The sequence below is a fragment of the Eucalyptus grandis genome, chromosome 4, assembly GCF_016545825.1.
Source record: "Eucalyptus grandis isolate ANBG69807.140 chromosome 4, ASM1654582v1, whole genome shotgun sequence".
Lineage (NCBI taxonomy): Eukaryota > Viridiplantae > Streptophyta > Magnoliopsida > Myrtales > Myrtaceae > Eucalyptus > Eucalyptus grandis.
The window spans coordinates 28195191-28266031 of NC_052615.1; the positions used below are offsets into that span (position 1 = coordinate 28195191).

A 70841-nucleotide genomic window follows, 5' to 3' on the forward strand; every position below is an offset into this window, starting at 1 on the left:
GAGAGAGGGAGGGAGGGAAGGAGAGAGAGAGAGAGTAGAAAGTAACCCAGGTTTTATGTATGTTTGATGTTTGGTTTTGGGTTAAATTTAGACATGTTATGCTGTAATTGCACAATTAGTTCAATGAATTATATAGTTCCTAATATTTCTACTGAACACTGTATCCTATTATCTGATCCTATGCAGATCTTTTGTTTTCCTTTTCTTTGAGCTTGTATTGATTCCATCTAACTAATCGGAAGAGCAATGTGAAGGATACAAAAACTGGTTCACACTGCAATATTTTAAATTAACGAACCATATTCCGTCACCTAATGGAGTCTTACAAAAATCACATTGTAATTAAATTTCTTCAGCGTCTGCAGAACTAGTCTTGGAATAGTTTCTCTCCTCCATTCGTTGAGAATAATTTGAGTAGATCTGAAGGTCTGTCCACCGGCAGTCCTCCCACATGAATTCCAGAAGTGGCTGCTCAGGAATAAGCTAGAACCATATGATGTAAATCATTTCTTTTTAAAAAGTTTCTGACAAATGATCGAGTAATTCCAGGTTAACCAACCTGGTCCTGTCAAAAGTGGAGAACATGTCGACTCTGTCAAAGGCAGTTTCTTTGTTCTATGAATGACCGAACCTACCGAACCTATATAGCTTTGAAGCCTATACAATAAACTATTGTTCTTTTTCCTCTTGATAACAATTAACGGTTGTTCTTAGAACCCTTAGCATGTCGCAATTAATCTGAACTCCAAAGAGAATAGCCTTTTCCTCCAAAAGATATATGAACGGTTGTTCTTTTTTCCATGATTACCCTTGCTCATAACATTGAAAATTATTATCACGCTCCACTCATTTTTAAAAATCAAAAAACTTTTCCTTTAGTAAGCTCGGACAAGTATAGTAGAATTAGAATAAATTGAAATCTTTTGGGACTTTTATTTTGCACACAACTAGCGTCTAAACGGAAGAGTACATAAACTCAACCGATTCAACTTTCAAAATATATGTCAAAATACACATAACATTATTCATATTAGCTTGTGTAAAGGTAATATTTATATATGTTAAAATGTCTCAAATGCACTTATTAAATATCCATACAACTGTCTTTTGTGCGTAATCAATACTTTGAAAATCAAAATATTTCTATATCAAGCATGATCGTCAAGTGTTCTCAGGACCTTGTTATCTTGTCGTACATGACAGCAATAATGGAAGTCATGGATCGGAGCAAAGTAAAGTGGGAGCTGCGACAAGAATGGCCATCAAACCTGCCTCGACCAAAAGCTTCAACTACCCGAATTCCATTCCCGGACATCCTACGAAAGACCCTCCTTCATGTTGCCTCGAATGATCATATCACATCATATGCTTCAAGCATCGCCACGACTATTTCTCCCCCTTTTCCTTCAAATGGTATATTTTTTTATTTAAACAAGAAGATTAGCGAGAAAGATAATCTGACACCACACTGCTTTCTTAGGAGTCTTCGTGGGGACCCACAAAAAACATTCTCTTAGGCAAGTGTGCAGAGAGGGGAATTATGCTTTCCACTAAGTGGATCCGTCTAGATCTGGATGCTCCATTTTTCCACTTATTATTAATATTAAATGACTAATTGTTAGTATTATTATTAAATAAATGGGGTTTTAAGTTCCTGTTCTTTGCTGTAAGCCACTTTAGTTTGCGATAAAGGGATATGATGCCCATCCCCCTTCCCCCAAATTACGGTCGTCTTTGTGGACAAGTGTGCATTTTTCTAACACGGATTCTTAAATCGACATGTTGGGAAGGAAGTGTCTTCTGGGTTTTTGGCACGGTTTCTTGCAGGTTCGATCCCTCATCATTCAGAATCTAACGAGACTCGTGTTCGTTTAAGGAAAAAAAAAAGAAAAAAAGAAAAAACAATAGACTATAGGTACAGCTCTCACATGTAGATGCAGTGATGGACTACCCACTTAGCTTTGGCCAAAATGCCATAGGGTTGTCAAAGAGACAGAGATGGAGATCCTCTTCAGTTTATTGAAAAGATCAATTTCGCTTGCTAACACGCGTCGCTAATTATTTTCTTCTTAGATATCAAAACTATGGCGGACGAGCACCCGGATCTCATGTATGTCAAAATTGCGGGTGTGATAAGAAGAGAGAAAATGCATCTATATAAAAGACGGCGTAGGGATTAACACTTATGATCGCGCGGTTTAATGAAATGGTGGAGTTTGAGTTGCGTTGCGCTGATTGTTTTGATATTATACCTTGTGTTTTGATGAACAATCTGATCGCTCATTGAGTTGATAGGAGGCGAAAGCAAAGTAGCTTGGGATTGATGTAAGTGAACACCGAAAGACTCTCTTAATCTTTGCGTTTACCAACAAAAGTTATATGACGCTATGTGCAATCTTATTTGCTTCTAAATAATTTTCATTCAGTAACAGATTACGGGATTATGTACCTTTGCATGTACATCTAAAAGCAGTAATTACATCTTTTTTTCTCTCAACGACTTATCCGGCAAAAGTAAAAAGGAAAAAAAACAAAGAGACGTGCATTTGCGTATGTGTGTGTGTGTGTATAATGTAGTTTTTGTCATAGTAAATCAACAGTTGCTATAAATGCAAAATGCATAGGTGTTATTGTTTGAATTATGCCTCCAAGAATTAGAGACTAGATAATCTCTCTCTCTCTCTCTCTCAGTGGCAGCTGTATAGGAGAGCCGACCAAAGACTTAATTTGACCCAGTTTTGGAGCATGGTTCTTCCTTGAGGTATAGGATTTGAAGCGGACACGCGAAGTTTTGCTGTAAAAGCTTTATTACTTTGGGAAGTTTTATCCTGAAAGGGCACGGGGGACCAGGTGAGCTTTACTTCATTAATCTTGCAGTTGGTTCTGACCACTTGACAATCATTAAATGTTCAATGTCAGCTCGAACCACCTTATAATAAATCCTTTTGCGACGAGCAGGGATACGTGAAAGAGCTTTCCAAGATTTCTCCACGAAGCAGTTAACAAACTTAAAAGTTATTTCCACAAGTGCGAGTGATCCTATTATTGATGACGTGCATATTTTTCAGGAGGCCTGCGTTTCCCTTCAACCAGCAACATGGTTGGCTTGAGATTACAAACTCTCACCAAACTCTCACCAAACTAGCTTAATCTTTTCCAAATGCAGAGCTATAACATGAACTAGAACAGAAGACGGTACAAAGAATCTGGATTATCACAAAGTGAAATCTGGAGATCTAGTCGGACAGAACTGAAATACAACGATGTCGAAAGGTCGAATAAAAAGAGTAATCCAAGAAAGCCTAAATTAGCTCCAGAGTCCATTGGTGCACATTAGAGCCTAAGAAACAGTCAGGCCAAAAAACTAGAAAGAGTCGCACATTTCCTAATCCATGCACAAACCCTTGGCATCAAAACTGAATGTACTAGCCTCGTTTACATGGATGAGTGGACTACTTAGTGCTGACCACGAAAGGGAAGATTGCAGGGGCCCTCCATACCCGATGAGCTGTGCTCAAAACAATTCAGGTAACAACACATTGAGGAACAGAGAAATGGCAAGAATCAAAGAAATGCAGCTCATAATATTGCAGGAAAGGCAGGTTTACAATGAGGGAGTGCACAAGGTTTCTTTTCTCCTAAAGGAAAATCAAATTCAACTGTCTGTGTACGATACAAGTAGCTGCATCTTACTGGACGATCAATATTGTCTTGTGGAAATAGGAACATAAGAAGTACGGTACATATGTGTGTCAGGACACCTTGCTATGTGTTTTCCTTCCTTGAGATGTCAGCTTGTAATGGAGGAACCACAACTTAATGGTACGCTCCATGCAGTTATTAGATTAAAACTAGCTGAATACTGCCACAAGAAACTTAATCTAAGGCACCAGGTATATATACTTTGTTAGCTAGTGCTTGTGATTGCAACTTTGGCAAGATCAAGCAATTCGCATGATTACGCACAGCCACTGTCTGTTGTATCCTATTCATCTTGCGGATTGAAACTACATTTTGAAAGTGCTCTTCGTAGAGGTGAGAAAAGCCCATGAAAATAGGGCAGAACCAACTCCATTAGAACTAGACATATCCACTGGACCTTCGAGCTCGATCTACTAAAGTAGAACTAGTCATAACAGTGCCATAACAGATCACAAGCTGATAGGGGCATTATCACCCTCGTCTACTGCCTCTGTCAACCGCCTCTTTGCAGATTTGGTCCTATAGCACCATACTTCGAAGGCCTCGGTTAAGTCGGGAAACTTCGCCTGCTCGGCTTTCATCCAATCTGCCAGGATATCAGCTTGATCATTCGATGGCAGTGCTAATATGAAGGAGACGATGGCACCTTCGATGCTTTGGCACAAGTCTTCATCCATTTTATAAGGAAAACTGGCCTCCTCATCGCTCTTTAAATCTAGAAGAGGTTTCATTTTTCTTATATAAGGGAGCCACAGTTTAAGTATCTGCACCCGAAAAACAGCCGGAAGGATCACGTTCCCATACCCGACTGCTTCCAAGACTTTCCCACACACTTCTATTAGCTTTAGCTTCAAACCCCACATGACAGACTTAAGCTTCTGGTCTTCAACAATTCCCAAAATATTTTCAGAGGTTTCCGCCCATGTTGAGACAAAGTCCTTCATGAGTTCCATTTTCGGCAGTATGTTACTCATCCAATCAAGATCGCTTAAACCCTGCAATATATCGACCTCTGCTGTATCGGATGCAAGATCCGACGCATTAAGCAAGGAGGACAACTTGCTTTCAAATGAGGAGAACATAAAAGAAAGGCCCTTTTTAACTACTGACTTCACTTCATCATCAACAGTGATTAATGGCGTGTCCTCATCTTCCCGTAGCATGAATTCTATTTGCTCTTGGGCAGAGCTTTTGAGCTCCTCTCCAAATGGAGGACAAGGCCCACCAGTGGATGTGGCGAAACGAAATGCAGAAACAAAAACACTCTTAGTGACAGTAAAGTCAACTGGTTGAATCCTGGCTAATATGGGCATGGTGACCGGACCAAGCTTTGACGCAGCTTCCATTATCTCTTCTTCTTCCTTGTCGTCCCAGGGAATAGCCTCCAGGTACTGGATGCAGCTATGAGTGATCTCTTCACAGTGAAATGCAATTGCTACCTGAAGTATACCAAGAGCAGATTTCACTGAGCCATAGAAGCCCAAATGCGACTGGCAAGGTGAATAAAGCAGCTCCAGAAGTTTGACATGGTGATCATAGTCTAGCTTTGAACAGTTAATTTCAATGCAAGTCGTGGAAACTGGAGAAGAGAGTTTTTCTGCAAAGAACTTGCTCTTCTCTGTCAATATGGAGGAATGGCAGTAAAAAAATTCAGATCTTCCTTCATTATTCAAGAGGCATAATCTGACATCACTGGTGACTCGATCACCAAGTCTGCAGGGCTCATGTTCTCGGGTAGCCTCCATACATCAAAGTTCCAACAAACAGGTTCATGATTCATGGAGTTGAAAGCATAAACTATCCTCCACCATTACAATGCATTAACGATCTAATGAGATAAATCAATCTGCAGAAGTTTTAGTAAAGTTCAGGGTAAGAGAAGTTCTATAACAGTATAGGAAGGGATGAAATAACCAGAAATCTCTCTACATCTAGTCAATTTCCAAGGTTTTACAAGACCAGGAACTTTGAAACATCATGTCATAAAGTAAATTATAAAGTTGATTGAGCACCATATGGCTAGGGAACGGCAAGCCCCAAGAGTTCCTGAGTCATTCATGATCCATGAAAAAAAAACCTTTGGAAGAAGATCTAATTAGTAATTTGAATAGCTATAACAGACGGAGATTCTTAAGCTATGTTGATCAAGTACTATCTTAAGTCAGCTAAATCAACCCCAGTACCACAGCACCCACTACCTCTCTTAAGGGCATTGCTCTAAATTTCTTCTCATCCAAGTAATCCATGAATCTTGGTCAGTCAGATTTCTGCTCATTCATTAACCTGGCAACAGTTTTGAAAGTCTGATGATTTCCTCATGAACTAAAAAGTTCGACATGAAGTATCATATCATGACCTAAGAGACAACCGGGGCACATCAGGGTTCCAGTGCACAAGATCAGACATGGATGACCTAAGAGACAACCAGGGCATTTCAGAGCTCCGTTTCTAATGGAGTTCCAAAGCAAGCAACATGAATGACTAAACTATTCTTCTCACCAGTCACTACATTGTTGACTCGTTAATTTGCAAGGACAAAGACACAATAAGTACCTGAGCATTTATCCGTCTAACAACCTAAATTTTTCCTATTTCGTCCAATCAAGTACCTTAACTTTTCAAATTTGATTCAATGTAAAGTATCTCTAAATAGATCCCATGTCATGTGATTTTACTACCTAGGTCACTTACTAAGCAAAAGTTAAACCCAATTGTTGACGTGGCTCGCCTACTCAGTGAGAATTATGTCAATCTCTGTCTAGGTATATCGTGATGACAGAGAGCATTGACCTGGCGGTCCGATATGTCTCTATTGAGGTGGCATCATTTCAAGAGGGTCATATCGGAGTCCAATGTGCACATTTTATGGCTATCTATCGTGGTTAATATCCAATTTGGCAATTTTGGGCCGCTGCGATTTCCTCTAACTCAATCCACAAGAGAGGGCATAGGTACAATACTCAGGAAAAGCTAAAAAATATCTCTATCTTTTATGCGAAAACTTAAACAGCAACACCATAAAGACACCCTTGCCACAACAAATGAGCTCCTAACATCAAAAGGGTATTCCTATTTCCTCGAAATGAATGAACTTCCATCAAATTGGAAACCAACAGAGATTAAACATCTTACTCGAACAGGGCCTCGGAAACTCCACCGCTCTTCCCTCTCGGAGGAATCAGGGGACGGTCGTTAGGTCACCCAAACTCCACCCGAGCTGAGCTGACACGCTTGGCTTGCGCTCTCCCGACGGATCTTGCAGAGACCCATTTGAGAGCAACAGCAGCAGGAGCGACCCTGTTCGGTGAAGATAAGGATTGGGGGAAAAACTGGAAGTGGAACTGAACAGGGGAGTCTCTCTCTCTCTCTCCCCCTCCCTCTCCAGGACAGGCACAGGTGGTGGAAATTAGGGCTTCTTGCCCTGCAAAATGGCGAAAGTCTAATAGATAAACATTTTCTAAAATATAGAGCTGGCAGAAGCAAACGTTATATTTCTAAAATAAGTTTCATATTGGTGTTATTTTTTAGTGGGTGTTATTAAAGATTACATTTTGGGGGGAAAAATGAAAAAAAAAAAAAAAAAAACCTAAGTTGTGCCAATTTTCCAAAAGTTCTCGCATGTTGGGCTTTATTCTAAAATATACCCGAATTTCACAACTTTATCCTAATGGACTGCTGAGAGAGGCGCACGTGAGTGGATTGGGACCTAGCGAATTTCACAACTTTATCTCGCATGATGAGCATTGTACTTGTTAGCTAGCATTAATTTTCACCCATAATGAGTTTAAAGGGTTCATTGAGAAAATTGTCGCATTCTATATGTTTTTGCTATTTTTAATGAGGGTTTTGAGAAATTAACACCGATTTAAGAATAGTTTAATTTTTTTTCCTCACATTGAAAATGAAATCCATTTTGTGCTAACTTAAGCAACAAAATTGACATGTGTGTCATGAATAATAATTACTAGTTTTAACAAAATATACGCATTATTATATGCGAAAGCTCTTGATCTAGACAAATAAAAAAATTTCTTTGTGAAAGTGGATCTAATTTTGCATTGAAATACATTTTTGGATTGCTAAAATTCCCTTTTCTGCTCACCATTTGTTCCAAAAAGCTTTTAGGCGTGGCCAAATCTAACTTAAGCGAAAAGAGAAGTAGAATGTCTCGAATAACTACACAAGGAAAAATTCAAAGCACTTTAAATATTATTGTTATTGACTTCAAAATGTATTGCTTTGGGCTTTATGTATTTAGCAGGCTAATTTCATTAAAAAAAAACATCAACTTTAGGTCGATGGACAAATATGGTCAAAACTTTTTTTTTTATCTCATGAAAAAGCAAAAATTTTAGGTCGAGGGACAAATATGGCCCGAACTTTTTTTTGTCTCGTAAAAAAGAACCAACTTTAAGTTAAGTGACAATTATGGCCCCAAATTTTTTTTTTTTGGTCTCATAAAAAATTACAAACTTTCACTCCTATCCAAAATCTAACCTCTATCAATCTTTCTATTTGAAGTTAACCTTATTTCAGGAGAAAAGGTTCTAGCCATGAGGTTGGTGGATCTCATCCATGATTTCTCTCGACGGACGATAATTTACAGCTTCATATTACGATAAAATGATAAAGTCTAATCAAAGAAATTCAATTTGGAGATTTTTTTACTTGTAAGTGAAGTATAGAAGACGACACGGTTTCATTGTTATTCTTCAAGCTGTGGCTCAACCAAGAAGACAATGGATGGTGTTAGTCAGCAATCACACATGGATTTATTGGTAAGGACAATCAATGAATTTAAGTTAAGAGGGACCGGATTTAGGATTTAAGTGAAAATTGATGATTTTTTTTTTAAACAAAAAAAATTGGATTAGAATTGTCACTTGACCTAGAATTGATGCTTTTTTACATGACAAAAAAAGTTTGGTCCAAATTTGTCACTCGATCAAAAGTTAATACTTTTTTACGAGATAAAAAAAAAGTTTTGGTCAAATTTCTTCGTCGATCCAAAGTTTGTGTTTTTTTTTTGGAATCACTGAACATCAAGTAATTCTTGTATATACACCAAAATTTCAAATATTTTGCGAACTCCAAAAAATTATAAAGACATACCTGTAAATAAAAAAAATAAAAAAGAGGTCTCTCTCTTTCCTTCGCTCGAGTCTCGACACTTCACCTTCTTCTTCCTTCAATCCTTCCACGTACCCCTCTCTCTCTCTGTCTCTTTCTCTCTCTCCCCGTTTCACCCACCTCAGCCGCCGTACCAGCGGAGCTCTAAAGGCATCCGAACTGCTTCTCTCTTCAGGTGCTCTCCGTTTCTCTCTCTATCTCTCTCTCTTCTGGGTGGAATTGAACTTATACACTGCCGGGGGGGCCGGACACAGTGATTCAATGCGGCTCTCGAGGCGTCTTTTCGATGACGCATGCAATGTTCCTCGCACGGGTGACTGTACTAATCGTAGTACTGCCTCGTTGCGCTGATGATGAAGCTGCCGACGTATAGTTGGTAGGCCTTGAGGTCCCATCATCCGAGGTTTTTTCTTCTTCTTTTTTGGAACTAACATCATCAGAGGTTCACAGCCTCGACTATGTCTACTCTGCTTTACGAGAAGAATTTGGTTGTATCAATTGAATTGAAAGGCTAGCGCTTCCGCTTCTAGACATTGTTTTGTGCGGAATCTGTGCGGAGCATTGCGTAGGCTTGCCTTTCCCTAGCTATATTATTATGCGATTGTTAATTTGGGCTAATGTTTAGATAGTGAAATTTGACAATTTGAATATATGATCTGGAAAAATTGAAACCCAATGCATCCAATGATAAAATTGATGCCGATTTGTTTGGTATTATACTATTTTGAATATCATGGAGCAATTATTAATAAGTTGAGTTTCTCGATACAATAATTGGTTGAGTTGCTGTCATTGGTGACAATTTACTAGCACTCTTGGCCATTGAGGTTTTTTTTTAGGTTCATAACTTGCACAGTGTACTCTCCTTACGATATCTATAGTTGGTAGATAAAATGTGCTGATTTGAGGTTCCTCCAGTTTGGAATGGATGATAACTGGAGGCGCTAGAGCAAGATTTATGGTGGAAGTAGCTGTAAATACTTTCACATTGTCTCTGTCTTTGCTCTTTTTTTTGGAAATGTCAAACATGATTGCTCTTGCAAAATTATCTTGATAATTTGAAAACTATTATGGCATTATTTTTTGTTTCTCTAATGGTTGAAAGTTATGGATGTTTCGACAGCAGTTTTAGCGAACAGTTATTGCGAAGACGATCTAACAAAAAAGACTTTTTGACTATTGTTGAATGAGATGGTACTTCTAAGATATCATCATTTTCTTAGATGACTTGGAAGGATGTGGAAATGGAAGGTATGCTTTCCTATATTAAGTAGATATGGCAGTTTAGAAGTGGGCGATTTAGAAGGTACAAAAGAAGGATTTGAGCAATGAGAGTGAAGTTGCATGTTGATAATTTCTCTTTGCATTTGATTCAGCTAAAGTGAAGACCAATCACGTTAAATACCGAGAAGGATGGGAACTAATAGAATCCACGCTATGAGAATTGCAAGCTAAGATGAGGAAAGGTTAGGTTGCGTTTGGTAAGCTCCCGGGAATCGGTGTTTTTGTTCTTTTGTTCCCGGAAGCAGAAATAAAACAAAAACGCGTTTGGTAAGTTTTTTGTTCTCGATAACAAATTTGTTCCTGAAAATAGATTTGGAACAGAAACAAAAAAATAAAAATAAAAGGTTGCTTCTTGTTTCCGGGAACAACTCCAAAAACAAAAATCAAAAAACAAAAATTAAGCATTTTTTTTTTCTTTTCTCTTCCTCTCTTCTTCCCCTAGCGGGTTGCTAGCCTCGGCACCAGCCAGCAACCGACTAAACAAGGCTTGGCGGCCTCACCAGACCCTCGTCGGCCTCCGATGAGGTTGTCCCGAGCTCGCCGGCCATTGGCGAGGCCCCCCAAGCCTCAACGTGGTTGGGGAGGCTCCCCTGAGCCTCGCCTAGATCTAGTGAGGTTGAGCCTTGCATGACCACCACGAGCCTGTCCCAATCATGACAAGGCTCCCCCAAGGTTAGTGACCTCGTCGGCCCTTGTCTAGTCGGTCGTCAACCAAAGAACCGGCTAGAGAAATGAGAAAAAAAAAAAAAGAAAAAAGAAAATTTTAATAAAATTATTAATAAATTAAAAGAAATTCTAAATCACAAAAATATATGGGGTCGTACCAAACACATTTCTCTTCTGGGAATAAATATTTTATGTAGTTATCAAACGTGTTTAAATACTCAGAAATTATTCCCGAGAGCAGAATTAGAGAAAAGTGTTTTTGAAAAAAAGTTGTTTCCTGAACAAAAACGTTACGAAATAAACCCTTAATAATTCTTTATTTTATTTAGCTTTTTTGGCATTATAGCTTTTGAATTGTTGGAGCTGATTGATGATGTTAAATCATGGCAGAGAATGTTTGTGTATCATCTATGGCTCCAGTTTCTTGATGTGAAATTACCTTCATTATTTATTTCTTTCCTGTGTACACAACCATCGTCTCTTAGAAGATTGACTTTGTTAGGCTGAGATTTGTGAATCGTGGACATCTGAAATTGATCCTCATAATGGCAAGCGCAAATGTGAGGCACTGTGGCCCATTTTGAAGATTGCTCACCGGAAAAACCGACATATATTCATTTGTAGCATTGCAGGAAAGATGTCTTGAAAGAATTGTACGAGTTCTGCTTGGAGCAGGGTTATGCCAACAAAAGCCTAATTGCCGAGTGGAAGAACTTGTTCCCTTTTAGTCTTGGTGGTGTTTGCTGCTCTTTTAGTTTTGTTCAGTTAGGATCTTTACAGTTGTGAGTTGAAGACATATTTATTAGAATAGGTCGATTCTTGATAGGCATCTCACCCAGTTGATTTGATTGAAGTTCTGTTAGTTTTGTTCAGTTAGGATCTTTACACGACACGTATCTATAAGGTGGATTAGTGATATCCTGAATTGTAAGCTAATTTAGTGTATCTATCGATTTAACAGATTCATAAATTCTCGTATATTTACCCATCAAATAATGTTATTTTTTTTTGTACTTTATCCTCATGCTGTAATTTGATGGTTATAGAATACTTAGAAGTAAAATGATACTTTACAATACAATTATAAACGGCATGAGATATCAAGATTCATCAGTTATATATAAATATCATTCTCATGTTAATAAAGCAATGAAAAATTATATCTCCCAATATGTAAAAATGGTTACAATAACAAGTACTTGAAGTTGAGAGTTCTTTTTCATATCTCATTGAATCTTACTCAAGGTTTCATATTCTGTGATATTTCTCGCCAAAAATACATTTCTCTATGAAGAAAGTATTATTTGAAGGTACTTTGCGGAATAGTACGATTTGATTCGATTCAATTCCCAATTCACAAAGTACTTGTGAAAATAGAGTTACTTGCGAAATCTAATCGAAGATGCTGAAGTCGAAGCAGATTGAAATTGCTCCTAAGCTTCACTGATCGCTTATCTCTGTTCTGCTCTGTTTGTTGTTTGAAGATCTCGAAGTGCCTTGCACTCACTTAATCCTTCTCTATCAGATCCGATCATCATCGGTGACACGCCCAGGACTCCGTCTTGTAAGTTCAACCGGTGATCGCGACTGCAATTGCACATCATCAAGGACCTGAGAGCACGAAAATGGTAGCAAGAACACATAAATACCCATTTCCAATCCATGTTAACATCTCCAACTTCGTTACTATCAAGCTAGCCGAAGACAACTTTCTTCTTTGGCAAGCACAATTCCACAGATTCTTGCGAAGTCAAGAGCTATTTGGATTTGTTAGTGGAGAAACTCCATCACCTACTCAATCATTACAGGTTGAAGTTGAAGGACATGAGACAGAAGTTGTGAATCCCGATTATACTAATTGGGTAAGAACATATCAACTTGTATCATCATGGATCAGTGGAGCTGTATCCGAAAATATCCTGAGTCTGATAATTGGTTTGGAAACTTCTTATGAGGTATGGCAAACTCTACTTAATCAATTCACACAAAAATGTGTAGCTAGAGAGTTTGAATTAAGAGGAAAGCTATAAGCCTGCCAGAAACGAGATCGAGCATTATCAGTTTATCTCGGGAAATACAAGTCAATCTGTGATCAACTAAATGCAATTGGAAAGCTAAGAGATAAGATAACGAAGATGTTTGGTGTTTTGGAGGGATTATGATTTGAATATGAGAACTTTAAAACTACAATATATTGCTTAAAACCTCAACCGGAGTATGATGAAGTAATATCACAGTTAGAGAGGTTTGAAGCAATATTACAAAGCTACTCCTCAAGCCAATACAATCCTAATCTAGCCTATTATGGACAAAGAAAATCTGAAGTCCAGCAAAAGGAGGAGTTTGACAGAGAACCTGTTCAGCAAAACTCTAGTTTTGGAGGTTCAAGAGGTAGTAATTGCGAAGGACATAGTTATAGGAGAGGACGTCCTTTCAACAATAGAAATCGTAGCTGTGGATATCTTGGAAGAAATCTGAGTTATAGGCCAAGTAACTTGAATCATGAACAGGAGGGTCAGCGTTTTAACCAGTTCAATAACTTCTTTGGTTTTGGTTCTGGTCAAGAATTTCGACCATATGCTGGTTCTTCACAAAGGTATCAAGATACAAATCATATCCCTCCTCAAATCTAACATTTCACAAACATTTGCAGGTTGAGAAAACAACAGATAATATCCAATTGGAGTGTCAAATTTGTAAATGTCCAGGACATGATGCACTTCATTGTTGGTATCGATTCAACAACTCATATCAAGCTGAGAAAATTCCAACAGCATTAGCAGCAATGCATCTTAAAGATTCTAAAGGAATGAGTAGTATCCAGATATTGGTGCGACCGCCCACATCAATGCAAACTCGGGTATTCTTCATAACCCCTCTAGATACAATGGGACCGATACAGTTATGATCGGGAATGGCTCATGTCTACCTGTTGCCTATATTGGTGGTGCGTTGTTACATATCGAAGTTGATTCATTACCTCTAAATGCTATGCTGATTGTTCTTGAAATTAAAAAAAAAAAAAAATCTTTTATTGGTATCAAAACTAACAGATGATTATCCCTGTTCATTTGTTTTGATAAAAATGGGGTCTATATAAAGGACAATTACACCAACACAACCCTGATGCTTAGAAGGAAAGTTAAAGGACTCTACCGAGTGGATCCTCAAACCACAGAGGCCTTTTTCACTCAAAGACACAAAGCTGTAGGAGAAGATGTGTGACACCAGCAATTAGCTCACACCAACCTGAAAACCTTGAAGTATCTGCATAATCAACAGTTGATTCATTGCAATACGAGAATACAAACTATGTGTAGAAGCTGTCAAGTTGCCAAGAGTACTACTTTACCATTTTCTTTATCAGATTTTGCAACTTCTATTCCTTTAGAAAAGATTCACTGTGATATTTGGGGTCCTTCACCAGTCAATTCCTTTCAAAATTTCAAATACTATGTCATCTTTGTGGACAACTTTTCTCGTTACAGTTGGATCTATCCAATGAAATTGAAATCAGACTTCTATGACATCTTTGTCATGTTTCAGAAACAAGTAGAAAATCAATTTGATTGTAGAATCAAGATCTTTCAATGTGATGGTGGAGGAGAATTCATCAGCCACAAATTTCAAACTCATTTACAGAATTGTGACATTACACAATGTGTTTCTTGTCCCTACACACCATAACAGAATGGGATTTCTGAAAGAAAACATCGTCATATTATTGAATTGGGCCTAGCTATGCTCTATCATGCTAGAATTCCATTGAAATATTGGGTTGATGCATTTATGACATCTAACTATATTGTCAATATACTTCCCATACCAAAGTTACAAATGCAATCACCTTACAGCAAAATTTATCGACAAGAGCCAAGTTGTGAACATCTAAGAATCTTTGGATGTGCATGTTATCCCTATCTCGGACCATATGCACAACACAAATTTGATCCACGATCACTCACATGTGTGTTTCTGGGATATAGTGAACGCCATAAGGGATATCGATGTCTTGTTCCTACCATTGGTCGTATATACATTAGTTGACACGTGATGTTCGACGAAAGTTTCTTTCCTTTTACTAAGAAACTAACAACAGAGTATAATCAGTATACTACTCTGTATCGACTATGGGTAGAAGAAGTTAAACTCCTAGATTCTACAAGTGCAGATCAAGTGCAATCTCACTCAAATGCACATACAGGACATTTACAAGATAGTGGAATCATGGATGCAGAGAACTTCAATTCTCTCCATCCTGTTATAGTGCCATCAAATTCATCTCTTTTACATTTGCAATCTGAAGAACAAGAAGTTCCTACTTACACAACTGAGACACCAGATGAAATCATTATCGACCAAGCTCATCAAAATCCTCAACCTACTTCACAAGGTACACTTTCTACTCACCCTATGTAAACTCGATCAAAATCTGGCATTGTTAAGCTAAATCCCAGATATGCATGTCTTGTTGAATATAAAGTTCCTCCTAAACCACGATCAATTAAATCAGCTTTAGCAGATGATAACTCTATAAAAATAGAGTTATTTTACTTATTTTAGGCAACAATTAATGCAATATCTATGAGAAAATATTTGGATTTCCTTCTTATTATTTAAATTTTCCTTATTTATGCAAAATAATGAGATATGGAGAATATAAAGAAAAGAATGGCAAAAAATTAGGAATTCAAATCAAGAAGTAGTGGAAGATAAATATTAAATCAGAATCATCTGATTTACTCCCTAATTTTATGCGCAATTGCTTAGAGTTTGGATATATCCTCTAAATGGGAGAACATTGAGAGCCAGAGAGAGCAGTTAGGTTTTTGTTAGATTGTTTTTCATTATTCTGAGAGTTTTTTCAAGTATTTTGAAGAGAAGACCAAAGTGGTGACATAATTATTGTTCTTTGATTCAAGATGCTAGGTTTGATATATATTTTTACTTTTTCTTCTACTATGTTCTAATTTTCTTTTGTTAGGTTTTACGATGTAGCCTAACCATGATGATGCGACTTTCATAATTTTTATATTTTACAATTGATTTCATTCATGTGAGTTATATATTATTGTGCTTAATGCTTCTGAGTGACTGGCCATCACTTGAATGATCTAATATGCATGTTTGAGACTGAGAAGTGATAATATGCAATTGCTCATTATAATAAATAACCATGAATTAAATGTGGATAGAGATATACTGCGTTATTTGTGTAACTTTTGGTGATAAGGTGATCCAAAAGACTCATTGTAAGTTAGAAATATTCATAGTTTTTAATGCACTTATGTTTATTTGAATTCACATAGAGATATAGTGGATTAATAAACTGAATAGGTTTGCTATACCTAGAGATAGGATAGTAAATTGATTAGAAAATTCCGCTATCACATGTTTGATATCGTTCTTGTACCCACAACAATCTGAAATTCATATCTAGTGGTTACGGTGAAATCAAATACTCTAACATATTTATCTCGATTGATTTACGGCATTTAGTCTCCCAATTTTGTTTTTAAATTATTCTAAATTATATTTTGATCTGTTAGATAAATTTTAGAATTAATCTATTTTAGTATTTAATTAGTTTATTAATTATCGATCTCCGTGGGACAATATTTTTTCTTATCATTATATTACTTGTTCGACACGTACACTTGCGTTTAGAATTTTATGAACAGCAGATGAAGGTTGGTATACAATAATGAAAGATGAAATGGATGCTCTGTATCAAAACCAGACCTAGTTATTAGTTCCTCGAACTAATCAAATGAATGTCATAGGATGTAAATGGGTGTTTAAAACGAAGCTAGCACCTGATGGAAGTCTTGATAGATTGAAGGCTCGATTAGTAGCTAAGGGGTTTCACCAAGACGAAGGAGTTGATTTCACAAAAACATTTAGTCCTGTTGTCAAACAATGCCACCATTCGTATAGTGCTCTCTGTGGCAATGATGAAGAAATGGCCAATACATCAACTTGATGTTAAAAATGCGTTCCTACATGGAACATTGAATGAAATAGTCTATATGGAGCAACCCCTTGGCTTTATACATCCTCAGAAGTCTCAATATGTGTGTTCTCAAGAAGTCCTTATATGGTCTTCGTCAAGCACCGCGTGCTTGGTTTGACAAGTTCAACAATTTTCTTCTTGAAGCTGGTTTCTTCTGTAGTACGACTGATCCCTCACTCTTTATACTTCATGATGGACCAAAAATAGTGCTTCTGTTACTCTATGTAGATAATATTGTATTGACTAGCAGCTCAGATCAATTACTAGCTAAACTGATTAAATCTCTAAGTCTTCAATGTCACATGAAAGATCTCAGATGTCTTCATTATTTTCTAGGTATTGAAGCCAAACGCACAACTACTGATATGTTTCTATGTCAAACCAAGTATGCACTTGATCTTCTTACAAGAGCCAACATGATGGATTGTAAACCTATTTCAACTCCTCTGTCACTGAGACCAGTCATCATGAAGAATGATGAAGTCCTACTCTCCAATCCACTTGAATACAAGAGTTTAGTTGGTGGACTCCAATATCTGACAATAACTCGTCCTGATCTTGCATATGCAACAAACTTGTTATGTCAGAAAATGCAGCAGCCAACAATTGGAGATTTTCATAAGTTGAAACGAGTTCTTCATTATGTTAAAGGAACTGTTCATCTTGGTATATTTCTTCATTCTCACAGTTCCATGAATTTATATGGATTCTCCAATGCTAATTGGGCTGGTTGTGTTGAAACTAAACGCTCAACTACAGGCTTCTGCACCTATCTTGGTTCTAATCTCATTTCATGGACATCAAAGAAGCAACCTATTGTCTCGCATTCTTCCACAGAAGCAGAATATCAAGCACTTGCCTCTACTACTGCTGATCTTACATGCATAAGCTTTGTTCTTCGTGACATTGGTCTATGTCTCTTCTCCCCAACACTTTTATTTTGTGATAATCAGTCTGCCATCTCACTTACTGCCAATCCTATCCTACATGCTCGCACCAAACACATTGAAGTTGATTTTCATTTCGTTCGAGAGAAAGTTTCCTTAGGTTCTCTGAGTGTGCGTTATGTTCCAAGCACTCAACAGCTTGCTGATATTTTTACTAAAGCATTGTCACGCCTAGCACACTTTACTATTAGAATCAAATTGGGTATGGGCTCTCCACCTCTTCCCAATTTGCGGGGGGATGTTAAGAGCTATATGATGAACACACATTATGTTGCTGGAAAGTCTGGTGTTGCTGGAAAGTCTGGTGCTACTGGAAAGTTTGGTGTTGCTGAGATCAGAGGAAGTAAAGTGAGAAAGTCCGGTGCTACTGATTTGACCAAGAATAAAAGGGATGAAGTCAACAATAAAATTTGCAGTACGTGTCTACTGCAGAATCGTTATTCTGTTTTGAGCATATAACTGTTTACATTCTGTTTTTGTTTCTGTTATCTAATTTTCTTAGTTAGTTGAACTGTGAAACCGCATCTTGGCGGTTCTTTAGATAAACAGCTTGTAATATAAATAAGATTGAAGAGCAAGCAAGTCAATAAGCTCCCAGATGAATGTTCTTCATTGAATACAGAGAAAGAAAATCCAAAATCCTTCATCCATTCTCATCTCTTGTTCTGTTCGTAAGTCTTCACAGCTAAAGCAGTTAATCTGTCAGTAACGAGCTTGTCATGCTAGGTTTGGGGAAATAATTTCAAGGAAAAAAGCAGCGACTGCGAGAATGGAATTTTTCAGCTAATATCAGTCCTGTTCTTTTTCGTTTCCTTTTTTCCCTTTTGCATTCTAAGGTGAAGTGATTGATGCTGGTTTAAAATTCTCTACACTTGCGATCCATGGCTTTTGGACTTAGCGAGATTTTTTCTGTCTTGTCCACTGGCATTTAAACAGAAAGTGGCGCAATCCTCTTACTCTGCAACCAGGTTATGAGCGGCTCTGCTGTCTATGCTGCATGCAGCCTCGTGACCACACTTTTGCTACAACATGCGCGTGTCAAGAGCCCAGGCATTTGAGGGAGGAGAAGGTGATAGAGCGCCTTCATTTCAGTCACAGGGGTTTTGGGAGCGGACATTGATCAATCACATACTAACGCGGGCAGCATACATGGCAAGTCTGTTGTTCTTTTGGTAAACTTAATTTGCAGCGCTTAGTTGGGTGGAGCTGACTATACATCATTTGGCTTCCGAGAGCTGACACTTGTCAATGAATGGAGTATCATGTGCTTAGCATAGTAAGAAAACCAGTCTCTGAAACACAAGCACTGTTGACTTATGTATGCTTCTTTAGGAGTTTCCCATCGCCTTGTGCTCACTGCATCTTCCGACTTGCGCATCTGGAATTGGATGGGAGTTCATCATCGGCACAACCTCAAGTATATTGTATTGTCAGGCTCTTGGACTCTGGCGAGGAGGTTAAGTTCTTCGTTTTTCGCTCTCTTTTTTCAGGGTTAAGTTCTTCACATCCACTTGTTCAACACTCTAATCGGATTGGCTTGAATGGACTGGACCATTCTATATCTTCAGCACCTAAAAATTAATCTATGCATGCAGAAAGCAATGAAAGGAAACCCAAAAAAAGCCAAAATAGATGCGACGTTCAGCTAAAAACAAACTCAAATCCCCAAATTTCTACCGGGGGCATGACATTATTAAAATCAGATGCGCTAGCGTCCTTGTCGTAACTGCGGACTCCACTTCACCTAATTTTCAAATCCAGTGCACATCCAAGTTTACCTAAATAAAGTTCAAGTGAAATTTCTCCTAATAAAGCTTGATATAGAAAAAAAAAAAAAAAACAAACAAACAAACAAACCAAAGCTCTCCTCCAAAGTCATTGGGCCACGTGTCTGATTGCACGAAGAACGGACAAAGGCGCCTGCGGGGCATTTTCGTGATTCCATTAGCAAAACACTCTTTGCTTTGTTTCTTTTCACCTTGACGGGGCTACTCAAACATAAATCCACTTAGGTTAAAGTAGCATGCATATAAATTAGTAAGCCAATGCTATTGGTTTACCATGATTCTTTTTTTTTTTTGGGTAACCAAGGACAACCATAATTAATCCTTATCCAGACTTAAATTATAAACTGAATCAGAACTTGACCATTAGGTCTGGTAATCTGGTTTGCCGGTCCATATATATTGTCCTCCTGGTCCTAAAGGCCAAATTACATGGAGTTAAGCTCATCAACCCTCATTTTGATTCATTCTTGCAAGAATTTCTACCTCTTTTTGGCGCCAGAGGTTCTCACTAATCAACGATGGATAATGGACATAGAATATGCCAGTAAGAACCTCGGATTTCTCGAGGATAACACGCTCAATATAGTAGGAAAATATGATTGATATTCTAATGGCCAAGGGAGGATAGCTCCTACTAATCTCTCTTTCTCGCCGATGCATGTGCTTAATCTATAATCAAAAGACATGCTACAGACGAAGTCTTGGATGGAGGAACCTTGTGCTTACTTCTTAAATATGTGTATGCTGATGTAAAGTTGGATGTGTACAGCTATGATCACATGAAATGTCTTTCCTTCACATCAAATCACGCATTAAGTAATCATGTCACATGGCCTTTCTGTCGATCAACTTGATTAGTGCTACGCGTAAAATTAAATTGCCCGATCATTGAAGCCGACAAATGTAACTAATAGCAATTCGTGGTGTGATTTGGAGAAACATTGCAACCTTATTTGTGATATTTTACGAATGATTTATGATCTTCTACGCCATTGATTGGGGACACATCATGTCAATTTTCTTTTCCTTAAGAGTAGCCATAGTCCTGTAATATTTTCACGTTGCAATTATTAATGACTTGATTTGTACCTTGTGTCATCACTTCACGGACAGCGCCAAAATTGATCTGATGGCTCTTATTGGAGTCAAATAATCGATTCTGCTGGAATTTTATAAATCTGTCAAAATTTCATGATCTTTTGTTGTCGGGATAATAAGGGCGCGTTTGGTTGTGTTTTGTTTAAAAATTGTTCCAGGAATGGAACAAATAGAAAAAAGTATTTGCTCCGGAGAACAATTTTTGAACAAAAATACGCGTTTGGTAAACTTGTTCCGAGAATAAAAAATAAACGAAACATGTTTGGTAAATTTGGATAATTTTTTTATTTCTTTTATTTTTTCTATTTTTTTCTTATTTTTCCTTTTTTTCTTTTTCATTTTTTTTTCTTCTTTTGGCGGTCGCCGGCCAAGGCCTTGGCCGGCGACCGGCCGGGCGAGGGCCGAGCTCGCCCGGGCGGGAGGCGCGGCCTCGCGGGCCACCGCGGGGCGAGGCCGAGGCTCGCCGCCGGGCGAGCTCGGCCTCGCCGGCCCGGGCGAGCTCGAGGTCGGATCCGGGCGAGATCGAGCTCGCCTAGGCCGGCGCGAGGTCGGCTCGCCTTGATCTGGGCCCGAGCTCGCCTTGATCCGGCGAGGCCGACCTCGCCTGGGCCGGGCCGGCGAGGCGGCCGCCACGAGCCACCGCTGTGTCGGGCGAGGGTGGCTCGCCGGGCGAGGCGAGGTCGCTCGCCGATCCGGGCGAGATCGGCTCGCCGGATCTGGCGAGCCGACTCGCCTGCCCATGGCGAGGCCGAGCCTCGGCCTCGCCGGGGGACGGCGAGCCTCGGCCTCGCAGGGGCCGGCGAGCCTCGGTGGGCCGAGGCCGCCGGCCCTCGTCGGCCGGCGAGCCTCGCCGTGGCCGAGGCGAGGCCGACCGGCCAAAAGAAAGAAGAACAAAAATAAAGAAAAAAAAAAAAAAAGTGTTTCGATTTGTGTTCAGAAACGAAAACACAAAATTTGTGTTTCTCGTTTCTATTTCTTTTGTTCCTGGGAACAAAAAGAACAAAAAAGAACAGAAACGCGTCCAAAAAGAACAGGAACAAAAAAACAGAAAAATTGTTTAAAAACAAAAAAAAAAAAAAAAAGAATACAACCAAACGGGGCCTAATTTTTCACCGACTCATTTCTTTCTCGATTTCCAAAACTCTCTCTCTCCCCCTTCCCTCCGACGCATGGGCGCGCGCACTCACACACATGCAGAGTACGAGCATGGCTAATGTGAATCCCATGACACATGTAATCAAAATTGAATCTTAAAGCACATGCTAAATCCATATTGATCCGATAGTTTTAGAACTATACATGCATAAGGTATATGTTATACAGCAAAGTTGCGAGAAGAGAACATCTCTCTCTCTCTCTCTCTCTCTCTCTCTCTCTCTCTCTAACTTTTAGGTGAACCATGTCAATTATCTTCTCTGTAGTCTCCCCACTAGGGCAATGAGCCAAGGCAAAGAATCCTGACGAAAGCTATTAATAATTAATATTAGCGAACCCTATGAAGCGTGCATCGCGTTTTACCCAATATCAAAATCCCAAATGAGCAAGAAGGTACTTTAACTTATTAATATCTTGCGTGTTGTGGCGTTGCGTGTGCTGAAATCAACCCAACGCCGTACGTCGTCGATTTCTCTTTAAAATGATCGATTATGAAAAACAAAAGGGTGTTCCACAACGCCCGATGCAAGGAAGGACAGATGATTGAGAAAGTTAGCTGAGCTCGAGCCTCATCATTTTCTAAATTTCGTTTTGACCGATGAAAGGGCCGGACATGGTGCTGGTTATACAATTATTTAGATTCGAGGCAATCATACCCATCCCATGGTGGCCGAGTTGGTGGAATCGCATGTTGGCCACATGGAAGATCGGGGTTCGATTCCCTAACTCGTCATAATGCGCGATTAAAGTGGGGAGCCGTGGGATAATTTGTCAAATAAATAAAATAAAATAAAAACAACGCAATCATGGTACAATTTGTCAACCTATAGCACTCTGAGGATGTTTCTATGAACTCAATTTATATCTCAGTGGTGGTGTAATAATTGCATTAAAAAAAAGGTGGTATTTAATCCTCATCAATGGAATGTATTTTAGGAGTTTTGAAACTCGACTGCACATCGCCTGAAAACGACATGCAACTCCTCGAGTTTCTATCTTGCTGGCCTAAATATTTCCATCTCTACTTTTGCGATAGATCAGTTCAACCCATCCACATCAAGACAACTGGACAACTCTTTGTAAGCATGACCTTGGGAAAGGACGACTCGGGAGAGACAGTCCTATGAATAAAGTTACCAAAAAAGTCTTAAACATATTAAATGGATGCTCGTACAATTCTAAAACTTGTTAATTTAGTTTTCAATCTTTTAACAATCTGTCAATATAGTAATTCCAATCAATTTTGGTTGGCACTTGCTAACATGGATGCTAGCTATTTGACATGAACAATGTTTGCAATTTTTTTTTTTAAATCTGCATTTTCTTCCCTTTTTTTTTTTCTTTTTCTTTTCCTTTTTCTTTTTCCCTATTTCCCTCTACTAGTCGTTGGGGCCTCAACAATGGTCGGGATACCCTCGCTGACCCCTTGCCAAATCTAGGCAAAGGGTGGTTGTCGACCTTCGTCAACCATTGCCCAAGCCCAACGGAGGGAACTAGGGAAAAAGAAAAAGGAAAAGAAAAAGGAAAGAAAAGAAAGGTAAAGCTCAAAAAATGAAAAATCATAAAATTATCCACATCAACATCCGTTGTATTACTCAAGACAACTGTTGTTGATTAAGTCATTATGTTAGTGATTTTTTGCCAAAATTGATCGGAATGATTACATTGACAAATTATCAAAAAATTCACGACTAAATTAACTAAATCAAAATGTTATAAACCAAATCAACATCCATACAATAGGTTTAAGATACTAATAGTAAAGATCCAAAACTTTATGGTATGCTTATTTTCTAAATGCTTCTTATTACTTAGAAGTAATTATTATGGATCTTTTTATCGGTAATGATGCAGTGTTGACTTTGTCCAACCTCGCATGATAATCTGTTATAAGTGGAAGCACATAAATGGATCCCGTGAATCGCTTGTCATCACATGCACAATGATTCTGCCATGCGTACAATTTTATGGCTTCGACACTCTTCCCATCGAAGGAAGTGGCCACAAACTAGAGTTGTCTATGTTGGGACGCGAAGCTCGTGATAAAATAATTTAGGACATGAAGCTGAATTGATACGTTTCTATTCATAGTCAGCTAGTGGAGAGAGATCGGTCCCTCCAAACACGAGACTCGTGAAAGAGGCAATTAATACTACGTATATAGCTAGCCCGTCATTGGATGACTTAAGTTTCTGAATGAATATGAATCTAACTAGATAAGTCAATGGAGTTAAGAGCTCGCTCTTAAATCTCTCCAATTTTTTAATTTTTCTGAAGCTTCTTCCGAATTGTTGGAGTATAAAAAGGCAAGACAAGGTTGGCACTCTCCTACTGCACTTATGTAGCGCTCTCTCTCTCTCTCTCTCTCTCTCTCTCTCTCTCTCTCTCGTCTATTCATAATAAGACTTCAGAGACTACTGCACTTATGTAGCGCTCGCTCTCTCACACACACACTCTCTATTCATAATAAGACTTGAGAGAGAGAGAGAGAGAGAGAGAGAGAGAGAATGGGGAGAGCTCCATGTTGCTCAAAGGTGGGTTTGCACAGGGGGCCTTGGTCTGTCAAGGAAGACAAGTTGCTCATTCAGCATATTCAAGCTCATGGAGAAGGCCACTGGAAATCCATGCCTAAAAGAGCAGGTATTTTTTAAGAAAACATAGACCCACGCCACACATATATTTCCATCTATATGTTTCTGTGCGTGTTGGATACATACATCTGTATAAAAAATGTGGTTTTATTGAATTTTTGCATGATAGCATTTGCTCGACTTGGTTAATAAAAAATGAAAAGTTTAGAAAGAAAAAAGAAGAAGAAGAAAGAATAATTGGATTCTAATTGAGTGAACTCAAGAGTACTTTTGGAGAGGTATTCTCTTTGCTCGTTTTAATTCCATTTAAAAAATGCATCGACTTCACCGCCTTCAGTTTCGCATTTTGTTCTTTTTATTTTTGGAAGAAATCGAGGTTCTCCCTTATTTCATTTATTTTCCTGCACGGTGAATTCGACAGCTACTGAAAGAAGTATTTATAAGTTTCTTAAGCTTGACGAAGGCTTTGTGAGTTGCCTGTAATAAGAAAAAGAGTGACTACTTACCTCCCAAACCATCGCACCAATTTTCTTTTCTACGAACAAGATTCATTTTTGGCCATGCTCTAACTAACAATAAGAGCATAAAAAACCGCAAAACAGTTGGGAAAGGTTATGATATTTCCGAGGAGCTAGAGGTTGTAATTATAATAAGATATGATATAACACGATTGGAAACAAGACACAAAAATTAGCAAATTTTGAATAAGGCTAACCGTGTCCAAGATCTGCAAGACACGATTACTAATTGTGTTGTGTTCGTATCAACCCACCTTTACTAAAGATGAAATTAACCCAAATAAAATGAGCTAATGTTGACTCAACATTAAATGACCTGTTTAGACACGATCGGTGAAAATACTGTTATTTTCATGTTATTCACTATTAATACTCTAAATTGATAATATTTCCATTAATTAGGAACATATGGCTTAGTTTGGTTTCTAAAAAAATTGATGGATTATTACAATTCGTGAGTAGGTAATTTTGAAAAGTTGAAGATATTTCATGTCAAATTCATGTCGGCAAATCGATTTCGTTCCATGATGGGTCGTGCAAAAGTGTTGTCTCATCAACCCATTATTCAATTGTACTACATGAGTCGTGTTGTGTTAGCCCGTTATATAGAGAAGAGTAAATAATCATTACGTGTTCGGATCAACCTATTTGGTAAATTACTCTGAAGTTAAAGCGATGCGAACTCTACCCACGAACACATTCCCATCCCTCCTAAGTCAACCGCATGTGAACTTGCACACCCTGACAGAAACCCTAAAACACGCACCTCGGAAATGTCCCGACTCTTTCAATAATATTTGTCTGTCTCTCTCTTTCTGAACGTGTCTCGACAATGGGGAACTCCATCCAAACCCTATCACGCCTTTAGCCAGCCAATCACAAGGCACCCGTTCCGAGCGAGCCAAATCTAGCTCCGTCATGGGGTTGCGAATCTGGCTCTTCTCACCTGAGAGAGAGAGAGAGAGAGAGAGAGAGAGAGAATGAGGATTTGGGTTCGCAGGAGAGAGAATGATAGTTGGAGGGGCTGCGAGGAGAGAATGGTAGTTGCGGGAGTCATGAGAGACGCAGTCACTAGTGAGAACGTTGCCGTCGGCAATGGTGTTGACAAGGTGGCAACGCGATGACGACGGCTAATGGCGGCTGAGGGTGAAGAAAGATGCAGTTAGGGTTCTTTCTTGCAAATTTAGTTCGCTCGTAATGTTTTTTATCAGCCCACGAATGCAAACCATCTAAGAGTTTGCTCAATTTGGAAAATAGGGGTCGTGCATCGTTGATCACATTTTCAAACAGTTCATTTTCTCTAAAATGGTTGTTGAAAGGCTGAAGATATTCTGTTTTTTCGAAAGCAGTGCCATGCATGTTACTGAGTGACCTTGATTAATTCCTTTGGAAATATTCATAATTTCGTTGATGCACTACTTTTAGGTAATCTTTCCATCCAAAAAGCCGTAGTATCTCTTTTTCCTTACTTTCTTTTTGGCCTTGCGAAGGATTACTCAGATGTGGAAAGAGTTGTAGGCTAAGATGGATGAACTATCTCCGGCCCGACATCAAGCGCGGGAACATAACCCCAGATGAGGAAGACCTCATCGTCCGCCTCCACGCCCTGCTCGGCAACCGCTGGTCCCTCATAGCTGGGAGACTGCCGAGCCGGACCGACAACGAGATAAAGAACTACTGGAATTCCCACCTCAGCAAAAGAGTGAACGATAATAATCACCAAAGGAATCGCAATAATAGAGGCGTTAAGGGGCCCAAAAAGAGGAATATTGTCACAGCTAATAAGGTCAGGTCGTTCACCAATAAGCAGAAACAAGAGATGACCAATGAAAAGGGTGAGACAAAATTGACAAAGATCAAAGTGCATCAGCCAAAGCCCACTAGGGTTTCAGCTGTTGCCAGGAACAACATTTGTAATAGTCTTCCGTGGGGGTCATGTGTGAACACGAGTAATAATAATATTCTTGAAGAACAGCTTCCACAACAACTCCCTCCCTATCCATCCTCTGGTTTGACGGCAAGGAGCTCCGCTTCCGACATTGAGGGAGTGTTGGTCTTAGACGAAGATCTTATCAACGTTAGCGGTGAGTGCTACTATTATGATCATCATCAAGAAACTACAAGTTCACGCGAAATCTTGATACCCACCAGGGAAGAGAACGACAGCATGTTGCAGAAGATCTTCGAGGATTTTCAGGAGCTCCTGGGAGCGAAGGATAGCGTGCAGATGGAGACATTCGTCAATTCCTTGTTGATTTGACTGGTAACAAATTGTAACTATTATTGTGATTATTGAAAAGAGACTGTAGCAGTTGGCTTTTGAATGTTCCGCAACGAATTTTCACGTGCCTACCTTCCACTCTTTCGTTCCCGTTTTGAAAAACTTTCCGTAGAGTGACTATGTGGGCACGTGAGAGCAATATGAGTGGAAGATCCTTGGATAATTTGGTTTGATTACACTCCTACTCCCCCAGTCCTAGAAAGTGGCAACAAAAAGCCAAAACGAAAAACAGAACAAGGAACAAAAAAAAAAAAAAAAAAAAAGCCCTGGTTTTCTGAAATTGATTAACTTGAAGCAACTGTTGATAGTTGCAGTGCTAAAAGTAATCCACGTGCACTTGCGGATGACTCAAACCATCGTAGAGAGGACATACGTACACTTGCATGCTCAGAATCTGAATCCAAATTCTCGTCCAAGCTTTTACGTGTATTGCCGATTATTAGAATACAAGAAATCAATTGAGCCGACATAAAACACGAACAGGCTCAAAATTATCTTAAATCTTGCTTGTTATAGAATTGCGCGATTCGGATGTGGGTCAAACTTTCTTTTAGTTCATCGGACCCTATATCCTTAATCATGGTGTGTGTATGTCTTGTCATATAAACTTGTGGAGGCAAATTCGACAATACGAACCACAACCATGGAAAGAATCCACGGGTGAAAAATCATAGAAGGTCAACATCACGAGGTCAATATCATGGTCCTTGTCCCTTGCGTCAGAACTCCGAGCTATGAGGAATTATAACCCCGCATATCTCGGCCGACACTTCAAAGAGGAAACCACTTCTTTCTTTCGTCGTTTTCTTTTCTCTTTTTCCTTCTTTTTGGTTTCCAACAAAGGAGCGAGGGGAATAAAAAAAAAATTATCAGTTCTACGACGATTGCTTACTCAACTTAACACGGCATTCAAGTGAAAAACCTTCAATTTCTCACTCTTTTTCTTAGCTCATTCATAAAATTATTGTTCTTAAAAAATAATGAATTTCAACTATTCTTTTCTTCATATGCAATTGTGTCGAACTAATTTTGCGTAGTATTATTTTCTTAGAGTATCATATTTTGCAAATTCCTTGTGGTTGTCGCTGCCATTACCTTTTTGGAAAATCACAACTTGCTAGCACAACCTGAGAGAGAGAGAGAGAGAGAGAGAGAGAGAGAGAGAGAGATGAGCCCAAACTTGAGAGGATTGTATTCTTGTTCTTATTCGGTTTATGTGTCATCTCCGAATCAGGTGAAGTCCTCTCTTACGATGCAACAAAAGCAGGTTGGTCGCTTCCATGAAATGCGTCGGCTCTCTTAACGTTTACCATACTTTCTTTATTGTCTACATAATACGTGCCTTTTTTTCTTTTCGGGGGAAAAAAAAAAGAAAACGAGAGCTCTATGTTCCCTTGGACCACGGTTGGACGGAAAATATAAAAGCCTGCCGTTATATAATTATCTGCAACTAGAGAGTGTACTTTCTAGCAATAAACTCGAAATGGATTTCGGGGTACATTCTAAATTTCCGTCAAATTAAGTAGAAACCAAGCATCTAAATGAATTTTGCCAATCTTGTGATTTGGCTAGAAATAATCGATCGCAATATCATCAAATCTTTTATGCCCTTCGAATCTCAGTCTGAGGGGCAGTGCAATTGGTTTTCTTGGAGTCTTCATCTCCTCCATTATCCACCACCACTTCCGACAAGCTCATCTCCCTGAGCTTTCTCGCAGCCATGTGACGCTTCGTGGACTTGTAGTATGTGGCGTATAGGATCAGTTGGGCCAGCCCGAATAGTGACCCGAGCCCATTAGAAGCCTGGAAACCCCAATGGTCAGAAAAATCTATGTTCACATTGTGAATGAGTGTGTAACAGACCATGTAGAAGAAGGATATTGGAGGATACAAAAAGCCTCTCCAGCCATATGATGTTGCCTGTGTGAGGAAATTTTATGTATTTCCTCGGATATAAATCAGATTATCCAGTCATTTTCTTCTTTTGTTTCAGGCTCTTAATGATCTTGACCTATCTTATGAACCTAGCGGCTAGAACAAATGACTCTGGAAATATGGTGAAACTCATGCAAGTACAGGTCATAAGTTTCAAAAAAAAAAAAAAAAAAAAGACTGACCGGTTCTCCTTGAAAACTACTTGGAACCGAACTGATCAAGTCAGTTTCGGCCGGTTCCCAGATCATACCATATCGGGTGCTCACTCCTAATTCTTAAGCAGACAATTTATTAAGCGGTTCTTGACATAACAATGAGATGTTCATTGATACATAATTTAAACCTGCGTTAGTGAGAAGATAGGTGGCATTTGAAATGATTTTTTCAATCTCACGTGACAGTACACGTCATGCATCAAAAACTGCCTCTGTAAATATAGTTCCTCGATAATATATGACGTGCTAAGATTCATATAGAAGATGGTATGAGACATTTGATTAATATCGAACCCTTTTGGGACGAACCATTACAAAGAAACGAGAGAGAGAGAGAAAGAGAGTAATTACAGCAATGAAGAGATCAAAGCGGATGAGGGCGTAAGCGGTCCAGCAAAGGCCGTTGGCAAAAGAAGCGAGGGACAAGAAGAAGGGCATGTACTCCACACTCTTCGTCGTTATCACCAGTTTCTGCATCCAAACAAGCAAATTCATCCTGTCAAAAAAATCCACCCAAGCAGATCATCGTGCGAAAATTACTCATCTAAATAAATACAAAAGCGCAATATCGCAACGAATTGTTTACTAAGACAAGCTCACTAATGATGACGATTTATGTGACGCAAGGCATGTTATCATTTCCTTCATTTTGCTTGAACAAGATAGATGAGTGATCAATCGCTATCAAAGCTTACCATTACGGACAATGGCGAGGCGTACATCATGATGTTAAACACCATGCACACAATTCCAACGACCATCGACCTCCGCTCATGGGTGTGGACCAAGGTCAGGACCAGGGCCGCGAGGGCCGAGATGAAGACGAGCTCAATGAGCACCACCGCTGCCACTCGGAGCCTCTTTTGACGGTCGGAGTACAGGAGGAAGAGAAGTATGTAGACAACTTCGATGAGGGTCCCCGCGCCATTGATGGTGACGACGAGGGTGCTGTGGGGGTGGACCATGGGAAGGCCGTACAGGACCCACACGATGCAGTTGATGAGGGTGGCTAGGTACGGCACGGGCGAGTACTGCTCCACCGAGCCCTTCTTCCATATCCGAATGAACGTTGGCCTGTGTCAAACACATTTGCATGAATGATAAACTTGATTTCCGAAATAATTAAAGACATCATAAATTTGCAATGATAAAGAGGTATTCAAGCTTTGAGAGGCTGTAGATGCCAAGAAATTCTGCTTCCCTCCCAAAATGTATGTGGACGAGTGTTTCTTGGTTATGAGATGCGTGTGCATTTTCTGAAAACGATAATTGGCTCTTGTCTCGATGCCATATCGTTATTTCCACACACTTATGCACTACGCGAAATGAAGCTTCTTTTGCTGAGTGAGGGAGATGCACTAATCAGCTCCATTGGGGTTGGAGACAAATTGAAGAATTACATCGTACGTACGTACTTTCGTGAAATGACAAAAAGAGGGGGTACGTCGGGTTTGATATACCCTCTGGTTGGAAGCTTGCTAGAATTCGCAAAAGAAAAAGAAAATATAAAGAAAGGAGAGAATTGTTTGTCACTAGTAAGGAAGACTCTTGTAATCTTGAAGTACAATTATGCAAAATGAAACTTCTCCCACGATAATAAACTTTTTTCATTGTCCACGGATTATAGGGACATGCTCAGAGTCCCTACGGCATAATTTTCTTTAATCTTTCAACAATCATGAGGAAATCCCTAAAGCCTAGGCAATTAGGGTTAACTTCACTTGACTTCCCTTTTTCTTCACATACTGACAGCAAACCCACTTTGCACCCCCAAAATCCGAAGAAAGAAAAGCACAGGAATTGACACAGTTCTTACATCGGCGATAGAAACAAGAAGAGCGCGATCGCATTTCCTGAAAGAGAAAAAAGAAGGGAAGAAAAGGCATGAGAAACCACATCGGTCTACTATCCTCGATTCCAATGAGAATGTAGAGGTTCAATTTACATGTATATATCGTGAGGATATCAACAAGAAAGGATGGAACTCACCTAAGACACCGACTGCTGTACGGGCAGCATCTGCAGAAACCATGGCTGAACAAAGATGACCTGAACTAAAAGAAAACACCAACCAAAGAGAGGCTAAGCTAAGCTAAAGCTAAAGCTAAACCCAGATTAGAGAGGGCGATTCTTTTCTTCTTTGCGTGTTGCTATGCGAAGTTGATGATGAGAGTTTTAAATATTAAGCAAAGGAAGAGAAAAGTGGGAAGGGAAGGAGAGAGAGGAGCGGGTGTTCGGTTTGTGTCTATCTCAAGATCAGGTGCGAAGTCTCTCCCTCAACATGTATCAAAAGGCAGGTTGGTCACTAGCATGACATGCACTGGCTCTTCAACGCTTCATCCAACACATGGAAGATGGTGGCCTTCAAGATCTGTCTCTCTTTGGGCACTGCCTTCAAGGTTATCACAACCTCGCGAGGATATTTGCTTAGCTGACTTGAAAGCATAATTTATTACTTATTAACCAGCCCTCTTGAAGTATTATAAAGGACAAATTTTTCATTGCTTTGTTTCTTAAAGAATGGCTCAACATGCAAAAATCAATGTATATTTTGATCATTTCACACGAGATTGAGTTGCATGAAGTATATAGTAAGTCATTCAGTCTATTGATTGAGATGCATAGAAAGCATAATATCATATCAAATGATGTCTATGCTAAGTGACGTATATCATGGGCCGGGATTTAGCTTTTTAAGGTGGCTTTTCTCATCATAATATAAAATAAATGCTTTGGGAGCCTTTTATGTATGGATAAAGCTAAGGGTTTGCATGGAATTTTAGGAAATGAACAAGGAAATTCGAGGGTTCTCGATTTTTAAATTTGGAAGACGTGCATATATTTTCAAAATGAAAAATTATTCCCGAGAATTTTGGCGGCTCGTTTTTCTTCATGTGTTTACAAGAATCTTGGGCTAAGAACATGACTGTGTTAGCCAAGGGACAACATGGTCAATTGGTCAAATTATTTCTGATATTTTATGGAACCACTAAAAATTTAAACTATTAGATAAATCTATAGTTTAATATTTAGATATTCTAATACTCCTCCTCATATGTATGTTGGACTTTAGCCTAAGCTGAAAGCATGGAATATGTAACTGGGGAGGAAAATTGTGGTTTAGAAAGATTTGAACTCATGACCTCCTACCCTAATATCATGTGACAAAATCTAACCAAAAAGCTTAAGTTGATAGATAAAAAAAGACGACATAAATTTATAAAATATATAAAATCCGTTGTCAAGCAATGTTAGACCATACTTTAATATCTTCTCTCACGTGCAAGCTAGATTAAAAGCAGCATGTGGAATTTGATTAATAAGTAAGAAAGGGATAGCACTAATTCTGATACCATGTGGGATTTTATGGGGACCATTATCGATTATTAAAAAACTTGAATGTGTGATTAAATATTAAAATAATTTAAAATTATAGTCGAAAGTGTCCACTTGCAGTAGCAGTGATCATTGGGCGGTGAGGCTGGGACATGATCTGAATCATTTGATATAGAGCCCCCCGAAAAACACATGTATATAATGCTCATAAATATTTAGAGGAAAGAATGTTTATAACTAGATCTTGTATTCTATAATTGTCATATTAAATTATTTTCTTCGACTGGCAATGTCAGCACGTTGACATGTATATATGTCTATAACCAAGAGATTCGTCTACCATTTCATTACGCATATCATTTCGTGAAAATGAGGCACTTGATTGATTTTGTTGATACCATATTAACTCTATCGCCATCTAATATTATCGTTGCGTCATATCTTTTCTCTATTTAAACAACTACGAAGGATTTGAATTCATAAATGTGGAGTTTCCTCGGGAAATTTACAAAAGAAAGTGTTCAAAACTCTTCATGTATACTTCTGCGTTCTCTAGTTTCCAAGCGTATAAATTGCGCATTCTTATTTCAAAACCATATTTTCATGCTAGATTTGAAAAGGAAATAAACATCGTACCTTTAAGTTTTTATAACTTTGAAACCTTCGCCTTAATGATATTAAACTTCAAGGCATAAAACGTACATTTTGTAAAAATCTGGTGGTAAAAATTGTGACTTTCTTTTATCTAATGCATGCAGAAATACAAGTGAATCGAGGAACACATGCCGTATGGCAGTTGCGGATCAAGAATTTTGCTGCCTTAAAACTATTATAGGTTTTTCTTTTTTCTTTTTTTGCTAAAAGAACTGTTATAATTATTGTTAATATAATAGTTATTTCCTTTTGCACATGTTGTTGATTTGGTTTTTCAGTTATTAGAGTTAGTGGAGTCATGTGTGTTGGTTATCCTAGTTTTTAGGTGTTAGTAGGGCAAGTGCTTTATGAAGAACATGGGTAGTTATGGTTATGGTGTGTTTTACGTTATGTATTTTGTCTTTTGTAAAAGACTTGGTTGTTCTGTACATAAGATAAAGTTTCAGCCTCATCTCTCTCCTTTTTAGCAATTTAACAGTTATGGCCACCAATTTAGCGCATTTGCATACTTGAGGCTGTCGGAAGCCCTTGATCCTTCTGACCTAGAACTTGCTTTCTACGCAGATATTCTTCTATACCTAATACACTAAAATACCGAACCATGAACGAAGAAAGGATAATTGTCCCGTTTTCATATATTAGCATATGAGACATAATGTTTGTGGGGGGGGGGAGGAAGTAAAAGGATTAGCAAATAGACATTGCTACGCAAGTTTCTTGCACCTGTTTCGGCATACATCACATGATGTCCGGTAATGTGTGATGTATAGCACTGAAATTATTGAAGTAGTGATGAAACTGTTCTTGCAGATAATTAGGTATAAATCAGCTGGATTGATGCCTGCTAAGATTGTGATTGATGCCAAAAAGCAAGAGGACAAATGTGTTGGTTGAATGTCGGTTGGATGTAGTGCTACGAGTTCACATTTCCTTATTGGGAAAATGTGCTTTTTGACCACCCCCCCACAAAAAAAAAAAAAAAAAAAAAATTGGGAAAAAGAGCTATTTTATTTTCGGTATATTCCTTACCAAAATAATTATTTCATTGTTTGGTTGTTAACTTGATATGAGAGGGAAAAACTTCAATTATTGATCTATAAAGACTAATAATTAAACGAATGGCTAGTCCTGCATAATATATTGTAATCCTATGATTATTTTCTACTATATTTTGCAAAGCAAACGAGTATATTGATCATTTAAACCCTTGATTTCGAATGAACCACTAAAGGCCTACAAAATGCAAAACAAGCTAGTTCAGCTAATAAGTTTTTTCTACGATTATCTTCAAAGTCATTTTCTATACGATAATCGCATTTTTCAAAATTCATAAGAACCTCACTTATTGTTATGCAGTTCAATCATATGGAAGTAAGCACTTAACTAGAATCATCAGGATTCACTATAACATCATCTCTCCCGAATACAAATTTAAATGTGTGACTAAAGATCTAACTTCATATATAGACGAATTTCTCATGGTGGGTGCAGTAGGTTGAGGTGACGGGGGACTTCTAGTTTAAAAATTACGTGCAAATTACTCAAGGTCCAATCCACTATTATAAGCCAAAGGGGTTAATGAGGCTTGTATGGCAATGTAAGGGATTTCTTTTCTTTTTTTTTGGTCAGAACATGTAAGGGATTTCACAAGCCTGAAAATAGCCCAGTCATCATGCCCGTGCCCCTGAAAAGTAAATCATATCAATGAAACTTAACTATGGACCTAAACGAACCAAGGTCTACTTACACTAGCTAGAGATGGACCTAACCTAACCTAATGAAGGTCTACCGATTCTTCTAATACAAAGCATTGTTGCCGATATTCATGGAATTCAGGATAGAAAGTTTTCATGAAAAACTTGAACAACCCAAAAGTTGGAATTTTATATTGAAGAAAATAAAAAGCTTTGACTGTAGAAAAGCATGAGAGAATTATTTACCCAAAAAAAAAGCATAAGAGAATTGATCGTCGGAAAATAAATTTCCATGAAACTGGGGAGCTTCTTTGGAGACTCTGACAGAATTGCTCTTATGTTCTCTCTTCTTCATTTTTTTTCCTTCCAAATCTATATCGCCCTCTCAATATCAATCTCTTACCAGATTTGGCTTTCGCAAAAGACCACGAAGCATTGTCCACAAGTTAATGCACCGATTCAGCAAGGAGAACCAACACTTCCGCACCGGCCGTTGACAGTGGCACCGTCTGCACGTTCCTCTCGTTCGGCTTTTGCCATTTCGATCGCTACTTTCTAAAAACTCGTCGTCTCCTTGTTCGTCCTTCTTTCTGTCCCGACTTGGAAAGTTTTCTCCACTGGGCTTGACGCGCTCCGACTTAATTCATGCGAAAGAGCTACGACTCTTCTCTGCAACTTTTCTTTTGATTTGATACCATTTATCCTGCGTCTTCATTATCGCCGAAAGAGAAGCAACGTGGGAATAGAAGAAAACAAAGGAGCGACAGCCTCGAAAAGGGGGGGAGGAGGGAAAAGGAGCAACGCAACTTCAAAAGGCAATAATGGGTTCTTTTGGCAAGATGTTTGTTGGAGGTTCTTGTCGGATCGATCCATGATTACTTTGTATACGAGATGATAATGGTGATGAAACTACATCAACATCATGATAATTTGAATCGGGTATTGAATTTCAGGAGTATGTGTCGGTACCCCGATCACAATTTGTCAATTAGCTTCCCCTTGAACAATTATCATTACTCGTTCCGCTATAATTCCACTAAAAAGATGACTCGCTCTGCTGGATCCTCTATTTGGAATTTAGGGTGGCCTTCTTTGTTTATCTCCTCAATGGAATATTAAGGCGAGGCTACTTCTACTTTTTATATGACTAAATCTGCTCTTTTTTCACCATTAGACAATATCACCCTCACCGACAAAAGAAAAAGACAATATCACCCTCAACAGTTTCCATTTTTGCGTAGGGTCTGTCAATCTAGTTACTTCCCCTTATGGGTTCTTTCAAATTTCAAACTTATCACTATTAAAAAATAGGGATAAGTATAATGGAAGCTCTAAAATATGTCATGAAAGTATATTTGAGTTCTAAAATTTTCATAAAGTATAATTTAGTCATAAAATTTGTAAAATTGTTGTGATCAAGTCCTTTTGTTGACTCCGTTCAACTTAGCTAATAGAAAATACATAGATTTTTATTATTATTTCTCTCTCTTATGCGGCGCTGGTGTGGCTAAAACATGAAGTATATAAGGTTAAAATGACGTTGTTTTAATCCAAATTTGATTTTGGAATAGAACATTTATTTAAATCAAATTAAAAAATAAGCTTATAGAGAGAGAGAGACCCGGCCCTTGTCACCGCCCCAATATCGCCGGAAGGGTTAGCAATACTGTGGCAATGGCAAGGGTTGTTGACCACTAGCCGATGCCTAGCAGCGAGCAAGGCTGCCGGCCTTTGCTTGGTTTTTCTCTTTCTTTTTTTTAAAAAAAAAAATTTAATGTTTTTTTAATACAATTTAAATAAAATTTGTACTAAAAAAATCAAAGTTTGACTAAAATGACATCAGTTTAGCTACATCAATGGTCACATAGAAGAAATTTAAAAAAAAAAAAAAAAAAAAAAAGTCATGTCGTATCTTTTGTTAGTTAAGTTGAACAAAGATAACGAAAAGACCGCTAGATAAGATCCCGTTAATCCTTACCCTCAAAGTGAAAGGTTCAAAACCCAGCGGAGGCGTTTAGTGCCTTAACCGCTTGCATGGGGTGGTGATTCCCTCGTGCGGCCCCAGGGTTTGCCCGCCAGCTGCCGGTTGTACGGGTTTCCCTGGGTCATAAAAAAAAAATTATAAAAAGACTGGATTACACAAATTTGATAAATTTTATAACTTAATTGTACTTTTTGAAGGTTTCAAGACTCAATTATAATTTCTTGATAAATTTTAGAGTTTTTAGCGTACTTATCCCTAAAAAATAAAAACCAACATACTCCTCATCATTTCTCTTATCCCCAACCTGCTCGCTCTTCGTCACTCCTACCTCTAAGATTCACTTTCGCTGTGAACTTGTTTTTATTAGTCCAAAAGAAATATCACGTCTCTACTTTGTATATCAACGAATTATGGATTTTATTCTACTGTCAATGAGATACTTACAAGAGAAATAATGTGAAATAATGAGGGAAGGGTGGCAATGGAATTGTTGGGGGGACTATTAGGCTTGACACCGGACGATAACTGAATGGAAACCAACCGACATTCATGCCCGCGTCATTAGGTCATAACAACAATTAGACGGGTGAGCAAAGGCTAGGCTAGTATGACCGTTGCCCGGCGACGTTAACAGCTCGTGAGCCTCGCCAACGTGATAAGGGTTGTGACACTCGTTTGAAGGTGAGTGATTCCAGGTTCCATAGATTCTGTACAGGTTCCACTTAGAACCTGAAACCTACTAATTGAAATACGTTATTCATTTTCTGGAACTCAAACCCTATCTTATATATCTTGGAATCTCAAACTTACCATGTTATAGGAGTCACTTCTAGAGTCTAGTCAGACCACTTGCTACTACAAATCACTAACGATAATTTATATTTAAACACACGAAAAATATAAAATACTAACAAAGTAAAAGTCTTAGTTATAAAATAGAAGCTCAAACAAATACTTTCAGATTATATACTCATCATCGAATACTATGAAATACTGTAGGATCACACGAAAACATAGACCAAGAAAAATGCAAAAAATTATTCTAGTTAGATTCCAAGTTTCAAGTTTCACTAACTTATAACTCAAAACCTATTTGTCGAAATAGGTTCCCTATTTTTAAAATTTGAAACTGAACAGTTCCCACCAATCCGGTTTTTAAGTTTCAGGTTCTACCTGGAATTATGCTCACCCCTACTCTTATTGTAGTTGGACGTGAGAGCCACCAACCCTCACCTAGCTTACGCAAGGATCATGACCACAGGCGAAGCTCGGCTTCGGATGTTGAACTCAGTATATTTATCTGATGTTTAACTTGTCCTTCATTCTTTTTTTTAAAGTCCCTTGATCTTATCTTATCGAATCTATCTATAGTTGACGTGATCTTATAACAATATTAAGATTTTGTTCATTTCGTGGAAAATAGGACGTTTCTAAAAAATATTTTTCGAGCCAATTTTTCATGAAAATAACTATATTTTCCACTATTTGGCTGAAATATGAAAATGAACTATAAATTTTTTTTGGTAAGGAAAATTTTTCCTCCATGCATCCTTTTCAATATTTTTTTTTTTTTTTAAAAAATCATTTTTAAAATTATTTTTTTTTTTTTTTCGCTTTTTGTTCTTTTTTTTTTTTTTTGCTTCTTTTTCTTCATTGGCCGGAGCCGAGCAAGACTCAAGCTCACCAAATTCTAGTGAGGTTGAGCCTCACCGGCCTGTGGTGAGGCTCCAATCTATGACCAATTAGGGTGCGTTTGGTTGTGTGTTCTGTTTAAAAATTGTTACGAAACGAAATAAAAAAAGTGTTTACGTTCTTAGGAACAATTTCTGAACAAAAAACGCGTTTGGTAAACTTGTTCGGGAACAAAAATAAATAGAAACACGTTTGGTAAATTTGTATAATTTTTTTATTTCTTTTATTTTTTAATATTTTTATTTTATTTTTCTATTTTCTTTCTTATTTTTCTTATTTATTTTTCCTTTTTTTTTTCTTTTTTTCTTCTTTGGCCGGTTGCCGGCCTCGGCCATGGCCGGCGGCCGGGCGAGGGCCGGCGGCCTCGCCCGGCCACGACGAGGCTCGCCGGCCCCGGCGAGGCCGAGCCTCGGCCGTGGCCGGGCGAGCTCGAGCTCGCCTTGATCCGGCAAGGCCGAGCCCGGCCGTGGTGGGCGAGGCTCGGCCTCGCCGGGCCACCGCTGCGACGCCGACTGGCGGTGGCCGGGCAAGGCCGAGTCTTGCCGCCGGCCCTGGGCAAGCTCGGCCTCACGGATCCGGGCGAGCTCGAGCTTGCCTTGCCCAAGGCGAGGCCGAGCCTCGCCCGGCCACGGCCGGGCTCGGCCTCGCCGGGGCCGAGCCTTGCGTGGGCGGGCGAGGCCGCCGGCCCCTCGTCGGCCGATCGCCGGCGAAGAAAAAGAAAAATAAAGAAAAAAAGAAAAAAGAGAAGTATTTCTAGATTTTGTTAGAAACAAGAAACAACTTTTTGTGTTTTTGTTTTTTTGTTTCTTTGTTCCGGGAACAAAAGAACAAAAAGGAACAAACGCACACAAACGCGTTTGTTCCTTTTTTGTTCCCAAAACAAAAGAACGAAATTTCTGTTCCAGGAACGAACAGGTGCAGCCAAACGCACCCTTACTAACCACCACCATGGCTGACGATTGGCCAATGAAAAAGAAGAAGGACAAAAAGAAAAGAAAGAGAATAAAAAATAGTCTAAAAATTGATTTTTAAAAAAATGAAAGCATTTGTTGAAAGAAATTTAGGTAAAAAAAGATATGGAAAATGTTTTCTCTTTCTCAAAAGTGGAGAATAATTCTCACGTTGAAAAATTCAAAAAAAAAAATTAAGTTATTTTTCGTTATTGATTTTAGCACACTAATCTTCCCCCAAGTCAACGTTTTGATAGTATATTTAATGGTTGAAATGTCGGGCATACATATATTTTTTTTTTTTGTTTCTCTAGGCGTGGGAAAACCCACTCTTAAAACTTACATCCCCATATGAACGATTTGACACCTCCCCCTTCATTTTCACCTCGGGACGAATCAGATTCTTGATCGCCGTAACATGAATTTGGATAATGTCTTCTCTCCTCGAAGGAGCTCAGATGACAAGTGAATGAGATAATACTGAGGTCGGCAGAGGTTTGGTTCATTGTATCGTGCCATTAATGACGCTGTGAAATCAGGTGCTACTTGCTATTTCCTCGGCCCCACGAAGTCAGAAAGCTGTTACAAACCTTTTTCGCATTCTAGAACTGAACAAGAAAATCTCTTCAATAAATAAATAAATAAAAATCAAAGAAAGACAAATCAGATTTTTTTTAGAAGATTTCTTTGTATCTTGTGAAACATCAACGATTGGAAAAATTATTCATTCAACTCGATAGTTCGTATAGCTCAAACAAAAACAAAAAGTACATGACTGAAATATATTTCCAACGAGAATGAAATGTTTAGATTGAGATTTATTATTCATGTTGAAAATATTTATCGTCGAATTCTTTTAGACAAAGCAAACAATCATCTTGAAAGGGAAGATTTTTCAAATTGTTTATTTTTGGCAAAACAAACGAATTCAAAGTAGAAAACTCAGACCTTTTCTGACTAAAGACTGAATGGTTGCCTTGAGAGAGACTGATTAAGAGAGTGGATGATTGCCCTGGATGACTTCACCCGAAAAAAGAAGAAATAATATGCCCTTTATGACAACTATAATGTATATCTCATAATAAGTGAGGCAACTTGATGATGCATTGACCAAAGATTTATGTGCCACGCGAAGTTCCACATCAATGGAAGAGGACCATTCAAAGTGAGTGGCAAAGCTCAGGAACAATCTTGTATTCATTCACGCATAAATATATTTGTTCCTATCGCACAGCACGGCACGCATCCTTTCATTCGACTGAAGCAAATCAGAATGGCAATTTTCACTTTTGGGAATCCTACACTCTTGATCTCTACAATGCCTTCTCTTGCCAAGGTACACTGACATCAACTACATTTTGCAGTTCGACTTCGACCAAACCATCAGATACCGAAAAATCAGAAAGGGATACAAGTTATGACAAGCAAATCAAAACAAATGGGAAAAAAAAAATGCAATCGAGAGAAGCGAGCAAAGAGCACATTGAAATGTACACAACCGACTGACCATTCCCCTTCTCAGTCGAAAAATCCAAGATCACAACACACATCAGTGCCAAATAACGATTAAAGAAGAAAGAAATGAAAGATTTGAAGCCAAAGAAAACACGGAAACTTGCCCGGGCAATGCTACTAACTCTATACATGATCTTCTATGTTACAGGATGTGCGTATCTCAAATCGTGGATTGATGCGGATAATTAGTACTGCCTGCTTATATTCTAAAGCCCAAGCCAGGCCACCTCTTGGTACCTTCTTTCTTCGTCCTCTTCGAGTTGGGGTCGATGAGGTTCTCTAGAGATTTGGCTTTTCTATTGCGAGACCTTCCAGCTTCTTTAAGCAGTTCAGCTAATCTACCCTTCTCGTCTTCAAAATCAGGATTAGCTATGCCAAGCTTTTCCTCTCTCAATTTGAGCACGTACTCCAAGATTTCAATTGCATCCTCAACTCTGTAAATGGGGTAACAAAGTCAGTATAATATCAGAAAAATCGCAATTAAAGCTTGCTAACAGTTTATACTGGAATTCACAATCAGTGTGAACAACCACAATTCAACTGAAATCGGTCCACAAGAGAAGCGAGACTGTTACATAAAGCAGCCTCAGTAAAGAGTATGCAAATAGATGAAAAACAAGTAATACTAATGCAGTGAAATGTTGAACTTGGCATGTGACCTGATTTGCTGCAAGTATGCTAAAGATTAATCAATACGAGATGGATTAATTCTAAAATCTTCTCTTGGGAACGTGATATGGAAAGTGAAAACAGAAACAGGAGACATCACAGTTTTGCTCGTGCATTTCATAAAAAATGGAGATAGAGAAAAGAGGAAAGTAGCACATAGCATACAAAGCTGTGACCCTAAATAAAACACAGACAAGATCTAATAACCATTAGAGAGATAGCCAATTCCCCAATAACTGAAGATATAATTACAGACCAAACACCTCAGAATTGATTTCAAAGAAGTTAATTTAAACACTTAGTCAACCGATCTCATGACAACATGACAATATGGCCACATGTATCGCTTTGGGTGGGCAATCCTCTGACTTCCCCATTTAATAGTCTAAGTCAAAATTGACAGAGCATATATATATACATATATATGGAGGGAGGGAGGGAGGGAGGGAGGGAGAGAGTGAGAAAGTAATTTGCAGTTTCCAAAAGAAAAAGTACCTTCCCATTGCATCATAAGTTGCGGCAAGATTGCTATACACTCCAAGTGTATCCTGATGACAAGGGCCACACTCTTGTTCAAGAATACTCCTTGCTTCTTCAAACAATTCAGCAGCCTCGTCAATCTTGAACAACTGCACACAAGCTAATCCCATCTGGTTCAATACAACCCCAAAGAAGGCCGACTTCCTCTCCCCACTGGCCCTCAGTTTAGTCACTGCATTTTCAAAGGAGTTCCGTGCTTCTTCATACCTCCCAATCATGTAAAACATCACTCCCATTCTTGCCTCTATTCCTGCAATAGTGCTCTGCTGTCCTGGCTTGTCCTCCAACAATTTCATAGCCTTCTGCAAGAGCTTAAGCGCCTCCTCAGGCTCATCCACAGACTCATAAATTGCTGAAATTTCAGTCAACCCACAAGCAATTTCTTCTGCTGTAGTTCCAGGCACGGGTTTGGAATAAATTCGAAGGGCATTTTCGCAATAAGATTTAGACTCACGCAGTTTTCCTGTCCGATGGTACAGATCTGCTAGACGTACATAAACAGAGGCGACTGAAGGGTGGCTGTCGCCTTTTGATGATTTAAAAACAGTGAGGGCCTTCTGGTAAGAAAAAACAGCCTCGTCAAAACGACAAAGGGAAAGGTAAATGTTGCCGATGCTGACATCGATTGCAGCAACCTCATTGTCCTGCCCATTTGCAATCATTGCCATGCTGGCAAGGACAAGATGCTCGAGAGCAGACTCATAGTCTCCCTTCGCCTCACATATTAGAGCCATGAGCCGGCGATCAGCTGCTTCTTCAAGAGATGCTGGTTCACTATGCGCCCGATGGATTTCAAGAGTTTTCTTGGACAACTCTTCTGCTTTATCAAACTGCATTGCTTGGACATGGGCCTCAGCTAAGTACCTGCAGTTTATGAGTGCCGAGACATTTGAGATGTGTCCATGATAATGAAAAGCAAAAAGGTAAAATTTACGGGACAGTGACCATATCTACGCACTCCAACTCAATCTTGGGCAGTCAGAATATACCAGAAAGTTTGACCAAAGAAAAGAAAATCAACAAAAGTTTCTATTTTTTGATCCATGAAGAGAAAATTTCCTCAGAAGCCAATCTATTTCGGCAATGTTCATGAGATGAGGCAAAGTACACAGAAATACTTCAACTGAAATTTTTTTCCAATATTTTTAGCAGAAGACCAGATAAAGAGCGAGTGTCATTTCAACAAGTATGGAGCGGCATGGAAAACAATGCAAGAGAACATCAGTAGTTGCTTGCCACAAACAGTTCCTCTGGAGCCACACCAAAGACTGGAAACGGAGAACAGATACAGAGCTCAGGTCAGAAATTAACTACTCCTGGGATATAGCCAGGTAAAGATCTCTGGAGAAGACAATTTTTTCAAAATTAAAGTTAAAAGTAGAAGGCAATGGAGGTTCTCATATCTAATCAATGACATTTGCTAGAAGATGGTAGTTTTTTCTTCACCGGAGTTCATTTCCACATCAGACCGCAAGCAGCTAATGTATTTCGAAGTTCAGGGCAGCTAATAATCGATCATTGAAGTTAATCCCGCAGTTACCTCAATGCTCATACCAAGTTCCCCAAATTACTAACCGGAAACTGAAGGGTTCCAACAAAACCACAATACGAGCATATCTAACCTATGGTGTCGTGTACATCGATGATTTTTCAGCACTCCACGGATCCAATCCAAGTCACACAACCCAAAGGCGACATTTTTCGGCTAAAATTCAGAACCCAGTTCGGATCACGCTTCAGTCATACATTCCCTAAGGTTGCTAATTGCAACTCCCTAGTAACCTATGCTAATTGCAACTCCCTAGTAACCTACGCGCATAAAACCATAAGGGAAGCGAGAACTTTCCAAAATCCACATATACCTGCAAGTCTGAGAAAGACAGACAAAAGGGAAACGAAAATCTAGGAAATCAAACCACCGGAACACACCTGCAAGTCTCGCCCACTCTCGGATCTGTCTCCCCAAGTGCCTCGATCTGTATCTTCAGCCCTTGCTCGTAGCACCCGATGGACCGATCGACCAGACCGAGCATCGAGAACGTGTCCCCCAGCTGCATATACCCGGAGAAAGAGGCGAGCGCGTGGTCGGGGCCGCGCCCGGGCTCGGGGACTTGGATCGCGCGCTCCAGCGCCGGGACGGCCTCCTCGAACCGGCCCAAGCTGCAGTAGATCGCCGCCAGCACGTGGAGGCTCATGGCCAGGTCGAGGCTGGGCTCGCCGTCCGCGGTGCACCGCTCGAACGACTTGGACGCCCGGATCGCGTAGTCGAGGGCCTTGGCGGGGCCGTCGCCGGAGGCGATGGTGTCCCGCGCGAGCTTGAGGAGGAAGGGCCCGAGATCCGGGTTGTCGAGCGACGCATCGGGCGGGACTCCGGCGCCGGCGCCGGCGGCGGACCCGGGCGACTCCGGCGGGGGCTTCCGGGGCGAGAACTTGGAGCGGGACGGGGAGGGGGAGGGGGCTTCTTGGGGAGCGGGGAGGCGGGCTTGGGAGGGGTCGGGGCCTGGGCCTGGATCGGGTTCGGGTTCGGGGCCGGGTCGGATCTCGGGGAGGCGTCGGGGAGGGAGATGCGCGGGGCCGGCGCGTCGGGCGGGGTTTTGACGGAGACGAGGCCAGGCATGGCGGCGGCGGCGGCGGCGGCGGCGGCGGGGGAGAGAGGATTGCTGGGTTCTAGTTTCGTGGGATTTGAGGTAACGCAGAAACTGATTGCTAGAGAGAGAGAGAGAGAGAATTAATTGAAGAGGTGGAAATTACGACTGGCCACCACTCTCAACCACTGTCGATAAGCTCTCTCTCGTCGGTGCGTGAACTGGATTGGGAGCGTGCGTTGTAGAGAGAGAGACTGTAGATCCAGATCAGCTGCAGCTTCAGCTCCCTCTCTTTCGCTGCTTCTTCTTCCTCGTCCGGGAGAGAGAGAGAGAGAGAGAGGGGTGCGAAGTGGGAAGATTCGCGCTGATGGGGGGGTAAAATGGTAAATTGGGGATTGACTTTGGTTGTTAGCTTAGAGAGAGAGAGAGAGGGGCATCTTCCTGTTGTTAGGTAGGCCCATGTGTCCTGTTGCTTCGATGGTGGTTACTCCTCTCTCTTTCTCTCTCCTCCTCCCTCTTTTTTTTTTTTTAATTCATTTATTTTGTTTTGGCCCGTTCCCTTTATATTCCGATTGATTTTTTTTTTTTTTTTTGGGTATTTCATTTAATTCCTTTTATTTGCACAGCCGTCCCTCGTGAGCCGTGATTACATACGGTGGTTGCGGCGGCTGCGGCGTGGCCGCGGGGCGAGTCCTCCGCCGTCGTCGTCGTCTCACCTTTTGCGACCGTTACCGATGATGTCTCGCCCTTTTGCCACCTCAGAATCGGTGGGACGGTGGACCCCACCCCTGCCCTCCCCTTAATGTAATCCCCAGGTCCTCCCGCTTTTCTTCGCTTTCGTACGTTGCGTAACTCATGCATTATTTATAAGTATGTGCACCTGTCCGAATCTCCGACTCGACGCCCCCCCCCCCCCAAATTGGATTTATGAATTTAAAAATCGTCTGTCATAATGATAATAATAGGGACACCTTCCAAAGTCTCGCATTGATTGAGCTCGTCGCTGTTAATGTTCGACCAGCGTTTGTGAGGTCGGAGTCTTGCATCTCTAATAAATTCGATAAGATCCGACGACCTATTTCGGGTATGACGAGATTTATGACAACGAAAATCTTAGCTTCTTAGAAATCTCCATAAATAGAAATTTGCAATGACAAAAAAGCATTTAGAGTTTATTGGAAAGTATTTTCAAATGTCATTTTTTTTTCTTCGATCCGTGTCAATTAAGGGCACGTATTGTTCTTAAGATAATTTAAAGATAATAGCATTACCATTGAGAAACCAAATCGATTCTACTTTTATCTAATTCGTTGATAACCATCTCGAGACCATCTCACATTGCAAAGAATCCTAAATGGGTCCTACGTGCATTCTCTTTACGGAGTTAATTAACTAAATTACACAAGAATTACTTAATTTGAATTTTATTTTAAGCAAAAATAGAAAAAAGAGCAAGGGTATAATGAAACCGTCATGATCAATCGAGCATATAGGTGCAAGTGGCATCCCAAAAAGGACCCCACGAAAATGGTTGGAACGGGCTGGACCTACAAAAGGAGAGGCATCGAAGCATTCCAAAGCAATTGAAGGCAACGTGCAGCGTTCCATTAGCATTATTAAACCATGCCTCCCCGCAATAAATGTAAATTCTTAAATTAAGGAAAAAGGTTGGGCGATAATCATTGCGTGCCTTGATCTTCACGTTACCGATTTTATCCCCTCGAGTTCCATCCAATTTTCAAGAGCTTAGGTTAGCAACCCCGCTGGAAATCCACACGTAATGCAACACCCATCACGCCCCTGATTGCACAATAATTAGAGTCTAGAATAGGCAGATTTGGTGGATCGTGTACACAAGACACTTAAGAGCCGAATGAGTCAAGATCAGCTCCTCGGAAAGTATTTTTGGCCTATTGACATGTGTTGCTTATTTAGCACGATTCTCAAGAACTTAGGAAAGGAAGGCCCGAAGGCAAGAATGACATCATATATATAATTTTAATGTAATGTTTGCTGCATAGCCATGAAATGGTGTAGTCTATTAGTGAACGGTTGTGGTTTTCCTCCATTCTTGGTTTCTTCTAATCATGTCTCTTGATCGACGGACCAAGAATCGAGGACATCTACCACATTTACGCTTTCAAAGTATAGATGTAGGTGATGTACATATTTGTAACCTACTAACTGAAAAGGTCATAGGAAAATTACTAAGAGAAATCCTAAACATATTATCCATCGGCCATTTTAGTCCTAAACATTACCAATTTAGTTCTAAACCTTTTGACAATCTACTAATTTAGCTTTTTCTGTCTAATTTTGGCCTAAAATAATTGATGTTGATGATTTCTGTCATTTTTTTCTAAAATTTCTAAAATTTTTGTCCTTTTTCTTTTTAATTTTCTTTTAATTTTCTTTCCTTTCTCTTTTTTTTTTTTCCTTATTTTCTCTGTCGGTCAGCAAATTTGGCGATGGTTGAAAAGGTCCTTGGCAGCTAGTGAGGCTTGCCCTTGCTGGGCTCAGTCAAGGCCTAGGTGCACCAAAGGCCAGCAAGAAAAGAAAGGGAAGAGAAGAGAAAAAGAAAAAAGGTGGAAAAAGTCGGAAAGTTAAAAAAATTACAAAAATCATTTATATTAGCATTGGTTATACCATGTAAAATAATTAATGCTAATTACAACAATTTCTAACCAAATGAGTCAAAATGACTAAATTAGCAAACCGTTCTAGGTTTAAGACTAAATTGGTAAATAATCAAAATGTTTAGAATTAGATTGATAAATTGTTAAAATGTTTAAAATAAAATAAGCACAATTGAAAGATTCCGAACTAAATTAGCCATTGTATAATAGCTTTAGGACTATTGGACAATTTTTCCAAAAAAGTCACCGAAGGAAAATTTCAATTTCCTTTAAGGAAACACATGGCCTTTAAACACTTCTATCCAAGATAACCCGATACCAATTAAATCAAATCATGGGTCTGACTGTCCACAAGTGTCCTATGGTTTTATGGGTGGGCTTGAGCAAGGATATTTATTGAGAAAGTCCAAACCGATGCAATGAATTTCACTGGTTTAGGCAAAAGTTTAGGCCGAATCGATGGATAATTTCATTGATTTAGGCAAAAGTTTAGGCATAAGAGCCCCTAATATGGGTGTGACAAATTATTTTGTCATTTTAATCCAAATACAACACATCTTTACGAGCAAACACATCATGAAGGTATAACACATTAACATGCATAATTGAACATGTCTGAACATGTCATTAACTATTTGAAATGTTTAGTCGAGTCACGAAAGACAAGGTAAACTATTCATGTATAAACGGATGGACTATAGCAATTTTAATATTCATAAAAAGGAGTCCGTTCCTAGACCTGCAATTAAGCAGATATCATCTGAGATTTACTAATAGGTTATATATCGATTGAATCTTTAACAGGGAAACGAAGTTAACGGGCCCAAACACACACAACCAAAATAAGCCGGTCCAGAGCTAAATCTTCAGATGAAGCCCAAAGGAACACCCGTATTCTCTTTCCTTCTGGCCCATCGCCTGTAAGTCCTTGCTGGTCAACAGCCACGCATGTTCGGGTTAACCTGAATTCAGACAAACTCTCACCATCTAAGAATTTAACCCTTTGTGCTATAGGTTAGAATTTCATCAACATTACAGTCCAGTTCAACCTGTATCTAGTGCTGACCATCTCATGGAGCTGTCATACCTAGCACTGTATGGACAATCAGCACAGCCAACCCTCCCTAGTCCCATTCCTTGCCACGGTATATTTTGAAGGACGTCACAACTACCCAAGTCGCTAACCATATAAGCCCGAGACTAACAAGGCCGTCGGTATGGCCCCATCGACAAGTGGGGTAGAACGGCATGTCTGATATGTATGATATTCCCGAGTTAAATACTTTATACGATCACCATTACCCGAAAAAGCAAAGAAATAGTTCCACGATAACTTTTGCCAAGACTTTCTATGGGAAAGTAAATGACCCACCAAAACTTTCTCCACTATGCATGATTGAATATTAGAGATAATTCTCCTTATGTCATAAAGTTAAGCAGGTCCGTTTCATAATTAATTTGAAGGCGGGTACAGGCGGGTAATAATGAGGACAGGCGTTGGCCCTTCCGGGGAGGGAAGCTTCGTCAATAAAGAAACATATCTCCTCTTGTAGGACAATATAAAGAAATAGAGAGATACCTTTTTCATGTGGTTTTCTTCAAGAACTGAGATGGTGGTTGTGGGTCATTCCTGGCCCGAGTTCAATGCGTGTCTCCCAGCTCAATGGCTTGCTTTCAGAGCAATCAATGATACGAAGAAATCGTCTTGGATTCATTCCACCGCTCGGGAAACAATGATATCATCGCTTTCCCACCACATGCACTCGCATATTTCATCCTCCCGTCCTGATGCAGATTAGAATTTTACTTGGAGATCATCATTCTCTTGAGAGCTGTCATCAACTTTTCAAAGACCTCTCCAACTCGTTCTTGATTTCTCTTTGAGTTTGTTTTTGCAGTACTTTCTTGAACGGTTCGAGGGTTTGCAGTTTGGTCGAAACTGGGGGAGAACACCGATGGTTTGCCTATCAAATCGATGAAGTAGTGTCTGCTCATAATATCCCGATAAGTTTGGCGCAAGACAGTTCAGGGGGATTAGTTTTGAATGAGAATGGATGGTTGGTTTGTTAAAAGAGACATGAGAAGTTCGAGAAAGATAAAACAAGGGAAATGACCAGAAAAAAATCAGACAAAATATATAATTGACTTATGATAAAGATGTATTGGAAATTTCGAAATGTTAGATCGAACTCATGAAATCTTGATGTCGATGACCTAGATTGACATGTTTGTCTCTCGGGGGGACCCTTTCTTTTCGTAACTCTTCACATTCATATTATTTTTATCGTAATTTTTATGGTATATGTTTTGCCACACCTATTAATGACGGTTTATTAAAGATTTATGTAAAAATGACACTAATAGTCCCAAAACTTTAGTCTAATGTGTAATATTACCTTCAAACTTTTAATTCATTGTTCTTGAACTATTCTTAAATGTTTGATTTAGTTCTTTAGCTTTCCGTAATAAACTCAAAAGTTATCATAATTATACCGTCACAAGGATTTTAAAATATCTTTTCATTTTGATCCATTTCTTAAATCAACAAAAATTATGACTATCTTTTTTCTTCACCTTTTTAGTCTTTATAAATATTACAATAGTTCCATTTAAATACATTTTAGCTTATGATCTCTATAATAGTAAAAGTAGAACCTCATTTAGAGTTGTACCAAGTTGATAATCCTGCTAATTTATCTCCCAATTTACAGATTTAATGAAATTTAATTAAGAAAATATGAAACACAAAACTTGAAAATTTTATCTATCTAAAAAAAAACTAGGAACGAGATTTATATTAATAATATGAAAGATCCATAGAAAAATTAATGTCGTTGTAAAATAGGGTTATATCACTAAAAAAAACCCAAAATTATTCCCATCGTGACACAAATGCCCTAAACTTTTTTTAATGTCACTAAAAACCCTTAACTTGCCCATTGCAACATAAATACTCTAAACTTTTTGGTGCCATAAAAAAACTTTAGACTTATACTACACCTTGGATAGAACTGACTTAGATGGTATATATGTCACATGTGTATAATTTTGGTTATAAGTTCGAGATTTTTTATGACACAAAAAAAGTTAAAGAGTATTTGTGTCATAGTGAGCAAGTTTAGGATTTCTTGTTACACATAAAAAAATTTGGGTTATTTATGTTACAGTGGGTATGGTTTGGGGATTTTTTGTGGTATTTGCTCTTAAATATTCTTATGAAAATATTTAATTTTAGAATAAAAGGTATTTAATTACGACATAGCTCTATTATATAGATCATAAGTTAATATATACATAAAAGGAATCATAGTTCTATTTGTAAAGACTAAAAAGGTAAATAGGTAATAGAAAGATAGCATTTTTTTTTTTTTGGTTGATTTAGGAAATTGATTGAAATGAAAAAGATATTATAGAATCTGGGCAATAAGGTAACTATGTAAACTTCTAAATAGTACCGGATGATTAATTTGATTTTATTATGGAAAGTTGAGGATACTGACTAAACAAACTAAAAGTTTATAAACTATATCGAACACCTAAGAATGATTCAAGAACTACATTAAAATGATTAAAAGTCCAATGATGATGTTATATACTACATCAAAGTTTAGCGACTATTTGCATTTTTTCTTTTTTCTTTTTTTTTGCAAATTTCTACCTCTATCGAAGGGACAGCTGCCCTTTGGAAAGCACCAGAAAGCAGGCGAACAACCAGGAAAGCTGGCAAGCTCTCTTCTTTCAAGCATTACCTTACCTCCACGCAGCTTCTCACGACTCGTGCACTTTTCTAAAAGCACCGATTAAATTATTACATTCATCTTCCCACTGAGGAAAACGTGGGCGATCATTCAGCAGTTCGCTTCTTGATTTTCCCCATCCCTGTGGGTTAACGTTCTTTACATACCCACCCCATGAAAAATAATATCTTTTTGGCTAATGATGCTCACGAGTTCATGAGTGACCGATATGCATGTGATGATAGTCAGTATGAAGATTTATTTTGTATTGGGGCGAAGTTTTTTCTCGTCTTCTTCGGTCATAAATGGTGCGTACACATACACTGGACAACTGTAGAACCATCACTTGGTAATATAAATATAAGAACACGATATACAATCACCAATACATATATACCACAATGCTCAAGCTCAACATCATCAATCCCTTCTCCCAACACCATTTTCAGCACCAAAACCTAGTCTGTTTCTCTGGCACGCAACTCTCTCTCTCTATCTCGCTCTCACTCTCGCCACCACGACACGTTAGACAGTCATTGCATTGGCGCTTATAAAGGACAACATATATATAGATAGATAGATACATTTTGTTGGGTTTCATTCAAGGGCCTTTTCCACCACCTTTTTTGGGATCATGAGCAGGATTAGCTCCTGGAGGTTCATAGTCCAGCAGTGCTTCCAGTCCAATAAGCTTCCTCACCTTCACTGCAACATTACCCTGCGACAACATTTACGTTTGAATTAACCGGGTGTAATCTGAATTGGAAGGATCAAATAAAATAGGAAAAGCTCTAACTTCTTCTTCACAAGGTCATCATTGATGTTTCCAAGCAAAACAGACATTCATATCACTCTCGCCACATGTATTTCAGTCTCTCCATGGGCGAGAACCTTGGAAATTCCATTTCATCTACTACCAAAGAAGAACGAAACAGAAGTGTCTTTTTCGTGTGCAGAAGTACGCCATGTTGCCACCTTGAAGGTGCACCAAATGCCAAAGAAAACAATTTGTACCGACCAAACACTAAATAATCTCAGCATGTATTTGGCTGTTTCCTACCTCGCCTTTTGCAGACCTCAGAGACTTCGCAGTGTCGATGCTTTCGCTATTGCCTATAAGAATAGAAAAAAGGCAAGTTCTATGTCAACATTATCGAGAATTCATGTAAGTTGTGGAATAATGAGCTCCTAATTAATTGCAGGACTTTCTTTCTCACCCAGACATGCATGGAGAAGGATGAGGAGGATGAGAAAACAGGACTTGAAAGGAAGAGACATTTGCTGATAAAAAAGATTGTTCTCTCTTTTGCTCTTCTTGCCGTTTGGTTCTGGGGTAGCTTGTGAGTGTGAGCTTGGCCTATTTATGCTAAGTGGGGGGGGTTGAGAATGGAGCCAAAATAGCCTTGCCATGGTGAGACATCACTCAAGAGCTTTGTGGAAAAAAGTGCCATAGAAAATGCAACCCATTATAATTTATGCCCCACCTCAAAGTCAACTGCACCAAAAGCACGTTACACCTCCCATAGTCTTCTTTCTTTTTTGCCCTCCCTCTCTGGATATTTGTCTGGACGTGGGACAATACTAAGGGTCTGTGTGAACACTGATCTATTATTGACACGCTTTTTGGGTGTCTCGAATTAGGTACTTTTCTTTTTCTTTAATTGCCGAGCACTAAACGTGGGCCATCCAACTTGTTAGGCACCATTCCATCTACTGCTCAGGGGAAAGGCAAAGTTGGCAGAGTTTCAAAGTGAGATATCATTTTAGCCAGCACTCAAAAGGGTTTGCCTCTCCCAGAGAAATGCTGTGGGATCTCTGAGATCCATAGGTTTAGCTCAGTCTGGTGATGTTCATTTCAGAGTGAATCACGGCAAAAATGTACTATTTTAGACCATGTGAATTGAGGAGATTCAACTGGCTGGGGAAACGTAAAGAACAATCTGAACCCCAGTTTGTTGAGGAAATCAAAATCACGCCTGCAATTTCTTGACAAATGAATCATCTGATTCTCCCAGTCAGCTTCCGAAAAAAATTGAACAGAAGCTTGCCCTGGTTCCATTGCTTTGGGAAATGTCATTTAGCCTAGGCCGTGAACCTTCAAAAAGCGTGTCCCAACAGGAATTTTCCAGATCTGGGACTTCAAGAGCCTCCTGAAGAAGAATGAAACTCTTCCTAATCAAAAGAAAGCAACAGAAACATCGAGCTCCCTTCATGTTTCTTCTGGCAAGAAATTGGTTCATTTCCCCTCCAATCACCTCCTCCATAGCAGCATCTAAGTAATACTCCCAGAAAAAGAGAAAGTAGAAAGAAGTGATAACGTAAGAGAACATCCATTTGCCCTTTCGTTTTTCCCCTGGTTGTTCATCGTATCATGCATCCAATAGCGGTGTTTCCAATAGAACTAATGCCGACCTCGAAAGCTGCCTTTGCCAGGAGCCAACCAAGGCACTCGCGGATGTCCTGTCTCCGAAAGTTATGGCCAAATTCTCTTTGTAATTTACATCTCATAAAATATTCAGCCATCGAATGATGACCCCCGAATAACTTAGTCAACCTTTTACATATGCAGAGCATGTATTCATCACCACCCCAAAATTAACAATTGGCTCTGCTTCATGTGGTGGGCACTGCTCGTCATGCATGCTTACTTCATCCCTTCTTTTCTTTGAGACGAAGACACCGCAACTATTGTAAGTTTCACATGACATTCACCAGATTGACATAACTTCTTTTTAAATCTTTTGAGTGCCATGATTTCCAGAAAATATTCACTTGAGTGCTATAAATACGTGTCATAACTTTTGAAACATAACCATGAATTTGGTAAAGAACCATGATTTGAGCGCTGTAATTTCTAAAAAATATTCACTTAAATGTCATAACTATTTAAAAACAGTCACCACTTTGGATTTGCAGCACTGTAGAGAATTTTTTTTTAAAAGTTAGTGTCACTCAAGTGTAAGATTTTTTAGAAATTAAGGTACATAAGTTATCGAAAAAAAAAAGTTTTTTTTTAGAAATTTGAATGAGTATTGTATTGAGAGTTATGATATCTTGGGTGTCCTTTTTTCCTTTTCCATCCATTCAATATTGTTTAGTCTATTTGTGTTCCTGGTCAGATTGTATGGTTCTTTTCAGGTAATTCTCGATCGTTTTTATCCTCTTCACGGCCAAGATGCTTCGAATATTCTTCAAGAGTTAATAGGTGGTAGGCACTAGTCAGTAGTCAGTTCTATAATACCAAGAGCACTTCTTCGATAATTGACTCGTCAACTTCTCGGCAAGACCAAGGAAGTCATCGTTTGGTCTGCATTAACTTGAAAATCGTCCATGCCACCATTTCTCTGTCTTTTTCTCCATTTGACAGAGATCTTTCTCAGTGACACCACCATTTGTGGTGTTCAAGTCTAAATTGTCGACAGTCAAAAGTTTCCAACATAAAGCAATCCCTGTCTGTCAACCCTTGAAAACATGCATAATATCAGGGAAAAGGAGTTCAAGAAACAGTTAGAACCCTTAAGGCTTCGATCAGCTCAAAATATTACCCGCAAAACACGAAGCAAAAAAAGATCGCCCAAATTACGCTACAAGAAATTTTAGCTGAGCAATGATGTCGTGGATCACAAAGTTGACTATGAACGTAATGCACAAGCACCGGTTTTTATGGAACATCCTGGGAGGATCATGCGCTAAGGTTTATGAAAATCTAGAAAACAATGACCCTTGTACTGTTCAACTAGGCCAAATGCAGGCAGTATAGTATAATCCCAATCCCTTAATTGAGGTTTGTAAGTGTGCTCCTGGTATCCGAGTTGCGCAAACAAAAGGTTAATTTTTCTAGTAAACTATAGGTGCCACTTGACACTAGAGCGTGTGTTCTTGCTGTTCAAGGATGAGCCAATCCAGAATTTGCACAACTCCCTTAGACCAATGGAGTCTGATAAGGCTAACAATCAAAACACGATAGAATTTTTTAATGAACTTACAATGGATCCATTTCTGCAATCTATTATCATGTGTGATATCCAAAAAAAGGTAAAGCGCCAGCAAAGCCTTGGAGCTGCAAAACGGTCATCGAATCTTCTAAAGTAAGTTGGGTGAAGGAAAAAAAATCTTGTAAAGTAAGGACACTTAGTAGGAGGAAAGATCTTCATGCAAAACACCAAGGAAGATATAGAAAGAGTTCGCACTGTACAAGAAACCGATGAACTATAGCATATCAGTATGCTAATATTAATGTGAATTCAAGAGCAGAGAAACACTCTGAAACATTCATCTGAACCTGCAAACTCATTAATTCTATTCAGATTTCTACACCAAAACTGTAGATAGAAAGTTGTGCTGCAGTTGAAGATTTTTTGACAATAAACTTTGCCAGGGTCCTAGGAAGCTTCTAAAATCTGTCTCTCTTGTATCACGTCTTGACAAATTAAACCCTATCTCTTCAGGACATAGAGAAGAGGGAATCCCCTTCTTACAAAAGCCGCAAGTACTGGGCATTCGGTTCTTGGTTCCTTCTTTCTTGTTCCCCACTACAACTCTAGAGTCCCAAGTGGTGTATCTGGGAAAGTGCTAACATAATGACCATATAGTTTAAGAAGTAAAACGGCCCACAAGTTTGGTTAGAAGAGCAAGATGCGAGAAATTTATTTGTTGCTCATTAAACTAAAGGCAAATAGTACATATGAGGAAGGGGGAACACAATCATTACCAGTTTCCGTAGAGAGAAACATCAACCTTATAATTCTTAACTTTAGCATCGAACATCATAATAGATGAACTATGGTTGATCATTATGCAGTCAAAATGTCCCAGTCTCCTTATCGAGAGCAATAAACATTTTATTGGAGTAAACAGAAGAAGCACTTAAAACTTTAAAAATAGGAAGAAGCGGGCAGGTCAGGGGTTGGGGGTGCCGCCTCCACCAGGAGCAAGTTTGCCTTTTCCTTGTTCGTGCCTCGGGTTGGGCCCTGGTTTGTCATAGTCCAACACAGCTTCGAGCATTATCATCTCTCTCCATTTCCTCTGACTCGTGACCTTCACACAGACGTTTTGTGGATCATCAGAAGGGAAGGGGAGGCATGTTAAGCAAGCTTGGACAAATCCTTCTTGTCTATGATGGAGAATTATCAAGACATGACTACTTAGCAAATCTAATTCTAGTTACTCACTTCAAAATTGCCTATCGTGAATGTAAAAACTGAAACATCATCCATTTGTAAGTTGAGTCATTGCCTTATCAACAGTTCTATCTAGAGAGAGAACTCTGCAAATAAAATATCGATAATTTTGACTGATTTGAACATCATGAGGAACTTAGAGAAAATCAACTGTATAACTAATATATAAAATTACAGGTGCGCATGTCCACTGGGAAAACGAAAGATTTCAGCTAAGTACATTGAACAGGAATAGAAAGCTACCTTGCTTAGCGACCCTGCAGGATTCTCACCTTCGCCGAAGCTCATAACAGCTGCTACAGAATAATCAATTTGCAGCTCATGCTTAGTTTGTGCGCATAGTCTTTGTGACTAAAAAAAATTATGAACTCTCTCACCTGAGTAACTATTGACGAAGAGCATGAACAGGATCACAATTCTCATCTTATTATAAGGATCCATGCTGTATCCCTTCTGATGATCACAATTCTCATCTTATTTAGGAGGACTAAAGGGGTATATAAGGGCATGTAGGATGCCACAGCACCAGTGAGACTTGGTTATGCTGTACGAAACTCGGTCACATCGTAGATTTATGAATAATACACAGGATTTTAGTGCACAAAGTCAACTACACAATTTTGCATAGCCGAACATAAGCTCTCACAGAGGTTGCTTTCTTATTTTCAATATCGTACACCATACATTTGACTTCTAAATCCTCAATTTTTCCTCTAGTATTTTGGTCCTGTTTCTAGAGAAAACATATTGAATGGTTTGGAACGTTAAAATCACTATAAACTATAATGCCTTCGAAGCTTATCTGCGTGGAGTTTAAACTGTTAGGTGGATGATAGGACATGCTTATGAGTCTGATCAGCGCCGTGTTCGTGAGCATGTGAGACTATGGATATACTTGTTGAATTTCTCCTTTCCCTGAAAAGTTGAGTGACTGGAGTCTCTGTCAAACATTCCATAATCACTTTCATTTGCAACTTGCCACGGCAAGGAAAACAGTGGGTATAAGAGGGCGAAACAAAGATTTGACTCTGTAGTGTCTGTGCTCAAATCATAAGTAGACGGCACTGTCACTCTCGGTAAGGTTGGCCAACCTGCACCCTTCCTTACCCGTCACTCATGAAAACTTCAATTATCTCACTTCGACAAGCTTTAATGGCCGCTTACCACTCCATTTACTCAGTTCTTTTCACTTCACTCCATCATTGAACTGACAGAAGACAAATTCAGTGCTCCAACATTTCGCTCCAATGTATCTAGAAGAACCTTCACCGCAGAAAATTTCTCTAATATCTCCTGTACATAAAAAAACTTCTGCGCCAAGAAGAAAACAAAGTCCCCCCCCCAAAAAAAAAAAAAAAATTCTGATGGCGGCCTCTGGAGTTCGTGGACACGTCCACAAATATTGGAGACAATTTTTTAAGTCTTGTCGTTCACAAATAGCCAATCGTTGCAAGGGAAGGAGTGCAGGTTGTGAGATTGTGCTAATTTAGGTGAAATTGTCAATCGGAGAGGATAACACTGATTGGATTGGTCCCTTTCAAAGATTCCAGGAGAGAGAGCTCTCTTCCACCACAGAAGGTGCCCACTATACAAAACACACGATACAGGCTCTTTTTTCCAGTCAATCGAACGTGACAACCTACCAAATATGCCTGTGAGGATTTATCCACCTAAGCGCGCCCAAAGTAGAAGTCAGCACGTCGAGTATCATCAGTAGGCATAAAGGAGCAGTGCAGTCTCGTCCACCCCGTGATCAGCCAATCCTTCAGTGCCATTTCACAGAGCACTAGGAGCCTCCTTCTCCACTGTTAAAGGATGAAACTTCATGCTGCTCGAATAGGTTGTCACTTAGTTGCTTACGAAACTAGGACAAAGTATCACCAGGTACTTTTTTCTTTAGTGAGTGGCCGAGACTGGTGTAGTTTGGCCTTTTGTGGACCACAATTACCCACATCTTGGTTCACCACAGGTCTTGATAAAGGAACAGGGACAGGTATGTCGCTTTGTCATGTGAGAGATACTTCAGGATCACCTTACTCAAGTCACGTTACGCTTTAAGCATTCGCTTTTTTAATATAAGAATGTACACATTTTCCTCATCATTTTTTGTCGAAATTACAAATAAAGCACTACAATGACTTCTTGCAATCGAATGAAGTGTTATTATCATAAATTCAAGTTATCCTCAGCTATTCCAAAAGCATATATTGGGACAACCCGAGAGTCCTGGATAATCATCAGCCAAGACATTTAATTGGTTCGTGTCTGCCAGACACCAAAGAGAAAGCTATGACCGAAACTACGGATCCATCATCAATCAAAGTGTATCCTCTGAAGCTTCTAAAAACCGTGTTCTCGAGCACTACCGTTTTGTGGATAGGCTCATCATGCGTGATCATGATGTAGGACATAGACGAGTAAACCGATGATGCATCGAGACAATATATCTTACAGAACTTATCAAACAACAACGGTACACGCGACATATTCTCGCCTACCAAGAACTGTTTCTTTCTAGGCCTAGTTTTTCCTTTCTAGACATTGATCAGATTCCCTGGGATGCAGTACTTAATAAAAATCTTGGAAGGATGCGAATGCCCTTGGAGTACATTACCGGAACTAGAACACGTTGTCCCTGTTTGGTTCCGATATAGGATGCCTATACCTCAGGGAGTCCCGTGCCAGGTGCGAGGCAGATCTCACAATCCTATACCCGTGACTTAGGAGAAACGGACCAATCTCCACCATGTGCGGTCGCCGCCATCTGAGAGATATAGACCACTTGGGCATGGAAGAAATTTGGGCTGAGTTCAACACCGGTTTCTTAGTAAGGTCAGTGAGAACAGAATTGCACCTCCATTTGAAGGGCAAAGGCCGAGAAAACCTAGGAAACTAAAAAATCGAGGGATATGTTTTCAACACAGACAATGAACTCCCTAGACTCGAGTCTGATTGCTACTAACGGAGAGGACCGGACTTGGACAAGTAGCACAACTCGCACGAACTTGAGTGGGACAACAATGGAGGCAACATTGGATGTGACAATGGTTGGCTGATGAAATTGACAGCAATACTCAACTTCCGAATTATGAACAGAACAGCTTGAAGCGGAAGGTTCGCAATTGTGTTGTTCAAGGGCTCAGGGGCTCAGGGTGGATCTCAGAAGGAGATGCTGGGAATCAAAAGGGACATTGGAAAATAATAAGGTTTTTCCCGTACAAGGACACACATCATCTTTAGAACTCCATGCCTTGCCTAGCGTTAACATTCACGCTACCCCAAAATCTCCCCATTAGAGGAGTTTCTTACCCGACCGCTAGTACCATCACTGTCCGTGCTTACAGAATATATATTCCTAAATAGTAGAAAACCTCACATCCTCAAGCTCAAAAACCTTATAGATTTCACCCCTCGATTCCCCTATATCAAATACAAAACATACCACATTTCTATTACCACATTGCCAACTTGCAAAATGGGGCCATAATAACTCTCCTTAACTAGCTAATGACTCAGCACAAACGTTCCACTATACAGAATAACTGCAGCGGAAACAGGGCACCGAATTAAAAAAATAAAAAATAAAAAGACTGGGAAACAGAGTAGAACACAATATCGAAGTCAAATTTATGCCCTGGCCCCTTTCTTCCCATTTCCAAATTGCCAACATCGCAACCAAATATTTTCAAAGCATAATGAAAGCATTGCAACCACTCTTTTATTCACTGCATGCAACAGCCAGTAGGCAGGAGTCACATCTTCCTAGAAAGCAGAAACAAGATTTACAAGCTTCAAGAGGTAAGCCAAACAAACAAGGATGGCAACCACATCCACCAAATCCATCCAGCAACTGTAATAAAGGACAAAGAAGCAGAGTTTCTCGAATCCAGTATACATACTGTAATGACATATCTACTGTCTTTGTGAATAGCCAATGAAGGGAGGCAATATAGTCCTTTGTGTGGCCATTACAGCATGATTTAGCCAAAAAGATCAACTATCCACATCTAATCAAACTGAACCATAATGGCCAAGAAAACGGCAGCAAAAATGAGCTTTAAGCACGAGATCTTTGAAAATTGACTCAAAAAAACCCATTATATTGAACATTAAACTGATGAAATGTGAATGATGCATGCTATGAACGCTCTAGAGTGTGGCTCTCAGTAATACCACACAACGAGCAAGTATACAAAATGAGTACAGAGAGGTAAAGACCAAACTCTATGACAATTGTAACAATGCAATGCTTTGGATACCCAAGTTTGGTGTGGGGAGGGAAGAACACAGAGAAAATGTAAGACGATCAGAAAAATGCAGACTTGATTCTGGCCAAAACCGCCGACTCTGAGGGCATGCCTTCATCACCACCCTCTCCATAACAAGAAACCACATCTGCGCACCATGATAAACAATTTCGCAGAACCAAATGCAGTCTCTCGGATGTCTTCATCCCCAACCATTTAAACTGTTTTTTTTCCTTCTCGGTAAATGTCCATACGTATCTGCCAAGTTAGCAGATAGATACGTGGGTCATCACCGGCCATCTTCCTCCAACAGAAAGGAAAATAATAAAATTAATATCAACTTAATTTGAAAGAAAAAGGCACCGGATTGCTGCTGACATGACGCGACGATGGCGAAATAACCCATATCTTTGAACCCAAAAATGGTGATGACCTGACTCATGGAATGCAACGCCAGACCCCAACTCAACACACCCAAATGCATGAAGGACTAAGGAATGCATGGACTATCAGCGGCCTCAAATAGAAATGGCCCGACTGATAGCCAACTTGGCCCATTCAGCAGATTCCTTGATCATATGATCATCTGAGGATAAGCATTCGTTTAAAAAGTCTTTGCTTGATATGGACTGCTGAATCAAGGGACCGGCATTGCTACCCAGAGTATCTGCTAGATCTCCAAGGACCCCAATTGCTGTCTTGGTCACCACGTCATCCCTGAGAAGAAACAGATAAGTCAGAAACAAATGTAAAGAATAGCAAAACCTTGAGAGATGAGACAAGAACTAGTTAGAGCACTCACATTTCCTTTTCCATGTACAGACTATCCAAAAACTGAAGAATATGAGGAGCATAAGGCATCAATAGTTGGGTCTTTGGAGAGCCCTTGAATCCTTGAAAGATTCCTGAGTATGCCTCCAATATTCCATTTCTCAGGGAATTAGTATACTCGGTCATATCATCATCTGCACCAGACGTGTGAGCCGATAATTCTGCGGCACTTTGCAGCATGGGCATAGCATAAATCAAGTACTTCTCAAAGTTCTCCCCAATTGCCAAAGCAATGTCACCAAAGCATGAGAATATGGGAGGCTTCACAGACCGATGCAGCTGATTGCTTGACAAGTCTTTCAGCAGTTGTGTCATTATCCCATCACAATATGGCAAGATTTTATCCTCCAGAGCCCTACATAAATCTCCTACAACACCAACTGTGATAGCACAAACCTGGTAATCCTCAAAATTCTGAAGACCCATTTCAAGATACCGATAAAATTCTGACATGTATTTTTCAAAACCAGAGCCCGTAGCATACGCAAGTGCCCCAATAGCAAGCATGGCTTCCTCATGAGCAGTGGCGCTTCTACAAGAAAATACTCTCAAGAAGAGCCCCATCATCTGATCAGCGTACTGCAAAAAGACATACTTTGTTGCCTCAGATGACCCCAGTTTCTGTATAATGACCTGCAAGCAACCGCAGAGAAGACCTTGCAACTCATTTTGCTTCTCCCTCTCATCAGTTGAAAGCTTCTGGGCTTCAAGAGTCTGGTGAAGCTCCATCATAATGTGGGGAACAAGTTGCATCACCATTGGAGACGTGTCATCTGTGGAACACCGTACCACTTCATTTAGAGTTTCGTAAGCTGCAGTGCGGAGGCGTGATTCTCCAGCATCCTCTCTGCGAGTGACAGCATAAAGTGCCTGCAAAATATCCTGGAAAAAGGGAGTCAGTGGAGATGGTGAGGGTCCCATGTCCTCATACCCCTGCGCCAAGAAATATAAAGCCCCACAAGCTTTTTCAGCAACATTGGGGACGTCTTTCATGCTTTGCAAAAGAACTGTTACAATCTGTTGACAGTTTGCTGGAGTAATTATAGGAGTCTCTAACATTGAGCCGTGAAGAAACTCAAACATTCTACCAAGAGTCCACGCAGTGGTGTCCTTCACATGATTACTTGGATCCTTCATCAAAGCACTCAGCATGAAGTTTAGGGCAACATTAACAAGAGGCACGAGCTTCTCTGGAGATGGACCCTCTAGAATAGAGCCAAAAGCATAAGTAGCCGCCTCTCTTTGTCTCCAGTCAGGTTTTGTAATATTCAACTCGATAAATGGCATAACTAGCGGGACGATGTCATCTCCAACTGTTCGTGCAACCAAACCCAAGCATGTCCCTCCAGCCATTGCGATGTTCCAAGCTCCTTCGTCCTGATCTTGATCCTCCTCCTGCTTAAGAAGTGTTTCTAACAGCAGTGGAATGAGTACAGGGAGAGCCTGTTTGATGAAATAGAAGCAAGGAACTTCAGAATCCCCAGTAAAATCACTGCCGTACTCTTCTAAGATATCAATCTCCTCATCGCATATGGAACTCCAGAATTCAATGGCCTGAAGTGCAACAGGCTCCTCATCTTCCTTGACCGCTTTAGCAGTGATGTTGAAAATGTCATGAATGTAAGGAGCCAATTTCTCATAGTAAGTTGAAGAAATGGCTACCAAACATTCAAAAGCAGCCTGTCTAATCTTAACCTCAGGAGAGAGAGTAGCCTCACAAACAACTCTCATAATGTAGTCGCGTTCCATATCATTGGAAAAATTTGCTTGAGCAAAGCCCAGTGCATTATAGAGAGCCCGAGTAGCAGCAAGTCTGACATCATTGTTCGCCTCGGATGAATTCATACCCTGAACAACTGCTGTAAGTATCTGATTTACATGATTTTGTTCCACAGCTTCAGGGGAAACTTCTTCGCAAATATATCCAAGCGTTTCGAGTGTGGCCTGCTTGGTATGTGCTGGAAGCTGCTGAATATTTGTTAACAGAGTACCAATCAGTTCTGGCCACTCTTTCTGTGGCAACTCTATACCTGCCAATTTTGCAATAACTTGTGAGGCAGTAGAGCGAGCATCATGAGAAGGAGAGGAGAGTGTCTTTATCAAGCAGTTTTTAATTTGGGCCTTCACTGCAGCGTCCAAAGCCAACCAGCGCTGTACAAGCTCGTACTTCCTGTGCTGTTCTTTGGCATCCAAGGCGTTCTTAAGGATTAAACCAGCCAGTTTACGACTTTCAGCAGGCTTTTCTTCATTAGCCAACTCACCAGCCAGAGAAAGGAAGAACCCTGGGAGGTTTTGCTCCTGAAATTGTTTCAAGTTGTCCTCAGCATGCTTGCGCACACTTCCATCTATGGATTGTGCATTCAAAAGAATCTGCGTGACTTCCATCGCCATACTATCTAAGAGAGAGAGAGAGAGAGAGAGAAGGTAAAGTCAATTAAAGAGCTCCATGAAAAAGACCGGAGAAAATAATCGGGTGCTGTCCTTTTTCTAATCAAACATGGCCCTAACTGAAAGACCCACTCAAATTAACTCAAGACCTAACACGCTTTAAGCAGAGAAGAACACAAGAAGCACCAAAAACAGCTACAAAGATGGTCCGAACGTTGGAATATTAATTACAAAAGGAATGGGCAAACAGATTTACAGCAAGCCAACTTCCCCACTACTGTACCAAACAGTCGACAAACCTACAAACGACATATCTCGAAATTCGAAGCATAAAAAGGAACCAGAAAAGTATGATCTGTGACTGCAGCTGACTGGCACATAAGCTATGCAGCCAAGAATATAACGGGATTCACCAACCCAGAAGCTAAAAAGGAAATGGGAATCAACTAACACGCGAAGCCCCAAACTTGAGGCGGATCATCCTCGATCTCGCGTCATAATCCCCCTCACACGGTCCAACGAATCAAAAAACGCAAAAAAAAAATCGATTTTTCAGGGAAAACAGGAGACATCGCAGACTGTAAAGTGGCGCTGCTCAGGGCCACTGTTCGCCGACGAGGCACAAAGCAGGCAAGCCGAAAAGCCAACAAAAACACACTTCAACACCAAATCGCGAGCCGAAAAAAACAACCCACTTCGATCGGTGCTACGGTCAAACGTTCTAGAAGATCGCACACTCGCCCCCCCGATCGTAATCCCAGATCGATTCGAAACCCGCCCCAAATCGACACCAGTTCCTACTGCGGAAAAGCGAGAGCGGGCAGAGCGGAGAGCAACTTACGCGGAGTCGACGAGTGAACCCGGAAGATGGAGAGCGGGGTCAACCGATTCGCGGAGAGGGGCGCGGGGGAAGCAGCGGCGACTCTGAAACCCTAGCAGAGAGAAAGGGCAGGAGGAGAGGGAAAGGGCAGCAGGTATCAGAGACGCCTATCTAAAAAAATGTTCGGATTTACAAAACAATCTAGAAGCTCCGGTTCGAGGTTCCTCCCGTGCGGGACACGCGCGCAAGCCACGCCGCGAGCGCGTGGTCGGACGACGGAGTTGGGCCGTGGCGCGCACGCGGGCGCGTGAGGGGGGCCGTCGCTCCGTGTTTATTAATCATGACAGTTCATTTATTCTGTCATCGGGGGTCGAGGGGGACGCGAATTATACGTGAGCCCGAATTTCCGTCGCTTTTTAAAGGCGAAAATGCAAAAAAGAAAAGGAAAAAGCTTATCTTGCAATTTGTTTACATTCTCATCTTACTTTTTGCAAATCTTTTTCCCTCCATTATTAGTGATTTTTTTATGAGCTATTATTGATGTTAACACTAACGAACATTTTCATTTTTGTTTGATTTCGTAAGAATGAAGACATGGCATTCGAAATTGGTTTTTTTTTTTTTGCCACAAAATCGGAATTTTTGAATGATTGAAATGTACGAGGCTGCATTGATTATCAATTTATGAGTTTCGAAAGCAAAATGATAGAATTAATGCGTCACAATATATTGGAATTTTTTTTTTGCTTTATTGACGAATAGAAAGAAGGTAGGCAGGTAAACAAGCGTTGGTTATAAATATGACAAAGCATGTTAAATTTAACATGAAAATGTACGAAAAGCATTTTCATTATTCGTGAAAATGTTTACATATGATATTTTGTGGATAATGAAAATATTTTCTATTAATTAATTATTTCGAGCGATAGAAGTAATCATTTTTACGAAACAAATGGAGCCTAATTAATTTGTTGATTTGCACCTGGCCCATGTGTGAGTATTACCTTTCATGGCAATTGAGCAAAAACTCACCAAACATTTATCTAGAAAATGAGCAATTAAGTTATTATTAAGGATGTTATTTCCATAGAAATAGGAGTTTTGCATAGTAAAAATGATTATTCACAGTATAACATGCTCATTTGGGTTAGGTATGATCACTTATAGCGTTAGTCTCATGCGTTATAGAATCCCCGGTCATGGTAAAGAACTTGAATTCCCGTGATATAATCTATCTATACCATATATACAAAGACAACGTCTAATTTTGGTGTCCGAAATTAAAAGTAAAAATAAAGAGAGCATTACATATCATTAAAGAACAAAATTAAGTATCTCCAGGTGATTATCTAATAAGAGCGCGTTTGATAACATTTATGTTTAAAAATTATTCTAGGGAACAGAAATAGAAAAAAGTGCTTATATTCCGATGAATAATTTTTGAATAAAAAAATGCATTTTGTAAACTTATTCTGGGAATAAAAAATGAACAAAAACATGTTTGGTAATTTTGTGTTATTTTTTTGTTTCTTTTAATTTTTTAATTTTATTTTTCTTTCTTTTTTTCTTTTTTTCTTTTTTTGGTCGGTTGACGGCTTCGGCCATGGCTAGCGACCGGTTGATGAAGGCCAGCGGCCTCGCCCAACCACAGCGAGGCTCGGCCTCGCCGGGCCACTGCCAGACCTGCGCTCGGCCGGTGGCTGGGCGAGCTCGGGCTTGCCGGATCTAGGTGAGCCCAAGCTCGCCCAGCCAAAGTGAGGCCGAGCCTCGCCAAGGGCCGGTGACGCTCAGCCTCGTCGGGGGTCGGTGACACTCTGGCGAGGTCGATGGCCAAAGAAAAAAGAAAAAAGAAAAGAAGAAAAAAAAGAGAGAAGAGAGAAAATTTGTTCTTAAAAATTATTCTAGAAATAAGAAACACATTTTTCTTGTTTTTGTTTTACATTTCAAATGTGTTCTGGGAAAAAGAATAGATTTGGAACAAAAAAACAAACAAACACGTTTTTGTTCTTTTTTATTCTCTGGAACAAAAAAATAGAAATTTTATTCATAAACAGAAACGAAGAACATTAACAAACAGGCCCTAAGTCTCCTATATTGTACTTCTAGAGAACATTCCTTACCATTGAATTTCATATTCATACTCTATTGTCAAAGATTAATCAAATTCATTTTGAATCGGACACACACGTAGCACATGTGAAGAAAAAAAACCAGTTGATTGTGAAGAGTTTCGTTGTGGGATAGAACAATCTTATTTTGTAGTAAGATGTCTTGTTTCGATGGTCATGGATGTTATTTTGTGGTAAACCCAACTCAAAGGGCGAGTCGTTTGATTTGGGTTATTGACAAACTATAGTGCTTATCTTGTCATTATTTGTACCAACTCCAAGTGATTGTGATGAATATCAAAGTGTCTTGTTAGGGGCAACAGTTCTCGACAAGATATGTTTACAAAATACATGTGCAACACAAAGTCGACAAGTCAAATCTAATTGTGCTTATTCTCGAGTTATCAACGTATTTTGCGTGGCTTGATCCTTTTAAGCCTTTTTTATGACATGAAATTTGAAAAAAAAAATATAACTTTCTAATTTGCTCAAACTTTTATCATGAATCCTACGCAAGCATAACTCTTCTTCTTCTCCGACATATTTTTGTCTCTCTCTCCCTGCAAACCCTTTGGCTGTGTTTAGTAGTTGGGATAAAGTTCCGAATAAGATAAAATTTATCGTATATTATATTTAGTGCTTGCTTAAGACAAGATATAGTCGATACAAAAGAAATATGAACAGGATAAAATTATCTCACGAAAGAAATGAGATAAAGGTGGATGGGATTTTGTTATTCATAATAGAAAAGTTATTTTTATCATATAACAAGTTTCTTAAATTAATAAAATTAAAATTATATTTCAATGTAAATAATATTTGAATTCTAGTATAAGAAATTCAAAATAAAAAAATAACAATGTAGTTTTTTAATTTAATCTTATTTTAATTTATATATTTGAATTTAATTATATTTTATAATATAAATTTAATAGGTATTTATATTTATTACATATTTTAGGTATTTCAAGTATATTAGTACAATTTACTATTTAATAGACTTTTATTAGAGAATGACGGAAGGGGAAAAAAAAATAAAGAAAGAGAGGGAAAAAAGAGACAAATAAAAATAAAGTAAGCACGAGTATCATGAGATATTTTTATCATTTCCGATTGTAAACTTTTATATTCATTTACATTGATCTACCATTATACCAAATAATTTATATAATTTGACGTGAATACATCTAGCTATAAATACTGCACATGAACTTCTCATTCTCTTTAAATCACACATAAGATTGTGAAAAAAAAGATATAGAGAGGATTAATGGAAAAAAAAAAAAAAACAAGTATAAGTGCCTCTGTGACCGCTCATAGAAAGTTGCATTATGTCATCAAATCAACTATTGTGTTTTAGAAATTAGACGGAATGACTACATCATGCCAACTTTAGGAATGAAATCAAACAGAAAAAAGTTTAGGAGTAAAATTGAATATAAACAAAAAAATAAAGTCACGAAATTAAAAAGAAAAGGATAAAAAGTACAAAGACCATAGTTGTCTTTAGTTTTTCTTTTGCAATCAACACCCATGCTTCACTCCGCGGTGGACGAGATGGTTCGCGCCTCGCCCCTCAATCGGTAGAGAAGAGGTTCGAAACTTCTTACTCCCATTGCGCGACTCACTTGCAGCCCGTGGGAGGTGGTTCCCACGGGTCGCTCCAAATTTACGCTGCCGGCTGCTAGCTGTACAACGATTCTCGAATAAAATAAAAAAAAAACACCTGTGCTCTTTTGCTCGTGTAAAGAAGCAAAATTCCTATAGAATCGACTTATTTTGGAAAAATGATTTCAAGCAATTGTAGGTGATATAAAAAAAAATCAAATTTGAATTTAATACGCGAGAGAAGACTGAAATTAGACGTTAATTTATCTCAAGAGTTTCCGCTACAATTATACATCGCTTTCATGGAACTTTCGGAAAGAATTGGACTTCGAACTCCTCTTTTTTTTTTCCTCGTAGCTGTCAATGTCATAACCTTATCCCTTTGTAGTTAAGAAACATAGTACATATCTTCGCAAATGTTTCAAAAATATAAATATCAGTAAATGTACGATTCATAATGTCAATCTATATCCATTTTTTTACTGTTTATTTAATCAAAATCTTCCCGTGCACGCACTTCGGCTTTTTATAAATATGAAACTCTATCATACTCAAATGTTAACTTGAAAATTCAAATAAAAATTATTTTTCCCTGATTCTATGAAATTTGAATAATGACTCAATTTCTGACGAGAAGTTGCTTATAAATAGATTGGCCCGAACTTAGGAAGGTAAGAAAGAATTATCTTCGTTAGTCTATATATTTTTAAGCCAAAACCCATTTTTGACTTATTTGTAGGATTCGTTTGGTAATGCTTTTGTTTTGGAGAACAATTTCTTTTTAAAAATGATTTTTTTCTATTTCTATTCCTTAGAATAATTTATCAGTAAAAAGAATATATTCGATAACTACATAAAATTTATATTATTGAAATGAAAAAATAATGGAGATGCGTTTGATATGAATTATAAATTTTTTTGTATTGTAAAATTTCTTTTATTAAAAATTGTTATTAGGAATAAGAAACCATTTTTTTTTTAAATTTTCGTTTTTATTTCAAATCTATTCCCTAGTCACCATTTTGTTATGAAGAATAAAAAAATTAATTAACGTTACTAAATAGATTTATGTTTTTTTAGAGAATAAAAAAACAGGAAATTGAGAGAAATAGAAATTCCCAAAATTCTCCTCCTCTTAATGAACCCGGTTCCCTGCCTGGAACCGGACCGCACGGACCGGCTTCTCTATTTTTAGTTTTATTTTTTTGATCTTCTTCCTAAAACTGAAAAAGGAACCAGTAACTGGTAAGGCGACGGGGAAACGCAGAAAACCCTAGCCGCCGCCTCCTCCTCCTTCTCCTCCTCCTCGCCCGATCTCCGCTCTGTCTCCGTCGCCTCGCCGCCGGCCGCCGTCCCTCGCAGATCGTAGCCTCGCCTCCGGCCCTCCACCGCGGCCCTCTCGGTCGCCTCTATCTCCGCTCCGCCTCCGCCCCTCCCCCGCCCGGGCGTCGCCCGCGACCTCGCCGCCGACCCCTCTCGCCGTCGCCTCCGACGCTCCTCCATCTCTAGGTGAAGACGTCCTGATATTGAGAATTAGACACCCGGTCCCGGTCCAACCGGGGAACCGGTCCAACCCGGTCCCGTGGTTTTCCTCGTCTGTTTTCTTCTTCTGGTATCGTCTGCGCATGCTCGTCTAGCTTCTAGGGTTTTCTCGGTACGTAATCCGATCCTGCTACTTGAAGAGAGCTTCTGGTTTCTCTGCTCTGCGTCTCCTTCAATCCCCCGCTAAATCCGAGCCCTAGCAATGGCGGAATCGGACCGGACTCTGGGGTACCTGACCCGGCGGGACACGGAGGTGAAGCTCCCGCGTCCCACCCGGGTCAAGAACAAGACCCCGGCCCCGATCCAGATCACCGCCGAGCAGATCCTCCGGGAGGCCCGGGAGCGGCAGGAGGCCGAGATCCGCCCCCCGAAGCAGAAGATCACCGACCCCTCCGAGCTCGGCGACTACCGCCTCCGGAAGCGCAAGGAGTTCGAGGACCTCATCCGCCGCGTCCGATGGAACGTCAGCGTGTGGGTGAAGTACGCCCAGTGGGAGGAATCCCAGAAGGACTTCAACCGGGCGCGCTCCGTCTGGGAGCGCGCCCTCGAGGTCGACTACCGGAACCACACCCTGTGGCTGAAGTACGTGGATATGGAGATGAAGAACAAGTTCATCAATCACGCCCGGAATGTGTGGGACCGCGCGGTGTCGCTCTTGCCCCGGGTCGATCAGCTGTGGTATAAGTATATACACATGGAGGAGAAGCTGGGCAATGTAGCCGGAGCGAGGCAGATTTTCGAGAGGTGGATGAGTTGGGTGCCGGACCAGCAAGGTTGGTTGTCTTATATTAAGTTCGAGCTTC

At 39.6% G+C, this 70841-nt stretch overlaps 7 protein-coding genes and 2 long non-coding RNA genes across 13 annotated transcripts in view; 4 read left to right on the forward strand and 5 right to left on the reverse strand.

Moving 5' to 3' along the window:
• The window catches only part of LOC104441630 (dof zinc finger protein DOF1.8), a 2341-nt gene extending 2185 nt beyond the window's left edge, over positions 1-156 (forward strand). The window contains exon 2 of the mRNA XM_010054790.3: positions 1-156. This exon is cut by the window's left edge and continues 1408 nt beyond it. The gene's annotated coding sequence lies outside the window, so the exon portion shown is untranslated.
• A 3408-nt stretch (positions 157-3564) lies between these two features.
• Positions 3565-7144, reverse strand: LOC104441631 (BTB/POZ domain-containing protein At3g05675). 2 transcript variants are annotated; one of them, XM_010054791.3, is made up of 2 exons: positions 6835-7144; positions 3565-5548 (listed from the first exon to the last, which is right to left on the reverse strand). In XM_010054791.3, the coding sequence occupies exon 2, from the start codon at positions 5445-5447 to the stop codon at positions 4152-4154; it is 1296 nt and encodes a 431-aa protein (XP_010053093.1). In that variant the 5' UTR covers positions 5448-5548; positions 6835-7144; the 3' UTR covers positions 3565-4151. The 2 variants fall into 2 exon arrangements, with proteins under 2 accessions (XP_010053093.1, XP_039167550.1); XM_039311616.1 differs by having other exon boundaries at positions 3565-5141; positions 6835-7142.
• Positions 7145-18182: 11038 nt separating this feature from the next.
• Positions 18183-19284, forward strand: LOC120292441. Its single transcript, XR_005550266.1, has 2 exons — positions 18183-18578; positions 18679-19284. It is a non-coding gene; the product is annotated as an uncharacterized LOC120292441 (long non-coding RNA).
• Positions 19285-24132: 4848 nt separating this feature from the next.
• LOC104441632 (transcription factor MYB8) lies at positions 24133-27241 on the forward strand. Of its 2 annotated transcripts, none has more exons than XM_010054793.3 (2): positions 24133-24422; positions 26382-27241. In XM_010054793.3, exons 1-2 carry the CDS (start codon positions 24290-24292, stop codon positions 27149-27151), a joined length of 903 nt encoding a protein of 300 aa, XP_010053095.1. In that variant the 5' UTR covers positions 24133-24289; the 3' UTR covers positions 27152-27241. The 2 variants fall into 2 exon arrangements, with proteins under 2 accessions (XP_010053095.1, XP_039167084.1); XM_039311150.1 differs by having other exon boundaries at positions 24297-24422; positions 26392-27241.
• Positions 27242-28774: 1533 nt separating this feature from the next.
• On the reverse strand, positions 28775-31354 carry LOC104443093 (bidirectional sugar transporter SWEET4). The gene is made up of 5 exons (XM_018872684.2): positions 31312-31354; positions 31139-31175; positions 30018-30396; positions 29674-29793; positions 28775-28975 (listed from the first exon to the last, which is right to left on the reverse strand). The coding sequence occupies exons 1-5, from the start codon at positions 31352-31354 to the stop codon at positions 28775-28777; spliced, it is 780 nt and encodes a 259-aa protein (XP_018728229.2).
• Positions 31355-41073: 9719 nt separating this feature from the next.
• LOC104441633 (protein KINESIN LIGHT CHAIN-RELATED 1) lies at positions 41074-45252 on the reverse strand. The gene is given in 4 exon segments (XM_010054794.3): positions 41074-41581; positions 42312-43220; positions 44286-44905; positions 44908-45252. Coding segments are annotated over 4 exon segments (1830 nt in total). The 5' UTR covers positions 44974-45252; the 3' UTR covers positions 41074-41346.
• A 6386-nt stretch (positions 45253-51638) lies between these two features.
• LOC104441634 lies at positions 51639-52691 on the reverse strand. Its single transcript, XR_724982.3, has 3 exons — positions 52532-52691; positions 52375-52427; positions 51639-52032 (listed from the first exon to the last, which is right to left on the reverse strand). It is a non-coding gene; the product is annotated as an uncharacterized LOC104441634 (long non-coding RNA).
• A 7501-nt stretch (positions 52692-60192) lies between these two features.
• LOC104441635 (importin subunit beta-1) lies at positions 60193-64958 on the reverse strand. 3 transcript variants are annotated; one of them, XR_724983.3, is made up of 4 exons: positions 64802-64955; positions 61544-63968; positions 61105-61458; positions 60193-60999 (listed from the first exon to the last, which is right to left on the reverse strand). XR_724983.3 is itself a non-coding variant. In XM_010054796.3 (3 exons), exons 2-3 carry the CDS (start codon positions 63961-63963, stop codon positions 61260-61262), a joined length of 2619 nt encoding a protein of 872 aa, XP_010053098.1. In that variant the 5' UTR covers position 63964; positions 64802-64958; the 3' UTR covers positions 60193-61259. The 3 variants fall into 3 exon arrangements, 2 of the variants coding, with proteins under 2 accessions (XP_010053098.1, XP_010053097.1); XM_010054796.3 differs by having other exon boundaries at positions 60193-61458; positions 61544-63964; positions 64802-64958; XM_010054795.3 differs by having other exon boundaries at positions 60193-61458.
• Positions 64959-69743: 4785 nt separating this feature from the next.
• LOC104443094 (crooked neck-like protein 1) overlaps positions 69744-70841 on the forward strand; it is a 5875-nt gene continuing 4777 nt past the window's right edge. Inside the window, exon 1 of the mRNA XM_010056451.3 lies at positions 69744-70841. This exon is cut by the window's right edge and continues 547 nt beyond it. Coding sequence (XP_010054753.2) covers positions 70241-70841 — 601 coding nt within the window. The 5' untranslated portion in view covers positions 69744-70240.

Coding starts and splice junctions, on each gene's coding strand:
- LOC104441631 (XM_010054791.3), bottom strand. CDS start 5,447: ATGGAGGCTACCCGAGAACATGAGCCCTGCAGACTTGGTGATCGAGTC.
- LOC104441632 (XM_010054793.3), top strand. CDS start 24,290: ATGGGGAGAGCTCCATGTTGCTCAAAGGTGGGTTTGCACAGGGGGCCT. Junction 24,423..26,381: donor ATCCATGCCTAAAAGAGCAG/GTATTTTTTAAG, acceptor GGCCTTGCGAAG/GATTACTCAGATGTGGAAAG.
- LOC104443093 (XM_018872684.2), bottom strand. CDS start 31,354: ATGGTTTCTGCAGATGCTGCCCGTACAGCAGTCGGTGTCTTAG. Junction 31,176..31,311: donor TACAGCAGTCGGTGTCTTAG/GTGAGTTCCATC, acceptor TTTCTCTTTCAG/GAAATGCGATCGCGCTCTTC. Junction 29,794..30,017: donor CCTCGCCATTGTCCGTAATG/GTAAGCTTTGAT, acceptor GTTTGGATGCAG/AAACTGGTGATAACGACGAA.
- LOC104441635 (XM_010054796.3), bottom strand. CDS start 63,963: ATGGCGATGGAAGTCACGCAGATTCTTTTGAATGCACAATCCATAGAT. Junction 61,459..61,543: donor CTGTACATGGAAAAGGAAAT/GTGAGTGCTCTA, acceptor GTTTCTTCTCAG/GGATGACGTGGTGACCAAGA.